This window comes from Marmota flaviventris, chromosome 7 (genome assembly GCF_047511675.1).
Source record: "Marmota flaviventris isolate mMarFla1 chromosome 7, mMarFla1.hap1, whole genome shotgun sequence".
Lineage (NCBI taxonomy): Eukaryota > Metazoa > Chordata > Mammalia > Rodentia > Sciuridae > Marmota > Marmota flaviventris.
In genome coordinates, this window is record NC_092504.1 from 142,384,390 (window position 1) to 142,440,225 (window position 55,836).

At 51.7% G+C, this 55,836-nt stretch overlaps 1 protein-coding gene and 2 long non-coding RNA genes across 6 annotated transcripts; 2 read left to right on the forward strand and 1 right to left on the reverse strand.

Annotated features, from left to right (window-relative positions):
• The first annotated feature begins 2,857 nt into the window (after positions 1-2,857).
• Positions 2,858-24,054, forward strand: LOC114108216 (uncharacterized). Of its 4 annotated transcripts, none has more exons than XR_011708049.1 (8): positions 2,858-2,966; positions 3,106-3,302; positions 4,999-5,517; positions 6,686-6,818; positions 10,189-10,478; positions 10,597-10,644; positions 10,835-11,031; positions 22,772-24,054. It is a non-coding gene; the product is annotated as an uncharacterized lncRNA (long non-coding RNA). The 4 variants fall into 4 exon arrangements; XR_003585441.3 differs by lacking the exon at positions 22,772-24,054 and adding an exon at positions 11,799-12,269 and having other exon boundaries at positions 10,835-11,476; XR_011708048.1 differs by lacking the exon at positions 22,772-24,054 and adding an exon at positions 11,820-12,269 and having other exon boundaries at positions 10,835-11,476.
• Positions 24,055-27,027: 2,973 nt separating this feature from the next.
• On the reverse strand, positions 27,028-35,099 carry LOC114108218 (uncharacterized). Its single transcript, XR_003585443.2, has 5 exons — positions 34,826-35,099; positions 32,235-32,442; positions 30,724-30,913; positions 30,080-30,603; positions 27,028-28,300 (listed from the first exon to the last, which is right to left on the reverse strand). It is a non-coding gene; the product is annotated as an uncharacterized lncRNA (long non-coding RNA).
• A 1,382-nt stretch (positions 35,100-36,481) lies between these two features.
• Il21 (interleukin 21) lies at positions 36,482-43,698 on the forward strand. The gene is made up of 5 exons (XM_027955846.3): positions 36,482-36,699; positions 36,807-36,842; positions 41,297-41,458; positions 43,459-43,536; positions 43,629-43,698. The coding sequence occupies exons 1-5, from the start codon at positions 36,550-36,552 to the stop codon at positions 43,650-43,652; spliced, it is 450 nt and encodes a 149-aa protein (XP_027811647.1). The 5' UTR covers positions 36,482-36,549; the 3' UTR covers positions 43,653-43,698.
• Positions 43,699-55,836: the final 12,138 nt, after the last annotated feature.

Sequence of the window (55,836 nt, forward strand, 5' to 3'; positions counted from 1 at the left end):
GGCGCCCAGAGACCTGGTCCCAGTCCAAGCCATAACTACCCAGGGCATCTTAGCAAATTTTGTTACCTCCAAAGCCGGGCACCATTTTCTCCATAATGTCCAACATCGCTATGAGCATGAGGGGTTCCCTTCTGGGGGTGTGCTTGAAGCACAGAGGCTGCACCTGCATTGTGTGGTTTAGGAGGGTGCACTCAAGGAGGTGTGTAGAGGGATGTGTGGTGGAGCAGGTGAGAGTCAGGAGGACCTTGCAAGGTGGCCCAGGAGCCCTGGCAAGGAAGAAGCAGGGGACCTCTGGCTGACAGGGAGGCCCTCTGGGGAGGATGTGGAAAGCATGGCCCCGCAGTGTGCCGGTACTCGATGAGAGCTCACCCCCGCCCCAAGGCCACGCTGTCTCTGATGGCGGCGGGGAGGTGGGGGTGGCCGATCTGCAGAACCGGACGTTTTCCAAGGGCGTCCCAGCTCTCTCCGGAACACTGCCTGGAAGGGACGGGTCTTGCTCTCAAGAAACCCAGGGATCAACGGATGTCTCTCTGAGTCCTAGCTCAGCACTTGGCGCACGGCCAGCCTTCCCTAAATGACTGCTGTCTTGTGTTTGCTGTTATCTTTATGATTATTAAATGAGAGAAGGAGGTGAAGGAAATTGCAGCCCTGGACAAGGACTCCGTGGATTTTTTCTGAATTACTCTAAAAAGGACTTTGTGAGCAGAGCGTGACCACAGGCCCGTGCAGCTCGGCAGGCTCGTCTGGATCAGCTGAACTGCGGTAGTGGGGGCCAGGAAACCTGAGACCAGAGGCTTGTAGAGCGGCTGTGGTGTGGGGGGCTGGGTTCCACTGGCTCCAGATCACCAGCCCAGGAGTGGGGCAGGCTGTGTGCACCGTGAGCGAGGCGGTCAAGCCTTGAAGCCGCATGGCCACACTCAGGCACGTGTGTCACCAGACATAGAGGAAAAGAAGCTAAGTGTCCCCCTAGAGACAGGCTGAGCTTAGTGTTCTTGTCACTTATCTAAGACTTGTAGCCATCTCTTAAGTCACAGTCCCTACCCTTGAGAAGGTAGAGGCGCAGAGATCCTAAATGGGGGTCCCCAGCAGGGCTGAGGCCAGACCATCAGAGTTCCGGATCTCTGGCCTCCCCCCCACCATGTAACTGGGACTTGTCCCCAGAGATCCCCTGTGGAAGCGGTATTTATTCTGTGTGTCGCACTGTGGTCAGGCTGTCATCTTGGGAATGTGACTGGGGTTTTTGAAGTGTTCTGCTTTGTGGCCTGATGCGCCCCAGCACCTGTGTGAAATGATGCAGGCTGCCTGTTTTTCCCCCCTAGTACAGGAGATCGAACCCAGGGGTGCTTAACCACTGAGCCACATCCCCAGCCCTTTTTATTTTTTATTTTGAGACGGGGTCTTGCTAAGTTACTGAGAGTCTCGCTGTTGCCCAGGCTGGCCTCCAACTTGCCATCCTCCTGCCTCAGCCTCCTGAGCTGCTAGGCCCACGGTGTGCCGTAGCACCTGGCACAGGCCACAAACCACTCATGTCACCAGTAGAAGCAAGAAAGGGACATGAAGTACACACTCATAGCACACAGGTGTCCAACACCAAGAAGGCAAGTGTCCTGACTTACTGGATGGTGGCAGTCTTGTAAAGCGTTGGGTGCAGGGACCCCCCAGGAAACACTGCTCCTGCTTGTCTATACAGACTCACTCACTGTCACTCAAACCAGTTGTGTCAAAACTTGATCTGATGTTACAATATCTACTATGGTGCCGGTAATTTCTGGTTCTGTGCGTTACCAAAATGTAACTTAGCAGAAAAACGTTTTAACTACATTGGTAAGACTTACATCCTTTTAAAAACAGAATTGAACTTAGATCTCCCTGTGTTTTTCATTTATTCTTGTTCAAGCATTACAAGAATTCATTGGAAAGAAAGTGTCCTTTAGCATTCTGTCATTTCAAACATACTCATCATTGATTACAAACATTCTCAGTTTCTAAAATCAGGTGATGCCAAACTTTCCAAAATATTACACTTGAAATTTTGGTCAACTCTGGACATCTCCATGATGTCTACGTATAAAATAAAGAATAATCCTTGTCAAAAGTTTCAGTCATATTTATTCAGGAAAAAAACCTCATCTATGGTGGCTCCCGGTGTCTTGACATGTTCAGAGTGACAGCCTCTGAGAGGAAGGCTGGGGTGTGAGTGTCCCAGCTGCCACCCTCCTTCCTGGGACAGTGAGAGTTTTAACATCTCATAAGTAAAAACAGCACTTTTTCTTATTGTGCAAAACCTGGATTTTGACATCAAGGTTCAGAGCAGCAGAGCTGCTGGTGAAGGTTCCGGAGACCCTCCTGCACTACCTCTCAGGGACTTCCTGCCACCTGTGCCACTTGGGTGGCACGAGTCACAGAGGTCACCTGAGCAACTTACCATTGTGTGGAATTCTACATTGAATCAAATTGAAATGAAAGGTAGTGCCAAGGTCCTGGTACCTTGCCAGAGTTCCTTCCTGGTGCATTATCTAGTCAATCCATTGCATCATTCAGAAGAATAAAGACCCGGCTTAGCACACAGGAAGCTTAACAGCAGCAAAAAGGAAATAGAAGATATCAAGACATATGCATGTGTGAGTCACATAGAATGTACATACCTAAAATGTACAGTATGTGCTATAGAAAACTCAGTGAGTTATTAAATATACACAATGATACCTACCTGATATACTTGAAATTATAAACCTTGTCAATTCAGATCTGGATTTTTTCTGATTTTTCAAAGTTATACATATGATATAATCTTGAATTTGTGGTAGAATTATGTAATAGGAAATACAAAAAATAGGTTTCCAGATTCACTCACAGCACGCTCACACGCCCAAAGAAAATAGAGCTGCTTCGGGTCCCCCAGCTGATTTCCTCCTCCTGCAGCCCCGTCCTGCTGGGCACACCAAGGAGCATTCACGGCTTAAAGGGTACCTTCCTTTGGGTTGAATCCAGTCGGGTTCAATGGGATATGCTACCTCGTCCAGAGGCAGTCCCGAGGTTTCCTGGGGGTGAGTCAGTCCCTTGGCGAAGGCTCAGACCTTCAGAATCTCTCTCCTCTCCCCTTAGGGGTTCCCGCGCTCTGTGGCCTCATGACGTGACGGGAGGCAGGGCATCCCTGGCCACCCTCCGACTGGTGTCCTCTGAGGTCTGCTGCCTTCTTCTGCCCTGGCCACCTTGCCTGGGCTGCGGCCTGGGGCTGGTGTGGCTGCCGCGCTCTCAGCCTGTGTGACCTCACGGCTTCTCCTGGTGGCGTGCTCCATAAGGTAGGCTCAGCCTGGCCTCGGTGCCACTCCCCTCCTGCCTAGGCAATGTGCCCGGAGGGGGGGGGACAGCCGACACCATCGGCCTCCTGTGCGGCCTGCCTCCTGTCTGCAGGAGCTTCTCAGTGCTCTGTGTCGCTTGGGGCCCCCGGCAGGCAGCTCAAGAGTGATGCGAGCTCCGTCTCCGGGCCTGCCTGCTCAGGGGCCACCAGGCACCGTGAGCCAGTCCCTCCCTGTGGTACAGGGGAGTGGGTTGCAGCCCTTCTTTCTGGAATTTGGGCCGGACTTGGGGCTCTCCTCCCCTGCTCCCTTCCTCCACCCACACCCGCTCCCAACATCCTCCTGGATTCCGGCAGGTTGCTAAACACCCTCCCCTGCACCAACCCCAGAGCAGCTCACAGGGCAGGTCTTCCCACTGAAGAGGACAAGGTGCTCACAAAACTGTCTCAACTTTCAAAAGAAGCAGATTTTATTGCCTCAACCAAGAAAGTACTACTTTGATTTTGGTTTTTAGAAGCAGAGCAGTCAACTTTTAATTGGCTTTCCTGCACGCACGAGTCCCAACCACCCCACCCCAGTGCTGAGAAGCACAGGAACATGTTTTCAAAAGATGTAGCCCTGTGGCTGGTGTGAATGGGTCAGACCAGGGGTCTCCTGGGCCAGCAGAGGCGTGACGGTTATTCTGAAAGTTAGGAAGCCCTAAACCAGGGCCTTTCTGTTATGTCATGTACTCCATCCAGCACTTACGTGGCTGCATTGGGAGGAAATTCTGAAAATTCGACTTCTGTTTTTTTTTACCTTATTTTATAGGATTATTTCCCTCTTTCATTTCCTGTTTTGGGTACCCTAAAATAGCCTGTGACCTAGATTAAACACCACCCACTCTATTTTGCCATAGATTTCTTGTAATTAAGAAAACTTCAGAAAATTCAACATTACTATGCTGCATTTGGGAGATGATCTCAGACGGATGCGAAATGAGATTGTAATTTTTTTCTTTTGACCTCAATATGAGACTTACAGTCAGACTCTGTACATGATTTTCTTATTCAAAATCCTCCAAAACTGTCTAAACAGAACGAATCTGTCAATTGATTATCCATACAACCTTTAAACTCAGGAACTTTTCAAAGAGTTTCACAAACTCCCTGAAATTATATGTAATATTATACATATATGTTTTTACAGGAGAAAGATCCATAGATTTCATTAACTTTGGTTTCCAAACATATTTGTTTACTTCTACGCTCCATGCCTAATAATAAAGTAACCAGTCAATTATTTGAGAACATTAAAAAGATTCCTACTTTGCAATGAAATAAGGTAAAAAGGGATCTGATTGTGGGTTAATTTTTTAACCTGCTGAAGGTGTGAAGCTGTAACTAATAAGCACCTCTCACTACAGACGTGAAGGCAGATGGAACCCCTGCCCTCCGCCGCCCCCTTCCTGGCACAGCCCCTTGGATCTGCCTGGAACTGTGCTCAGCCAAGCCCAGCTCGGCCCACTGCCCTGAGCTCTGCAGGTCAAGGCTTCCTGTCTTTGCACACTCTGCTTTTTGTTCACAACCCTGATGGCACCTCCTCCATCCTGCAGGCCTTCCTCTTCCTTGGCGGTGGTACCTGCCAGGCATGCTGTCCTGCAGTTATTTCCTTCCAGGTCCTCATCCCTGTTAACAGTGAATACCTTTCTACTCATCAGTATCCCCAGGACTGGGCACAGAGCCCCCAGATGATGGTGAACTAGGAAATCAAACAAGAGGGTTCCAGAGAGTCGCTAAGAGACAAAGCAGAGAGGGAGGTTGCCCACTTTGGACAAAGAGGCCTGGATTCACCATTATCGCCACAGAACTACCTGGACTGACAGTCCAGCTCCGCAGAGATCCTCACCATGCGCTGAGAGGAGGGGTGGGCTGGCAGCTCCGCCTGAGCCTGGCGCCCCTCCATGGGAGTCCTGGGGCACACCAGCGTCCTGAGCCGCCCCTGCCTTAGCCTGTGCCACAAGGGCACCTCCTTTATTTTAAGAAACAGGCTGGTGAAGACCAGGACCTGGACGGCTTGGCCAAGTGGGGGCTCCGGTGGTCCCCAACAAGCCAGGGCTGCAGCCTCCGTGCAGAGCCCGTGTGCAGAGCACGTCACAGCCTCTGTCATCACGTTTGATCTCGGCTGGCCAGAGTTGTCACAGACATGAAGAGAACCACATCAACTTACATAGCCCAAGGTGAGGCCCGTGGACAAGCCAGCCTGGAGAGTGGCCTTGGGAAGGCCAAGGCGACGGGGAGACCACAGGTGGGCAAGAGCTGGTGCTGCTCTGAAGGCAAGGAAGGTGTGGGACCGGACGCAGGAAAGGCAAACGTGTCCTTCCCTGCTGTGGCCCCTGACCCCATTCCTGCTCTCCCAAGGCAGCCACCACGCAGAGTTCCTGTGTGCTCTTCCAGAAGTGTTTGCACACACACACACACACACACACAGGTCATATTAAAATATCACACACACGTCTACACAACTAGAAGCATGCATTATGTAAATACACATGTAGACATGAATTATAAGACAGTACATATGAAATCCGTGACCGCCTACCTATATGTGTGTATACACACGACACATCCTGTATAAACGTAGTCTACGTGTGCTGTGTGTATGGGGATAGATACACCAGGCAGCTGTCCTTTGTCGTCCAAGAAGGAATGATGGTGGGGCTCCCTGAAGGTGCAAAGTCAGCCGATGTCCAAGTCCCTTATATAAAATGGTGCGGTATTTGCTCCTGTATACTCCAGAGGGTCTCTAGGTCACTCTAATGCCTGAAGCTTGTAAAAGGCTGTCACATTATACTGTGTAAGGAACGGTGTCAGAAGAAGATGTCTGTACATGTTCAGCCAGATGCAGATTTCTTTCCAAACGTTTCTGGTCCATGGTTTTAGTCCACAGTCACAGTGCCCACAGATACGGCGGGCCAACTGTGTGTAAGGCCAACCATGCACCGAGCACTGTGCTTAACCAGGCCTTAGGGGAGGGGTTGGTGGCTGAGGCTGGTGACTGAAGGGAACAGCTGGTTCTTCAGTGAATTTCAGGGCTCAGGAGCCAGGGGTTTTGCTGGTGAAGAGGAGGGCTGGCTGCTTTCATGGGCAGGACCCCTGGTGGCTTGGTCCTTGCTGCCAGCTTGGTGGTGGCTCTCCCTGTGCAGCCACTCTCAGAGGCTGCTCTGCGATGGCAGCAAGGCTTGTGACCCTGGTCTCCAACGCTGACCAGCTGGAGCCTGTTGCACAGGGTGCCTCAGGGAGCCTGCCTGGCCTCCCTGCCTGGGACTGGAGGCCCCAGAGTTGGTGGCACATGCTGTGCAGACCTGAAGCTTGTGACCAGCACCTAACCCAGTGTCTCCCCTGCAGAGTCCGCAGCACCCACGTGGCAGATGGCCCAGTGGCTGCCCCTCTCCCTCGACACGATGCCAAGAGCGTCTTCTGGGTGCCATGTGGAAGTGTACCTTGCTCTTCAGTATCTGTTTCCTCTTCGACTCTCAAGGTACTTTTGAACTGTGCAGGGGAAGCCTGCCATTTGGTGATTTTTATGTGCAGCACCTGGGGTCCCTGGGGTCCCTGGGGTCACTGGGGTGACTGGTGTTCACTCTCTGTTCAACGTGAACTATTTGATGCTCCCCACATCCTCGCCTTTTCTCCATTACCACATAAAACTCTTCTTCCTTGAAATGGGCGTAACATTCAGATAACTAACATATTTGGAAGACTCGTTTTTTTTTTTTTTTTAATGGAGCATTTAGACTTTTGAAGTTTAGTCAGTCAAGTGCCAGGACCTAATCAAATTTCTTATAATGGCACCTAGAGTTTTGTGATATAACTTGCCCACCCAAAACCCAGAGCTGGTTTCCCACTGGGGTGCCTACGCATGGGGACGACACATGACTTCCTGAGCCCTCCTAGCTTTCCTCGGCCTCTGCCTGTCCAGGGACGCCCTGGCTTCCTCCCTGCTCACCCGACGCGGTCCCCATCTGCGCCTGGCTTTCCTCTACACCTGGCTGGGCCCCTGTCCCTCGGGGCCGTCACCTCCTGGCTCTCAGCCCCCCTCTTCTGGAGTCTCCTCTACCTGAGCCCACCCAGGACGGTGCTCTGAGTGTTGTTTCTGTCCTACCTCTGAGCCAAAGCTGGGGGTTGGGCTGTGTGGACGGGGGGCTCTGCAGACACCCCGGGACTCTCCAGATGGGCTGGGTGGCTGGGTGCAAAAAGAGATTAAAAAGGGGGAGACGGACCTGGGGAAGGCAGGGCATGGGGACATTCAGCTCTCAAGTGCCCGCGCATGCATCTATTTTTTGTCATTGTTTGTTTTTTTGTGGTGCAGTCAGGGTTACGCTGGGCCTCACCCTCTGCCTGGGACAAGCGTTCTTTAATGAGTTCGTTGCTGGAGGTGAACCCAGGAAGTCGGGACTGGAACCTCTCAGCAGGAGAGCCCAGGTTCAGAGCTGGCGATGCCAGAGTCCTGGGCAGGACTGAACTCCTCCAGGCCTTGGCCCTCAGCTGTGCCTGGGGAAGGGGGGGCTGAGCAGACGCACGGGCTGCCCCTGAACCCTGGAGTCCCAGGGGAAAGGAGCTATGCCTGTCCTATGTGTCTCCAGAGAGTGCAAGTTACAGGACTTCGGCCCCACTGCAGGAGGGACTTCCTGACATGAAGTAGAGTAGGCCACTCCGCAAGTGATGCGCCCAGCATCCTGAATGGAGGCAGGTGCTGGGTAGTCTCCAGGTCCTTGACATCTCAGGAGCACCATGCTGGACCAGTGCGTCCCCACCAGGGTGGCTCTGTCCTATGGAGCTCTCTGCAGGGAAGGCATGGCCTGTCTGGGAGCCAGCCAGGGAGGCCGACGCTCCTGAGTGAGGAGCTGATTTTGAAGGTGACTAACTCTGATTAATTTCTATTTAAATAGCCACACGTGGCTCCGTCTGGTCTGAAATTGCGGTCTTGCGCAGCTTGCATCGCCTCTCACTGATATCACATACTGTGACCTGACGCTGGATGTGGAATTGCAGGGTGTTCTCCTGGATCAGAGGAAGCCACCTCTTGAGAGAAGCAGAAGTCATGTAACAGTACTGACGAGGAATGAGGGATAGAGGGACATGAGTATTGTCCAACTGGAAAAGGCCACGCCAGAGAATCCTGCTCGGCTTTTCCAGGGGCACAGGGGACCCCCGCTCTGGCCAGCCCTGTCGGGGCTGGGTGCTACTGGAGGGTGCTCCCCTGAGCCCGTTCAGGGCCTGCAGCTTTGGCCTGTATGGTTTTAAGAGTGGTTGAGATGTAGACTGAGGTGATAAGCAACCTCAAGCTTCATGTCATTTAACCAGAAAGAGGAAGTTGTCAGGAAGAGGCCTCAGGGATTATATAATCCAGTCCCCACATTTTACGGAGAAGAAAGCTGACGTGTGCAGCCCAGAAAAATCTCGACTTGCCAAGGTCATGTGGTGTTTCAGAGTTGAATAGCTTGTTTGTGTAAATAAACATGTAGTAAGCATCGATCAGTTATCCGTCTAAAATGTGCCCTTTTCTTGAAACAAAGGCAGAAGTCGTGCCCCCCAGGGGCTCGGGAGCTGGAGAGGCCAGGCGTACCCAGTAGCCCTGCGGTGGGCTGGAAGGGCTCAGGGGTTTGGGGCTCTTTGGTGCAAGCCTGATCCGAGGGGGGCTGTCTTCTGTCTGTGCTCAGCCGGATCAGTCCGTAGAACTACCTAAGGCACTCACTGTCCCCACTGGCCCACGTTCGCTCCCAGAGAGCCCAGCAGTAGCAGTCCCCAGAGTCTGCCCCCCCACCCCCCCACCCCCGGGCCGGGTGGCACTCTGCAAGCCTCCTCAGCAGCAAGACCTAAACAAACAGGCCCTGTTCTCAGTTTGCCTTCTTGAAAACCATACTTCACCCACGTGAAACCAGCTAGCAGGCTTCCAGGTACTTTCTGAGGCTCCTCTGACTCACGTCTTACCTACATTATTTACCCCGATTTAAAAAATGAATAAAATAAAGCCAAGAAATGAGGACTCTCTGTTCAACGTGAACTATTTGATGCTCCCCACATCCTCGCCTTTTCTCCATTACCACATAAAACTCTTCTTCCTTGAAATGGGCGTAACATTCAGATAACTAACATATTTGGAAGACTCGTTTTTTTTTTTTTTTTTAATGGAGCATTTAGACTTTTGAAGTTTAGTCAGTCAAGTGCCAGGACCTAATCAAATTTCTTATAATGGCACCTAGAGTTTTGTGATATAACTTGCCCACCCAAAACCCAGAGCTGGTTTCCCACTGGGGTCCCTACGCATGGGGACGACACATGACTTCCTGAGCCCTCCTAGCTTTCCTCGGCCTCTGCCTGTCCAGGGACGCCCTGGCTTCCTCCCTGCTCACCCGACACGGTCCCCATCTGTGCCTGGCTTTCCTCTACACCTGGCTGGGCCCCTGTCCCTCGGGGCCGTCACCTCCTGGCTCTCAGCCCCCCTCTTCTGGAGTCTCCTCTACCTGAGCCCACCCAGGACGGTGCTCTGAGTGTTGTTTCTGTCCTACCTCTGAGCCAAAGCTGGGGGTTGGGCTGTGTGGACGGGGGGCTCTGCAGACACCCCGGGACTCTCCAGATGGGCTGGGAGATGTGTTCAGGTCACATGGGACAGACGCCGTGTCTTCAGGGCCAGGCTAAGTCACCACCCTACCTGGCCTTTTAGCTTCATATGTAGCAGACTGACACCTAAGAAAGAAAGAAATGGAACTTCAAAACACATAAATAGAAGTACATCGCTGCCTTAGAACGCTACTTATGTTTTTACTTCTAAAAATTGTCTCTTAACATTTCGATCACTTACTGTGAAGAGGTAGTGAACTAATTGTGTTACAACCTTCTTTAACCAGCATGCAGAGCCTGTGCCTGCTGCCAGGGTGCCCAGCCCTCCCGCAGCCCGAGGCAGCCTGACACCTAGTTCTGCCAATGCGGTGGGTGTCGGGGTCGTGCAAGCGGCTTCCATGCCTGCCTTCGACAGCTCCTTTGCTGGCCTTTACGTCTTCTCCTCCTGCTCTGCTGGCTCCAGGGCCACCTGGAATGTTCAAGCAGAAGATGGTGGAGTCGCAAGGCAGAGTGACATTTGTCTCAAGCCACCACTCGGAGGAGAGCTGCTTGGTGATTAGGGGACACACTTTGAACTGTGAGTAAGCAAGACATAGCTACCACTATGAGGCCCCTGAGATGCCTGCTAGCAGTGATGCATGCATCAATTGGTGAGTTGCATAACATTCCTGTGAAATGTCATCTCCATTTTACAGATGGAAGACCAAGAATGAAAGGGATCACATTTCTTTCAAGAGGCAGAGGTAAGATTTGAACCTGGGCCTGTGATTCCATGTGCCTTACCTTCCCCCTCCCCTCCCCCTCCTCCTCCCCTCCCCCTCCCCTTTCCCCTCCCTCCCTCCCTCCCTCCCTCCCTCCTTTCCTGTCCTCCCTGTTGTCCATCTCTCTGCCTTTCTTCTTTCCTCTTCCTTCCATCTGCTCTCCTTCCTGCAGAGAACTTCACCTAAGGGCTGGATGGAAATGGACCATGGGGTCAACGCTGCTCAAGCACATCAACCAACAGATGGCGGTGACAGCCCCTTGTTGGCTGTCACTCAATCTAGGAACAAAGGGGCTTAAGGACACCTTAAAATGACTGGCCTGCTCACTGCATGGAGGAGTTTTCTGGGTGCCACGCTGCCTCGTCTCTGGTAAGGAATGATCTCACCTTCTTGAGCATTACTGCTGCCGACGCACTCCGACCTCTGGGACTTCTAGTTTGATTCTCTGAAAATGAGGAAATCGGCTTAGAACCCTTTGATCATCAGTTTTCCCTTCAAGCTCCGACATTCTGGTGTGCAGGTGGCACACACTGTAAGGAGCTGGTTGGCTGCCCGGGCGTCCTCTTCCCTAGGCGGGCAGCATGGCGCGCGGGCAGCGTGAGCTACAGGCCAGTGCTCTGGGGCCAACTTTAAGGGCTTCTAATTTGTTTTAGTTAGCCTCTCCATATTTTTAGATTTCCCACCATTGAGCACACGTATAATTAAAATAATGTGGAGAAATCAATCCTCGTGGATGCCGGGTTGTAAGGAGTGACAGAGTGGCGGAGTAGGAGGGTCCAGAGCCCCCTCTGCCCCACGCACAGTGTGGCGCCAGGTGAGCACCCCACCCGCCCGAGGTCAGATTCCCCACCCTCAAAAGGAGCCAGGTGGTTTGTGTCTCGGGCTCACGGCTCTGTGGGTGAGGCCCATCCGTGCGCCGGCCTGGAGAGCTTGGTGCGAGGGGTGGTTCAGGGCCACCCTGGGGGCCATCGAGTGCTGTCACCCCCTCTCACTTTCCTGGTGTGCATGCAGACCCCACCCCTCCCCAGGACAGAAGGCTCTCTCCTGCTCGGTCCCCGCAGCAGGACTGGCAGGCGCAGGAGCCTTGGCCTCTGAGTCAGGAGCTCCAGCTCCTCTTGCTGTGGCGCGTCCCTTAGCTTCAGGCGCTCACCCAGCAGGCCCTGGAGGGACCAGGAGGCACCAAGGAGGGAAGCCATCTGGGAGCCACTCCACGCCGTCCTGCAGGGGTGACACGAGACCGCTTAGACGCAGACATGCTCATAGCACATCCCGTTCCAAACACGGGTCCTCGCGGGAGCCGCAGCCTGAGGGCTGCTGAGGGGCGGCACCCTGCTCTGTGCAGACAGAGCCGAATCCCACTCCCCACGGCATTCCAGTGGCTGGCACAGCTCTAGCCTCTGCCGAAGCCTCTGAACCCTGCAGGAAGAGGAGTTTCAGAAGCAGGCCCTCCGAACACTTCCTTCCTTAATGTGGGATATTCAAAAACTATTAAAGCTGACTGTGCACATCTACCTTTTATTAAGCACTTAGTATGTGCAAGACGTCATGCTAAACATAGCACACATATCATTTGCCCAGTTTGCACACCCTGGAAGGCAGCACCCTTGGTGATCACAATAGCTTTTATCCCTGTAAGTGATAAACATCATGACAATTATTATTAAGTCAATAATTACTATTAATGTGCAAGATTGAATAACTCGTCCGCAGTCTTAGAGTTTGCAAGTGGTATTCAAACTCAGCGTTTATCTGGCCTGACCATCTCTGTGCTTAACCCCTGCCTCTCACCTTCGCCCTGATCATACCCATCGGAGGCACAGTTCAGGGCTCTAGAGATCTGTACATGCACAACACTGACTCTACCTTCAAAGCTTTCAGTCTTGTGTGGGGAATCAGTGGACAGAAATGTGTGTAACTAACTGTACTCACAGAACGAGCTCTTAAAGGAGGGTGGGAGGCCTGGTGATAAAGAAACCTGGAGTGGACCGAGGTAGAAGACCCGTGGAAAGTCCCTGACCTAACCTTGACATGATGAAGGGGTGGGGTTGTAGCTGAACACCGGAGATGGTGAGAATGGAAAAAGGTATAGAGAAAGAACAGTTATTATTCAGGAACAACTTGGATTTGGGAAGGAAGATGAGGAGATCGGTTCCCTATGATGACCTCTGCACCCCCAGTGAACCTCAGCTCCTGGCATTGATGCCTGGCGCTGGCCAATGGCCCTCTGCAGCTCTGCCTGCTGAGGCAGGGATCTCTCTGTGGGAAGTCACGCTGTGAGCCACCAGGATCCTGCAGGAGACCACATGGGCAGGCACCTGTGAGAAGTAATATGTGCTTACCGGAGTTTGGCTAGAACTTTGGGGTTTGATTTGGGGTTTCGGGGTGATTTAAGCAACAATCCATAGCTAGCAGAGGAGCCATCAGATTACTTCATGATTTTAAGCGTGGTTGATGCTGGAGCTGATTTCCTTCTTTCAAAGCATAAACCATTTAGGCTACTTTGTGACCCACCAATAAGGTCTTTCAGGAAACAGCCATCTGGCAATCGAAAACTAGACAGAAACTCTTTAAACCTTTAAGACGGTCTGTCCTAAACGTGTCATGTGATGGGGCGGGGGCCAGCCTTCAAAATACTTAGCTAAATTTCTTTAAAACCTCCTTTCCCCGTCGTATCATTGTCGCCTTGATCAGCCTTAAAACCTGTCTCTAAGATCTTTCAAAACACCACCGCATACTCTCAAGCCAGGAGGCTTCTGCGGCTGCCTCCTCTGGACGAGTCTCATCATGCAGCTCTCTGTTGTCTCTGCCTTCCGGGCCTTCTCCTCTTCCCATTGCTGGTGTCCTGCACAACAAAGGGGGCTCAGGAGCCATCCTGGGGGCAAAGACCCCTGTGGGGTGGTCAGGAGGAGGATTGAAGGGAGTGTCCCTGCCAAATAGGACAAATAAGCAAACAAAAGTGCCCTGTGATTTATTTTCATGTGTATATTCACTAAGAGACCAGCCCCAGGTGGCAGCCTGCTTTGAGACAGTCTGCTTGATGTCTGTGACACTGGGGACAGCATATCTGTGTCTCAGTGTCTTCATATGCAGAGTGGCACCATCTGCCGCTGGCTCCTGGGGAGGTAGAGTGGGGTCACTCAGAGCAACTCTGGGTGCCTGTCCTGTGGGGTGAACAGTGCATGCTGCTGGAGGGTGCACGTCCTTCCGTGCTACCCACGGGGGCAGCTGAGTTAGCTGCTAGCATTTGCTGCTCTTATTTGGGAGATGACCTCTCTCATTGTCCAGGCAATAAGTGGCTGTGGTCTTGGTGTCACCTTGAATACCATCCGTCCCTCCAGCACAAAAGCTGGAAGCACTTAATTCTGATTTATATGGTGACATATGAGAGAGAACTTCCTGACTAGCATGGCAGTTGCTGAATCTCACTACCTAGTGAGACTTAATGCAACTGCATAACCATTTTTTGAGTCCCTAATAGTGCCAGGATAGTTCTAAGTACGTTGGTTGCACCCGTGCATAGAAAGCCCAGCTAACCTCCACTCACTGGTACTGTGTGTGCACACATTAGGCCCCAAGAGTGTGTACGAGCCAGAGAGGAGAGAGGAGGCAGGTAATGACAGCTAGCATGTCCTATGCCAGGTGTTTTATTATGTCTTATCCTCACCAGAGTGCTTCAATTCACACCTTCATTTTATAAAAAAGAAAAGTTCAGTTGATGGCCACTAAGCGACTTGTCACAGTTAAAATATGAACAAGCAGCCGAGGTTTCCTCTCACCCGGGCTGTTTGCCCCCAAGATGGAGCCCTTTAGGTCGTCCCAGGAAACGCACAGCGAGCAGGCGGCTGCCCCACCTTCTGGGTCCACACCACCAGCTGCATGGCTTGTCTCGGGTCTGTTCTGCCGGGCTCCCTGTGTGGCTCTGCTAGAGGGTGCGGCACTCTGGTGCCTCCGTGACCTGGGCAGGGGGTGAACCAGCTGGTGAAGGGCAGGGAGCTGGGCGAGCGGGACGGGTGTGGCAGGCTGGAGGGGCAGCCTGGGTAAGGGGCTGAATGCAGATCCAGGGACAGGGAGGGGCTGTCATCTCCCCTCACTTTAAACGTTGAGTCAACGTGCCCTAACATTTTTAAGATGCTGTTTGGATTAAACATCCCACTGGCCAGAGGCAGGAAGGTGTCTGGCCTGCAGATTCCCCTCTGGAGAGGACAGTTCTGACGTCCTTGGGTCTCTGCGTGTTGTCTGGGCTCCCCCCAAATTTTGACAAAATACACTGAGGAGGGAGAGGGCAGGGTAGGCCAAGGGGGTGAGGCTGGCATGGGGTCCATAGCAGGAGAGAGCGAGGTCGGTGGAAGTCTGAGGGGAGGAAGAGGAGGAGAGGTCGCAGGCAGCTGCAGCCAGCCTGTCCCTGGAAGCCTGTTTCCTAACACGGGGGACTGAGCAGGTGTCCTGGCTCATGAGGTCAGGTGGGCGGGCGGCAGGACTGTGCAGACCAACCCAGGAATTTTTCCTGGTTGCTGCTTTTATCAGTCTTTCCTTCCTCGCAAGTTATAAATTGTTCCCTGCTGTCTCTGTGCTGTTTAGAAATGCCTTGGGCTGGCTTGGGGCATCTCAGAAACCCAACAAAAAGGGAAAAGGGTGGAAAACTCAAACCCAAGGCTGCCACTGAGGTCCAAGGTCCCAAGACCCTCCTGCCTTTCTCGCCAGGACGGAGCCTGGACCTGGTGGGCGAGCCAGGACCACCCATGCACATGGCAAGCGTCCTGCCGATCAAGCAAGCACGTTTACAAGCTAAGCGCAGTGGGTCCGGCCCTGCCGGGGTGTGGGGGAGTGAGAGAGTGGGCCCGAGGTGTGCAGGCCTGCGGTGGGGCTCTGCCCCAGGCTCCCTGTTCTAAGCCCAGCTGGTCCCTCCAGGGGGCCAGAGGAGGCTGAGCATGTTCTGAAACTTCTTTTTTCCACTTTGTGAGAAAAAATTACACAATCTGAGGTCATGTTCGCATGGTGGATATGCAGTTTTCACATCATGAAAACGCAGGTGCTAAGTGAGCCTGGATGTGCAACACTCCTACGCAGAAACCAGCAGCGGCAGACCCAGCGTCGGCCCAGCCAGGGTGGCTTGCACTCCCAGGGTGGGAAGGAGGCCCAGGTGAGGGTGGAGCCTCCCAGTGTCTAGGCTGGGGAGCTGCTTCCTGGAGCCCGGGAACCGGGCGGGTTGGAAAAGACCCAGCCGTGTTCTGACCTCAGTGTCTGCTTCCAGGTTTCACAGCGCCCCCCCCTCCACAAGCGAGAAAGATCTAGACCAACTAAGGTCAAGGCTTCTCATTGAGGGCAAAGGGGCCTGACCTTGACCTGCCGGGGTCAGAACTCCCTGCAGGGACAGGAGAGAGGTGCAGACCGTTGTCCTCGGCAATGGAAGCCCACAGAGGCAACTCTGAAGGCTCCCCAAGGACAGCGGCTCTCAGCTTGCCCGTGCATGAGGGCCACCAGAGACAGAAAGAATGGGAAGACAGTGCCTGGACCCCCCAGAAAAGGCATGAGCTGGGCAGCTCACCCGGAACCGGGGCCGGCTGCAGGTCTGAGAAACGCACCCCCGGGCAGGGAGGGCTGAGAGGCAGTGTCCCCATGGACCCTTAAAAGGAAAAGCAAAACCAAACCCATCCCAGGAAGTGCCACTTCCCTAAACCTCCCCGTGGGAGGGAGGCCCGTACAGGGTATAGGGGACAAAGAGGAGAGGAGAGGCCAATAGCTTGTCCCCCACTGCAAATTCCAGGCGATTCCTGGTCTCCTTGCTATAAGAATAAAGCACCAGCTTTGAGCTCACGCCCAGGACCTCTGCAAGTCCCCACCCTCCTTCCTGGAGTGTCTCCTCTGGCTCATAGCTGTCACTCTCAGGCGCTGCTCCTGACAGCTCTTGGTGACTGAAGTGTTGGTGTCGTCCCTCTGACCCTGAGCTTGTCGGTTCCCTGGCTCCATGGGTTTCAGAGACGTCCCCATGTCATTGCCACCGCTTCTATGGCCACGTCCTCCTAGACCTAGCTCTCGACCTCATCCTAGAGCCTGTGACCTCCATGCCAAGCCCAGCACTGCCCACGGCCCCGTCTTTGTAGCGTGCTCTCTGCAGTGGCTCCGCCAGGCTCACTGTGTGGATCCTCCCGCCTGGGGACAGCCCCAGTCCGGCTCCGGCGCAGCCCCATGTCACCTCTTCTTTCTTAACTCGCTGGCCAGATCTCACAGTGGCTCTGAATTCACAGGCACGCGGCGGCTGAGCTTGGCTGGAGAAAATCGTGCAGCCCAGCCAACTGCCCCCACCTAAATACACAATCGTCACCCTGGAAAGGGCTGGCAGGTGCCTAGAGGTCATGCTGCAAACCCCCATGTCTCTCCCGTATGCCCAGGGTCTGTCCATGTCCCCTCCCTCCGTGACTTCCTTCCCCGTCCTCAGCAGCTGATGACCTTGCTTCCATTTTCTCTGAGAAAACAGCAGCCCAGGCAGAAGGCCCTGTGCTCCCCCCACAGGGACACCTGGTGCTGTGCGGGATGCTTCTGTGGGCCCCCTGGAGGCTCCGCTCCTGCCCGGGGTCACTTAACTGCTCAGAGGCATCCCTGAAGATCCTGCTGCAGCTCTCCGGGCAGCCCAGCCCCTCTGCTGGGGCTCATTTCCACTGGGGTAGAAACAGGGCCGGATTTTTCCCATCTTAAAACAGCTTTGCTGGCTCGACCCTCTAATGGCTCACTTCTGTCTCCCACTCACCGGGAACTCAGAAGCACCGCTTCCTGTGGCCTCTTTCCCTCCCCTTCCCCCTCTCTTGAGCCCCCTGTACCTGAGTTCTCCTCCCCAGGTCATGGGAACCGCCCTTTGCAAGGCGGCTGTGGCAGGAGCCCTCTGGGGACCCCCTCCCGGAAGGCGCCTTGTCCCTGCACCAGCCCTCTCTTGCCTGGCCGGCCGCCCCACCTGGCCACGAGCGTTCCTTCTCCCTTTCCTTAGCTCCCGGCCCCCCTCACCCCACACCTGAACTCTGAGGTGTCTGAACGCGGAGGCTTCATCTTCACGACCCCTTCGCTCAGGCTGTGTGACTCCCTGGTGACCTGACCAGCTCCGAAGCCTCAAAGGCCAGACCGGCTGTCGCTGCCAGCTCGCCTACTGCCCACACCTCTCCAGCTCCCGGCTTGCACACCGGGCAGCTGCCTCAGTGTCCGGCTGGCTGACCCCCCGCCTGCTGTCCTTCCCACGGGTGTGCACAGGCCGCCTCCTGCGCACTGTGTGGACGGCCCCCTTCGGCCCACCTTCCCCGTCCTCTGCTGCTGCTTGTGTCCTCAGCACTTGTCACTTTACATCTGTGCCAGCAGCCCTTGGTCCTCTGTCCCAACCCACAAGAACATAAGCTCCCTGAGGGCTGCGTTCTCTATTTCCTGGTACCAGATGGGTGCTCAATGGATATTCGTGAGTGAAGGAGCAGCCTGGACTCTGCTCTGAAGACCAGGGGGAGAAGCGCAGACCGCATCGGCTCCCAGATAGGAGCCCCCTTGCCTGAGCAGGCACCCGAGGGAGGCCCTGTGGGGGTTGAACCAGAAAAGCTCGGCCTGTGCGTCAGGAGCCCCGGGAGGGCCCGGCACCCTGCTGGGCTGTGCCTGTGCCACGGTGGAGCACCCTGCTGGACACTGTCCTCTGGGGCCTGTTCCTTCCTGCCCTCCAGGAAGGGCCTCTGGTCACACGCTCACACTCAGACAGACCACCTCCGGTTTAATTCTTCTGCCAAGCCTGGCGCACCACCGACGCACCACCGAGACTTGCCCACGCTCCTTGCTGTTTTCTTGAAAGACACTTTTGGGCATCTAATCATCAGAGCAGGCTGACGCCAGGTCAGGGTGAGTGTGTAAAGCAGGGCCCGCAGGGAAGATGGCCTCCGCACACTCGCCACCCACCTTGGTGCTCTGATGAGACAGTGCTGAGACCTGCGTGGTCAAGAGGAGACATCCAGGAAAGGGAAACAGACGTGGATGCGAGGGGCCGGGCTGAGCGCCGGGGCGCTGGCGTGCTGATGGAAGACACGCACGTCCAGCCTGCACAGTCAGGTTGCGCCACAGAAGCCGCAGCTTTTCCTTGATGGTCTTGCCATTGTCACAGTCACCATAGGTGCTGGGCAGCTCCAGGGTCATTGCGCGGCTGCTGCGACAGGTAAGGGCAGATCCCATCATGTGGTGCTGACTTCTCCTCCAAGCAGCCCTGGTCTCAGTGGGGTGCAGGGTGAACCTGAAAGGAGAGCAGACTCTCCATCAGACACACCCACCTGGCCTGCTGGGACAGCCGGCTCCGCCTGCCGGGACCCTGGGCCAGGAGGAGGGTGGTGGCCAACTGAGTTTCCTGCCACTGTGAGGGACAAAGCATGGGGCCTGGGACCATCCCAATTGACCCCACCCGGGTAGCACTGTCACGTTTGAAGAGCAGACATGGGGCAAGGCTACAAGGTCTAGAGGAAAGTAAGGGGGAATGATGGTGAGGTTGGAAACGCCGTCCTGTGGGACAGCTGCCAGCCAGCCTGGCTCACGAGTCAGACGCGAGTGGACCACGGCTGAGCTGAGGCACTGGAGATGGATGGAAGGGTGCCGCACGTGCAGATCGGGAGACATAAGGTGGGAGAGTGTTTGCCAATTCTGAGAATATTTTTGCAGACTCTGAAGCAAAGATAAATGAGAATTCTAATCCTCGACTTAGACCTTGGAGGACTTGTAGGTCATGATAACCATGGTTTTTCGAAGCAGTTGGAACTGGCTCTTGGGTGGGTGCCTCTGCCTGTTCCTGGTTGATTTTTATAGTTAGGATACCAATTTTTGTGAAAAGGGAAGTTCATTTCTTGAACTTCTGGTTTTTTTTTTTTTTTTTTTTTTTTGATAATGGGGATTGAACCCAGGGGTGCTTTACCCCTGAGCTAAGTCCACAGCCATTTTTATTTTTTATCTTTAAACAGGGTCTCACTAATTTTCTTAGGACCTCACTAAATTACTGAGTCTGGCCTTGAACTTGCAATCCTCTGCCTCAGCCTCCAGAGTTGCTGGGATTACAGGCCTGTGCCCCCACACCCAGATGTCCTGCACTGTTGTAAGTGGTGTTCCCTGACTGTGTGACTCACGGTTCCCACCTCACCTCAATAGGGATAGACTCACACTCTTTATCTACCTGACTGACTTGTAAAAGGACAAGTTAGAAGAGGTTCATGGAGAGGTTTTCAGCTGCTCGCTGGCTCTCTGCTCTGCCTTCGCACCCGTGTTGGGAGCTCAAGGCTCTGAGGGAGCGGCTGTGGCTGTGCCAGCCTGACTCCTGACACACTGTGTGGGGCAGAGGAGTCACAGAGCTGCTCTGAGGCCTTCACATCTGTGCCTCGGCCCACTGCATTGAGACTGCAGCCGGGCTGTGCAGGGAAGTTGACCCAGAACCCTCCAGACGTGGTTTTATTAATGGGAACTAGGGATTTACTTCTGCTCCCTGTACTGCTTGGGAAGACATGTCCTGCGGCCTATGTGCACAGTGACCACGAAAAACAAAGGAGCTCACTGCTGGGTGAGTTGGCGAGCTGGAGCCCTTTGGAACCCCCTTCCTGTGTGGCAGGTTGCAGTAGCGGCCCAGCTCTTCACGCCTCCCTGTCCTGACTTCTGATGGGCCGGCTCCGTGCTGACCTGTGCTGGCCGTGGGGTGCGCTCCGGCTTGACAGAGCGAAGGCTTGGAAAGGGACAGGCTGGTCTCCACTTTCCCTCTTGGATCCCTGCCGACATGCGTGCCCTGCGAGGCATGAGAGTCACATGAAACTCACATCAACTCGTGAAAATCACAAAGGCCACTTGAAAGCCACGCAGGTCATGGGAGTGGTGCTGAGGAGAACTGAGCTGTCCCGGTCAGGACAACTGCCCGGCTGTGACCCCACAAGCAAGGCCAGAAGCACTGTGCACCCAGCGCCGGGCCTCGGGAGAAGTGGCAAGGGCTTAGTTCTGTTTGCCTTTGGGGCGGGAGGGAGCCGGGTCACGCTGAGGGCCTCCCACACACCGCAGGCCTCACTCCAGCTGCACCCACCCCCGGGTTGTCTTCAACCAACAGCAGCTGCTGCCTGTGAGCAGGGCCTGCTGACACAGGGTGTGCTCTGAGGTGTGCCAGGAACCCACCCGTGTGAGGGACTGTTTCTCGGGAACCTCCAGAGGCCATCAAGTGTCAGGACAACACCAGCCACTAGATCCAGGCAGAGCCCACTGCTGCGACTCTTCCCTGGAAGGGGGCCAGCGCCGGCTGCTGGGAGCCAGGCAGTGGCTCTGCCACCGAGAGGACTGTTATCGCTGTAGACCTGGCGTCTGTGCGGGGCCCGGGCCCTGTGAATCAGCCATTGAGCGATCGCGAGTGGACTCGTGCTGGAAATCTGCCAGGTGGAGGAAAGGGTTGCGTCGGGCTTGCTGGGGACAGGACCACATGGGCTGCGGAACAGTGACGAGGGTGGCACCTGGTGCCCACTGAACCCTCACCCGCACCGTCTCATGCAATTCTCATAGCACCACTATCAGCTAGGCAGTAGGTGCTACCATGGTCTCCACTGGACAAGGAAAACTAAGGCTCAGAGAGTCAGTGTCAAACTCAGGTGGTCAGACTTCAAAGCCGGGGCTCTTGATCTCTCTGCTTCAAAACCACAATACTTATTTTTCAGAGGGGCAAGAAAAGAAGTCTAGTCCAACCCCTCATCTGGCAGATAGGCAGCTGAGAGCAGAGGTCTGTGCACAGCCGTCCTCTGGCTCGGGCTGGAGGCACTGGCCCTAGGCTCAGGCCAGACATCAGAAACTGGACAGAACCAACTGGTTTTGTGAGCATCACCCAACAGCAGCCTCCACATCCAGGTGGGCTTCTTGTGGACTGCAGACAGGTTCCTCCCAGGCCCGTGTCCTGGCAGGTCTTCCTGTTCCGAGGAAGCGGTGTCTGGAAACAGTTCTTTTGCACAGACAGGGTTGTTTGCTCTCATTTCCACAGAAGTACCACGGTGTTCGGAAGTCCCTGCTGAAAGCTGGCATGTTGCGCCCAATAAAACCCAACTAAAGAGCTTCCCCTCTGTCCACTCGTGGACAAGGACACGGGGGAAGGCGAGGCTCGCTGCCCAGTGAGCACTTTCAGATGAATGCTTGTCAAGTGAACCGAGATGCCCCTGTTATGCAGGCCCACCGGGCACTCGGGGCGCAAGTCCACGGCACCAAGTCCTCCTGGGAATGAGTCACGCACACTTTTAGAAAGTAAAAAATGGTGTGTGCACTGCTTTCCCAAGACATCGCCTTATGACTATACAAAATGCTTTTATGAAATTCAGACTTGGAGCAGTATTATCCTCACAGGAATTGTCACCCAGGGACTCTTCTACAACAAAGGAAACCCATCCCCTGGCCAGGCCAGCTGGCTTCTGCGATACAGATTTGAACGCTTCACCAGGAGCCGAGGCCAGGCGACTGCTCCCCTCTCACATCCTGCCCCACGGTGGCCCACACCTCTGCTGACTGCAGCGATCTGAGCTGAGCAGCCCGAGGGCCACTCTCCTGCCTGCCTCTAATAACCAACTTGACGACTGCGGTGAGTAATTTCCTTACCACTTCTGTTGTTAACAGAGGCTAATAACGCCGCACCATCAAGCACAGCTACTGAAAAGGAAACTACACAAATTATGTCTTAAAGTTACCATCAAAAGAAATGCTTTTCTGCAGGAAACTTAACTGTTCAAGGCGTTTTCCTCCTCGTCCTGCTTGAGTGACCGCTTCTCGGTGGGTGAGCGGTTGACTTGCCTCAGGATGGAAACAGCTGTTCTCATCCACGGTGCTTGCAGCTTGTTTGGGGGTGGATGTAACTGTGGGAAGCCACCCCACCCAGATTCTGGAACCTATGTTGTCTGTGTCCTTGATGCTTAGGGTGATGGACAGTTAACCGGCCCAACACCCCCTCCATCTTATTCAGGTCGCAGGACTCAGACTGAGCTGAGTATACCCCATTGTGTACCCCCCACTGAGCTTGTATACCCCACTCTGTTTCTTGTGGGGCTCAATCGTTCATTCAGTCAGTCAGCCCGCCATGCACAGACATTCATTAAGGGCTTTTCTGTACCAGGCATGGTGCCAGGCCACGGAAAGACAGCTGTGACCAGTCAGGCGTGGTCCTAACACTACGTCTGCCTCGACTCAAGAGAGGAAAAGTACCCAGGAATTCAGCCCTACGTTATCAAGATGAATTCTAGAGCAAGGCCTAATACAGGAGCACCAGAGCCCGTGGAACGGCTGCCTTGCTCCGCAGTGATTCCCCAGTGAGTATTCTAGATGGATGGATTCAGGAGGCACCAAGTCTCATGCTATGCCCATGTGTGTTTTGTGAGCTTTCCCCCAGTTCCTGTGTCTAGGTGATCCCACTGAGGCTGCGGTGTGAAGCGCTCCTGTGGTTCCAGTCACTCCTGAGCGCCCAAGGGCCAGGGATACCACAGATACCAGAGCAGATACCACACTCTGCCTCCTGCTGAGCACGTCAGCATCGTGCCCCGGGTCCAGGGAGTCAGCGGGCTTCAGAGGCATGGAAAGGACACTCAGAGCAATGGGAGGCTTTCTCCAGGGCCTGCTGGTCATGTCAGCTTCACACAGAAAGACCGGCGTGTCTTGGTTTACTGGAGCTGGGCCTGTCTTCATCGAGCTGGTATCATCTAGAGAGACACAGATACACAAGGCTCAGTAGGTGCCTTACGATGACACGATGCCTCTATTTGTTGCCTTGAATAACGAGTCATTCTACCTTTCAGACTGGTGCATTTATGATGGATGCTGAACGCTGAATCCTCAAGTTACAGTCAAACAAATTCCTTGAAAGCAGCTGTATCAGCTTAGCTCCTGATTTCCAGGCGGCCCTGTCACCTGCCAGTGACTAAGCCGTAGGAAACATCTCTTTTTGTTGTTACGTCAGGGAACACGTGGGCGGAGGGAATGAGGTCTGGGTGCATCCACCGAGTTGGACTGTTGGAAACTGGAGAAAGGACCTCTCAGCCCTCCCAAGCCGGGATGGGAGGTTGCTGAGAATTCCACTTTTGGGGCAGTCCACCATCAAGGTGAAGTAAATTCTCAAGTAGCAAATTGACTCAGCGTGTTCCTAAGCCACAGGCCCCTGTGGTGACGTAGGCTAGACACGTGTCATCTGCCCATTTGCTCTCCATGGGTGACAGAGGTGCCATGTATTTTCCCCGCCTCGAACATGCACAGAGTGGAAGTGTAGCCAGTCCCCCGCGTGGTCTTGTTCTGAATCATGCTTCTAACCATCGAGACACTCTGTACCCGTCCTTCCTCAGCTTTCAACCTAAACTCTCTCCACCTCTCCACTGTCGTCTTTCGGTGAAAGTAAACAGCCCTATGTGACCCTCCTTCTCTGGATGGTGCTTCCTGCCCCTCTGCAGGCTGGGGATGTGACGTGTTGAGTCTGTGCAGAAGTCAGCGGGGTGGTCGCCCCTCCGACCTCGGCACCCCTGAGGCGTCAGCCTCTACTCAAAGGAGAGTCGAGCTCTGGAGGGGGCCGCCCCCAACCTTCTGAAGTGTGAGCCACAGAAAGAGTTTCTCAAGCATTCCTGAAAGAAGGCAGGGGGCGGGGACTGCATGTCCTCTCGTTTGATTGCAGAACTTTCTTGTCAGTTTTTCATAAAAGACCAATGATTTTTATTGTAAATAGAGAAGTTCCAAGGGCCAAGTGGATACAAAGTACATAGGATCGTGAGCCTCTGGCTCACACGTCCTTTCACCTGACACCAGTGATCTCAGCCGGCCTCGTGCCATCCCCGAATCGACCCACGCCGAGCTGACGGGGTCCCTCCTGGGCCACTCTCCCGGGTAGCTGCACATCACCACTTAGAAGCACGACCTCGGAAACGTGCAGTGACCTCTCTGAGCCTCTGTCCTCTCGCCTCTGCAGTGGGCGATAGTGGCACTTCCCACACGCAAGGTCAGGCGGTTCCTAGGCTTGGTGGGCTCTGGGTCGCCCTGGATGGGAAGAGGCAGCCCAGCCCTAGAGACCGGGCAGACTGTGAGGTCCAGGAATTCATGAAGGGCAGTGAAACCGGAAGGCCCTGGAGGACAGGCCGGGGGATGCTGCCAGGCCCACTGGGGAGATGCCCCTGAACCCTGCTGTGCAGGTGGGCCGGCCAAGCCCCTCACACCCCACCCCGCTGCGGCACTGGGACCCCGTCAGCAGGGGTAGGACACTCAGCACCCTGGGCCTCTTTTTCCCAAACTCAGTCTCGCACAGTTCAGTGTACGACAGGCTGACGAGGACTGCTCCGACACAGACGGGCACGCGCCTGCGCCTCCTCTCCCCGCCAGGCAGCCCCAGGAGTCCTCTCAGGGCAGTCGCAGCCCCTGCTGCTCGAGGACGACAGGGAGATGCCCCGCCCTTCCAGTGCTGCCCATCAGTGTCCAGCCCGTCCGTGTCCAGCTCGCCTTGTTGGGGGGAGCCTTGGCACCCAGTGGCACCGCATGGCACCTGCAGGGAGCCTTTCACTGTCTCCCGCCTCGGACCTCCCACCTTCTCATCCCAGCCCAGGCACCCACGGCCACCAGGTGAGTTCAAGCTCCTGGACGACACGCCATGAAGGGCACTGAGCCTTCATTCCATGTTAGTGTCCGCTCTCGAGGACTTTCAACTTTCCCTCCTTCCCTCCTTCCCTCCTTCCCTCCTTCCTTCTGTCCTTCCTTCCTTCCCTCCTTCCTTCCTCCCCTCCCTCCTTCCCTCCCTCCTTCCTTCCCTCCTTCCTTCCTTCCTTCCCTCCCTCTCTCCCTCCCTCCCTCCCTCCTTCCCTCCCCCTCCCCCTCTCCTTCCCTCCCCCTCCCCCTCTCCTTTCCTCCCTCCCTCCCTCCCTCCCTCCTTCCCTCCTTCCCTTCCTCCCTCCTTCCCTCCTTCCTTCTGTCCTTCCTTCCTTCCTTCCTTCCTTCCCTCCCTCTCTCCCTCCCTCCCTCCCTCCTTCCCTCCTTCCCTTCCTCCCTCCTTCCCTCCTTCCTTCTGTCCTTCCTTCCTTCCTTCCTTCCCTCCCTCTCTCCCTCCCTCCCTCCCTCCTTCCCTCCTTCCCTCCCCCTCCCCCTCTCCTTCCCTCCCTCCCTCCCTCCCTTCCTTCCTTCCTTCCCTCCCTCTCTCCCTCCCTCCCTCCCTCCTTCCCTCCTTCCCTCCCCCTCCCCCTCTCCCTCCCTCCCTCCTTCCCTCCCTCCCTCCCTCCCTCCCTCCTTCCCTCCCCCTCTCCCTCCCTCCCTCCCTCCCTCCCTCCCTCCCTCCCTCCCTCCTTCCTTCCTTCCTTCCTTCCTTCCTTCCTTTTTGATTCTAGGGATTGAGCCCAAGAGTGCTCTACCACTGAGCTACATCCTCAACCCTTTTTACTTTTATTTTGAGACAGGGCTTTGTTAAATTGCCCAGGTTGGCCTTAAACTTGCGTCCTCCTGCCTCAGCCTCCTGGGCAGTTATGAGTACAGGCATGTGCCACCGTGTCTGGCAAGGACTTTTTTTTGTTGTTATTTTTTGGTGCCAGTGATTAGACCCAGGGGCACTTACCATTGAGCTACATCTCAGTTTTTTTTTTTTTTTTTTAATTTTTTGAGACAGGTTCTCGCTAAGTTTCTTGGGTCCTCATTAAGTTGTTGAGGCTGGCTTTGAACTTGTAATCCTCCTGATTCAGCCTCCCAAGTTGCTAGGATTACAGTGTGTGCCACCATACCCAGCTTGACATGGACTTTTGATTCTAATATCTTTTTCTTGAAACCCTCCCTCAGTTCTGGCCCAGGAAGCCTCTACAATAATAAATTTGATTAACTATTTTTGTGGATCAACTATGAGCTTATAGGGAGTGTAAGCCTATCACAGCCTTCTCTTCCTGGGTCAGTCAGGACCCAGCAGGTAAGTGAAAAAGAGCAATACTCTATGCTGGATCCCACACAGAATGGGACAAAGAGCTTCCTCCCTGGTGGAACCTTCTAGAATGCCTTGGGTCTGGTGTGTGGCACAGATGTTGGATGCACGGCCCTGCTCCCTCTCAGGGCCAATAGTGACACCCAGAGAGCTTCAGACATGGAAGCTAACAAAGGCCAGAGAAGGCTTCCTAAAGACACCTCCTCCTTAGAGGTTCAGAAGGTGAGTGATTTTCCAAGGCATCTGCTCCCCACGCTAAGCCGATATTGCCTTCTTACAAAGCTCCCCGACTTCTGCAGAAAACCAAATATCATTTGCCTCTAAATCAGGAGAAGCAAATGATATTATTTGTTTTTCTGTAAAAGGATCAGGTCATTTAAAAAGACTCTCTCTGTCCTTAGAGTTCAATTCATTTACCTTAAGCAAACATAAAGTAGCAACCAGAAAGCTTCACCTGTAAAAGACTGCAATTAAAGTGTAATTTGGCTTCACAGTGTGGGGATTTGAGAAGAAACAAACTAGGGTGGAGGAAAACAAAGCAACGCAAAGGAAAGAGGAGAAGTCTGGTAAAGAGGAAGGAGGAACAGACCAGAGCGGCACAGAGCAGCACAGGAAGAGACCCAGGCAGGAGGCTGAGGCTGGCGTTCCCAGGGGGCGGCAGGTGGCTGTCCTCGTTCACAGAGGGCACTGTCCACCTCCCTCAGCCACCTTCAGCCTTACCCTCCCGTGGTCAGGTCCACGTGTTGACCTGAACAGCAGGGACATGCATCGCCCAGGGTGCAGAGCTCGGCACACGCGCAGCCCTAGGCTAGATCCCCAGCACCAAAAAGACCACTCTTTGAACACAGCAGCAGCAGCAGCAGGTCCAGGTCCTACGGGCTGGGTGGTGCACGCCACGGAGGGCAGAGGTGCAGTCCCTGTCCCCTCATGGCACTCCTGGATGACGCGTATCCTGACTGTGGAAGTAGCAGGATGGCTTTTGACGAATACGCGACACGAGCTGTGGTGAGCAAGTAGGGTGTCCAGGGACGTCGCCGCCCCTCTGGGCATCTGCAGATGCATGGCCCGCGGGTTCCCTTTGTAAGCACGCTGCTGTCCTCTTCCTCGGTTCCCTTTCTTTCTCTGTGCTGTGTCCCTGCAGAGAACTTTTAAATTCTGGATGACAGCTGGGGCAGAGGGGAGCGTCCTGCTGCCCTCCTTCCCGACAGGCTTCCGGCAGCAGGACAAAGACGCAGCTGGACCAGAGCCCGGGACTAAGCCACGTTCTGGCCTTTACGTGGTCAAGATAGTCGAGTTCCTGGTAGGCTTTGTCCATACCATTCAAGGCCCAAGTTATTGCAGGAGTCTATTCATTTCTTTCTCTTTTATGAACATAAAATACTAGAAAATTACTACCAGGTCTTACACTGGGCCAGGTAGTTCCTCCGCAGAGTAAAGGCGAGAGGGGTGCTGGACTGGTCAGTTCATGAACACAAACCAGATACACAGTTTAGATTTTGGATATCACCAGAAACAATGTTGCAAAAATCAACTTCTCTCCTCACCACAAACCCTGTGTCAGGGAACACCTTGATTGGGGTCCAGTCATGGGGTCTCTGCACAGTGGCTCTAACCCATGATGTGGCAGTGGGGACAGATCCCGTGAGGACAGCAGTGGTCGGACTCTGGAGGCAGCATCCCCATCACCTCAGTGGTCACTTGTCTTCTCTGGGCTTTGGTCTCCTAGATGAGGAGAGGAAAGAAAGATGACCACGGCACCCATGTCCATGCTGTGGCCTTTTGATTGGTCGAAGTCTTTCCTCTGAAGGGGCTTCCTCTTCCCCTTGTAGGCAGCAGAAGGTCAGGCCTAACGATTTCTCAACTTAAAAGCTGACTTCAGAACAGCCCTGCAGCCCAGCACAAGTCTCAGAGGCTGCTTCCCTCTCCTGCACCTTGTTATGGGTCCCTGTGGTTTACGGAGCTACCGTGTACCCCGGACCTGGAGAATCCATGCTTCAAGAATTCAAGTTCAATGAAACGAAAAACCCCAAACTGCAAGAAAACAACAAGACCTATACACCGTTTCAGGATTCCAGAGTGCCTTGTCCCTCAGAGTAGGGCACAAGATTGGCTCTGTTGTGTGTAAAACTTACACATCACACCTAGTCTTTGTTCTGCAGCAATGGTGTTCAGGGCCCGGGAATCCTCTGCAGCACACGACGTTGTCTATAAACTGAGTGAACCATCTCCAACCACATATGTATTATCATATTTCAAAAAACGTGCGTAGGGGCTGGGGTTGAAGCTCAGTGGTAGAAAACAAGCCTAGTATGCACCAGGCACCAGCTTCAAGCCCCAGCACAGAAACAGAAAAAAATAAAAATGTGTGTGGCTAGTTTTGAGATGAATTAAGTGTAATCATCTAAAATCTCTCCGGAATCCATCCTGCCTGACTCCTTGGCACTGGAATTCCTCACTCAAGAGCTGCAGCAACCAAACACTGCCATCTGTCTTTTTGGAAGTTAGATGGATTTTATATTAAACTGGGGCCCACGACAGAAAACAGAAGGTTCTCATTTGTAATGGCATAAAAACTTGAAACCTCCATATGGCAAAAGATGCCATAGAAAGAGTAGTTGGATATGTTTCCCTGCCTTTAGTAGGAAGAGAGCCCTCGAGAGCCAGGAGAAACAGCTAAATATGGGGTCACCAGACCTAATGTCAGTCACAGGGAGACAAGCCCCCGACAGGGCACTGCTTTTTTGTTTTCCTCCTAATTTACTGGCCAACATTTAAAATATCGATGATATATATATACGCATAGAAACACATCTCTAATGATGGTCGTTGCAGCATTGTTAGAGGTGAACAAAAATGGAGACGATCTACATGCTCACCAGTGGGTCCTGAATGGACAATTCATGGTCCAGCCACGCCACAGAACGCTAATGCAGACATCGACATGAGCTGGCCAGTGTGGGAGCACGCTGTGGACAGCCGCCCTGACACAGGCTGAGAGCAAAGGGACAGTGACAGGCTTCACCAGGAAAGATCAAGACTTTATGTAAAGAACACGCATTGTCCATGTCTCCACCCTGATGTCCCTTTATCTCTACATGTCCCTGTCTCCACATATGATTCTGTTTCCATCAATCTCTGCCCATCTATTCCTTCGTTGTTTTATGCACCTAGGAAACTGTCTAGGATGACATACGGTAAACTCTCGGGAGTCCCCTAGGAAGCAAAAATTAAGGAAGAACAGGGATGAATTTTATATTCTGCCTTTTCACTTATTTGTACATTTTGAATTCTTTGTTTCTTGACACATCTAAACAGATGAGGAACAGCAGTTTCTCAAAGAGAATCCTCACTCCTGGAAACAGAACTCTGATCTTGAATGTGAGTGCCTTCTTCTGTGGACTCCCCCCCAGGAAGACCCTGCTGTGGCCTTTCGAGAAAGGCCAGGAGGGGCTCCACTCTTGGCTAGTGGGGGCTCAGTGGACTCCTTGCAGGAGGACTCACCCATCCCCGCTGCTGGGCTGCTGTCCTTCCATAACCACATGTTGGGTGTTTCAGGGCCAAGCCTGCCCCAACTTGCAGCTACCCTGGCCCCAGAGCAGGACCTCGGGGCAGGCTGGAGTTAGAGAGAATAGCACTGGTTAGAAACGGGAGGTGGGAGAGGCTGGCGGTGCAGTGGGCCTGGGTCGAGCAGTGTGGACCTTCCAGCTCTCTGTCTCCTGGTGGTCTGGTGTGAAGCACTCTGTCTCCAGCCTCCCTGGCCAGTGCCATAGGCTCCTAGCATGTTAGAATCAAGTCCAGAAGCTTCCTCAGAAAAGCCACTGTGGGGGGAGCAGAGGCAGTGAGCACCTGCCCCTCAGCACACTGACCTTCAGACCCCACCCTGCAGGGCCCAAGGGCCTCAGCCACAGAGCAAGGGAGTGCTGTGGCCCAAGGCTTGGGCTTTCCACTGACCACAATGATTGGAACTGACCCTTGGTTCTCCATAACTCATTGGCCTTCTTGGAGTTATCCCAAGAGGGAAGACCCTGGGACGGAAAGAAATAACCTGCTATGAGGATGTGCAGTCGTGATTCGGGATCTTTATGTCTGGAATCTCGGGAGGCATAGCCCTTGCTAAGTACATACATGGGCCATCAATACATCACCTGCACATGTTCTAGAAAACGATGCAAGTCAGTGACATCAGCGGTGCATTGAGTTCAGGGGAGGGAGAAAAGTTCCAGGAGTGTCCGGGTGGTCTCTCCAAGGCACCTCGGCGAATCCTTGGGACTCTTCTCCTTGGTTTTCCTCCCTCAAGCCAAACAGGTAAAATATTCCAGTGGCTACCTGAACATCCTTGGAAAGTGGAAAAATGACCTTGAATTATTCTAGTGAAACTTCTTCTTGGGAAAAAAATGGCCACCCACCCAAGGTTCAACAGCCCAGAGATGAGCCACTTGTCTGCCCATGGTTAGCACTCGAAGCTCAGCAGACCTCCTTCCCTAGAGGTCACCATGGAGAACAGGTAACCCTCCCCAGGGGCAGGCAGAGCAGACGAAAGCAGAAAGGCGAGTGGGGCGTGGAGATGGAAGGAAGGCTGGCCGCAGGGCAGCTTCCCCGTGCAAGCCACCCCTTGCTGGACACCAGGCCTTTCCTGCCTCGCTCAGCCCTGCCCCTGGCTGGAAGCTCTCCTTCAGCTCCCTGGCCCTGCCGATGCCCTGACCAGGCATCTATAAGTACAGGCCATTAAAGGAAATTTTTGAGGGCTGGAGATGTGGCTCAGGGCCTTGGGTCCTAACCCCAGGACCAGGGGGAAAAAAACATCTTGCAGCATGTCCGTGAATCCTTGGGAAAGAAGACTGAAGTTTCTTAAGCCCCCACAGCGATGGCCTTGCTGTCCTGGAAAGAGCACACCTGGCGAAACTCAGCCGCATGCAAGGTGCTCGTGACCGGGAGTGAAGGAAGAGCAATGTGTGGGCCTCTGGGGCGGCCTCCTTCGGCCCCTCAGCCTCTCCCGTGCACCTTGAGGCCTGAGTTGAACTAATAAGGCCTGCAGTGACTCGGGCCTCTGGAGGCTGGAAAATAAAAATGGTGGTTGCTTGACAGCTGATGGAATTGAAGCTTTTTCTCTCCTTTCAAAAGGAAACACAAGATTCTGCACATGATTTTGGGAGGCTCATGGACCTCTGAACACATTTATGACCCTGGGGTCCACAGATGCCGATACTCCCCTGTGCCCCGTGCTGAGGGCAAAGGTTTTCACATAGCCTGGGCTTGGGTGGGCCACATGCAAAACTGAGAAAGTGCACTTTTCATTTTCTCTTCCTTCCCCATCCCCTTTTTCCCCTTCCTTAAGAATGAATCCTGCATCCTAGTCTCGCTTGTTTACCTGGATATAAACAGTTGCTGATTGGGCTCAACTTGATACTTGCAGATGAAGCACAGTCAGTTCTGCTTCATTCTGACATGTGTGTTTGTGAAAATCACTGCACTGTACAAACTCACACAACAAAAACCACAGGCTCACGGGGAAAATGAGGTTAGGGCACGGCAATCAGAAACTTTATCAGTGACACTGAAAAAGAAGACAGGAACCTAACCGTTTGGACACGCTCAGTGGTTAAGAGCTGCACACACGCTGCTGTGTGTGCCTAGAGAAAGACCTGTCGTGGCTCACCGAGACGGGGATAGGAGGGCTGCAGTGGGTGAGCCATCGAGAGGCCGTTAAGGAGGCTTCTCTGGGATGGAAAACAGTGACAGCGATGTGGATGGGTGTGGCTTGTGACACTCAGAGCCTCCGTGGTGACCGGTGCACATCTGAGGAGTGTGTGTAGCTTGTGTGTTCTCACTTGGCTTGTTCAGCCACCTGAAGCTCTTTGCACCACCTGCACGTAAGAGAACACGACGTTCAAACTCATGCTCAATTTATGCTCAAACTATTCCTTGAGCTTATGCTCAATTTATGCTCAAATTATGCTCAAACTATTCCTTGAGGCGTTCGTCCCATTAGGACGAACTCGCATTTGAAAAGCAGGTGCTATAGCAGACTGATGCATCCAGACCATCAACAGTAAACAGCCACTAGACACTGGTGAAATGGGGCTGGACGGACAGCAACAGGCTTGATATTTGTAAGCAGAGAACAGCCTTCCTAGCCTCGGTGACTCAGCTACATCTGTGCCTCCCGGTCCTGATGTAAGGTCCATCTCAACATGGTGACAAGTTCAAATGATAGGCAAAGTGGGCTAAGGGACCTTGAAACATGCTGCATCCTGACTGAGACACTCAGGGCTTCCTGGACAGCCCCATGCACCAGCCCTGGATAGTACCCATGCATCTGACCCCTGGATGGTCCCCACACATACCTAAATGGTCCCCACTAACCCTGACCCCTTGATGGTTCCCATGCACCTGAACCCTTGATGGTCCCCACGCACTCTAATCCCTTAAGAGTCCCCATGTACCTGGCCCTAGATAGTCCCACACACCCTGAACTCCAGTAGTCCCCCCACATCTGACTCCCAGTAGTCCCCAGGTGCCCTGACCCCTGGACAGTCCCCACACACCCTGACCCCCAGTGGTCCCCATGTGTCCCGACCCCTGGAGAGTCCTCATGTGCCTGACCCCTGGACAGTCCCCATGCACCCTCACCCCTGGACAGACACATGTACCTGGCCCTAGATAGTCCCCACACACCCTGACCCCCAGTAGTTCCCATGTACCCTGACCCCTGGAAAGTCCCCATGCATTCTGACCCCCAGTGGTCCCCAGGTGCCCTGACCCCTGAAGCCCACAGCATGCTGCAGCCACACTAGTCTGGCTTCTCTCTCCTCTTCACCTGTCCTTATCCCCTGGCCTGCGCCCTCCAGAGCCCCCACAGAACACTGCTGGCTGGCTCCTGTCTTCTCCAGGAGTAGCCCCATCCCACAAGTGTCGCCACAGACGGACCACCTCATGGTGCTGAGGGCCGGAGGTCCACGAGAAGCTCTGCAGGGCTGAGTCGGGATGGGCGGGCTGGCCCTGCAGAAACCTGGGGTCTGCCCCTGGCCCTGCGGCTCCCAGAGGCCACCGCCACCTGCTCCTGTTGTCATAGCTCCTCTAGACCTTGACCTTCCCTCCTTCCCTCCTTCCCTCCTCCCTCCCTCCCTCCCTCCTTCCCTCCCTCCCTCCCTCCTTCCCTCCTTCCCTGCTTCCCTGCTTCCCTCCCTCCCTCCTTCCCTCCCTCCTTCCCTCCTTCCCTCCTTCCCTCCTTCCTTCCCTCCCTCCCTCCCTCCCTCCTTCCCTCCTTCCCTCCCTCCCTCCTTCCCTCCTTCCCTCCCTCCCTCTCTCCCTCCTTCCCTCCTTCCCTCCCTCCCTCCTTCCCTCCCTCCCTCCTTCCCTCCTTCCCTGCTTCCCTACTTCCCTCCCTCCCTCCTTCCCTCCCTCCTTCCCTCCTTCCCTCCTTCCCTCCTTCCTTCCCTCCCTCCCTCCCTCCCTCCTTCCCTCCTTCCCTCCCTCCCTCCTTCCCTCCTTCCCTCCCTCCCTCTCTCCCTCCTTCCCTCCTTCCCTCCCTCCCTCCCTCCTTCCCTCCCTCCCTCCCTCCTTCCCTCCCTCCTTCCCTCCCTCCCTCCCTCTTTCCCTCCTTCCCTGCTTCCCTGCTTCCCTCCCTCCCTCCCTTCTTCCCTCCTTCCCTCCTTCCTTCCCTCCCTCCCTCCTTCCCTCCTTCCCTTCTTCCCTCCTTCCCTCCTTCCTTCCCTCCCTCCCTCCTTCCCTCCTTCCCTCCCTCTCTCCTTCCTTCCCTCCTTCCCTCTTTCTTTCCTTCCTTCCTTCCCTCCCTCCTTCCTTCCTTCCTTCCCTCCCTCCTTCCTTCCTTCCTTCCTTCCCTCCCTCCTTCCTTCCTTCCTTCCTTCCTTCCCTCCTTCCTTCCTTCCTTCCCTCCCTCCCTCCTTCCCTCCCTCCTTCCTTCCTTCCATCCTTTCCTCTTTCCTTCCTTCCCTCTTTCCTTCCTTCCTTCCTTCCTTCCTTCCTTCCTTCCTTCCTTCCTTCCTTCCTTCCTTCCTTCCTTCCGTGAGCACAGTGAGCACCTTGGCTCATGGGACAGCCCATGAAGCCCTCCCCATCTGGGAGTCTTGACTTAATCACAGCAGCATCCCTTTTGTCATGTAAAGTGACACATTCACTGGTACCCAGGGTTAGGACAAGGACATCTTGGTGGGAGGCAGTACTGCAGAAGTTCTGACCCTTGGGTCTTGGGTCAAAATTCTGGACTGGCCCTGGGATCCCTGGTACCTTAGTTGAGGGACTGGAGAGAGGCGGGGAGGTCCCAGGAGGTGGGCGTCTAGCACCGAGGGAGGCACTGGTGGAGAGTCTTGGTGGAGACGGTCGTCTGCGTGGGCAGATGAGGAAGGCGTGCACAGACATGGGGCCGTGCGGCGATCCCAAGTCTATATGGATTAGTGAGTTCTCCCAGAACCCCTACAGAGTGTGATGTTTATGAGAAGAACTTCCTGATCATGTTGGAAAAGTTTTCATCTATTGTAACACCAAACCTGTATATTCTAGATATTCTAGAATAAAAAAAATCCATAGTCAACCCCCAGAACCAATGAAGTACAAACTCTCATTTATCTTGGTTACATAACATTCTAGAATAAAGTATGGCTGCAAGTAAGTGTGTAACAACCTAGATGACCAATAGGTGGATAAATAACATCTATACCCAGGGTTAGTTTTAAGACCGACCTGATTGTGGAACAAGGCTTTCTTAGGCTAGAATATTATATTCAACTTTCTCAAATGGGTAGAGTCACAGGGACAAGAAAGGCAGAGGAGAGGGGATGGCGAACCTTTTCTGGAGGGGCAGCCTGTGCTGGCCTCCCCCTGGTCACAGACACAGTTAGGATTGTGTGCTCACACCCACAGGGGACAACATCTAACAGAAGTGGCAGACACTGCCCTCCAAGAAAGCACCATTTCTCAGCACTGCCAATGTCGCTGTTTAAACTGTTGTTTGACTTGGATAAGACCGAGTATCAGCATCTGTCACTCAATTAACTGATGCATCATAGAGAAGAGAGAGACAATAGAAGAATTTGTGGGTGCCTTTTTTGTACCTTTCTATTTTATTTATTTATTTTTATGTGGTGCTGAGGATCACACCCAGGGCCTCACACATGCCAGGCGAGCGCTCTACCACTGAGCCACAACCCCGGCCCTGTGGGTGCTTATTTTAATGGTATAATGATATCTTGATCAGGGGGAATACATTTTCTATAGAATATTAGAATCACTCATGGTATTTATAAATCAGATTGCTAAATAAAATGTCAGAAGCCAACATTACTGTTGCTTAATGAAGAATTGGGAGCCAATTCTATTTTTAGCCCTTCAAACCTGATAAAAACCTAAAATATTCCGGCAAGTTAGGAAAACACCCCCTTTATTTAAAATTTCCTAAAAGGTAGTCTTCCCTCCTCCCCTTATGATGGAATACAGGGTGATTTCAGTCAAAGACATAGTCTACCTAAAAAAAAGTCCTGCCAGTAGGTACTCACTCCACTTTACTCATTATTGAAGTACCCTTATGACTGTTAGAGGGGACAGGTCAGATGCCAGGGGTGCAGAGGAAAAGAGATCAAAGTGTTTTTGTTTACCTCTTTGAAGTATCACAGTACCTGCCATTTAGCACACACTCTCTTGGTTCAAGCTGAAAATTGGAATTCACCCATTTCTGTCTCTTTCCTGTGTAAGGTGCAGACGGGGCACATTTCGTTCACTCCAGCGATCCCTGCCCCCACGCACTATTACATGCACACGTATACCTAGCCAGTGGAAAAGAAAATCGAGTTACTCACATTCATCCATTCTAGAGAGATTTCCAGGCTCACTGGGAGGGCCTGGCCTCTCCCTGAGGGGGAATAAAAGGGCTCCCTGACAGCCCGTCCCCAGTCACACTCAAGTGACCAGAAGGCTCCTGCCCTCCTGTTGCACTGAGGGGACCCCACCCTGGCCACATGGAGAGGATGCGTCTCTGTCTGATGGTCATCCTTCTGGGGACAGTGGCCCATAACTCAAGCTCCCAAGGGCAAGATCGTCGCCTCATGATTAGAATGCGTCACCTTATACACACAGTTGACCAGCTGAAAAAATATGTGAATAACTTGGTAAGAGCCCACGCACCCCGCAGCGTTGAATGGCATTTTGTAGGTAGCGTACAAGCAGGCTTTCAACTTACAAGTGTAAATTGGAATTGATTTCTTTTTCTCTCTAGGAGCCTGAACTTCTGCCAGCTCCGCAAGATGTGAAGGTAAGACCTGTTGAATTTATTTCTGAAAATATATGTGATATGTTTTTAATCCAATAAGAAAGGCATTATAATGGTTATTTGGGAATACACTTAATTTCAATGTATCTGGGCTTTTAATAATTGGTAAAATACTTATTTCTATTTTGTTCAAATAGTCATGATTTACCAACAAACTGCTACATTATGTTTCTTATAAAACAAATGTCTATATTCAAGTATCTCTAAGAGTACTCTTAAGTAGTTTTATAAGACAGAATGATAAAACTGGAAAAGAAAGCTTCTGTACAAGGAACAGGTAGCTACATTTCATGGAGATTCTTCAGTCTTCTCTGTAATCTCATTTAGGGAACACAGACACAATTCTTCCCAGAAGGAGAGGAATTCCCCTTTAAATAATAAACTAGAAATAAATAAGTAAAAAGATAGCAAGAATTAGATTACAGGGACCGTGTGAGGGACAGCGCTGCGGAAGCCCCAGCCCTCCCTTGAAGTATAATTCACACGTACCTTGGCCCTCGGTGGGGTCTTTTGAAAGGACCATTTTCAAAAACTTAGTCCATCTCTTCAGCCCTTCAAATCCGAGTCCCAGGGAGAAGCGGCCAGGCAGCTCGTTCAAGAGCGGTGTCTACTGGTCTGTTCCCGGTAACCTCTTCAGTGTGGTCTGCTGGCTTCTGACATTCATTGTCACCAACCTTTAATTGCATAAATTAGGATAACTGTGAAAGTGCTACCAGTAATTAGGACACTACAAAGGGGCAGATTTACTAAGAGGCATTGCAAAGAAAACAGTTATCGTAAATGACTGTGTAAAACTTTAGAAAGTGAATGAGTCACAACTATTGCTTTTCTCTAAAATTCACTCTCCAGCTCGGAACCTAGCTACTCTCATATTTACTAGGTCATTTTTTACTAAGTAGCATCTAAAATGAAAGTAGCATAATTAGGAATACTTCTTAATTCAAGTGTCTAAGTATCAATACATGCGTTTTTCAGCATCTTGTGCGCCTTGTTTGACTAGAATTCCTGTTCTTCCCAGAGTTTCCTAGCTGCACTCTTCAACTTGCAAAATAGGAAAATAGCCCATTTTCTAACTTAAACTCATCCAATGGGTAATTCCTTTATATGTTGTGTTAATGAATGATTTCTAAAGTTTAAATTTTTCATAGCCACTTTCATTTTTTATCTTTCCATTATGATTATTAGTGCATATCCATTGTACACATTAGTGGATCAAGGTGATGTTTCCACACATGCACACGCGCCCACACCTCCTAGTCCCGCACCTTCCATTCCCTCCTTGTCCCTGCTCCACTGAAAGACGTTTTTATCTTACATCTAAAAGAGCGGGTTTTGTCTCAGCAATACCAGAGCTGTCTGATAATCTGATCAAGCTCTGCTTTCTATGATACAGGGGAGTCGTGTGCACCTGAGATCTTTAAGTTCACTGGCTGAAAAGTTCAGGAAGGAAGAAGAGAGTTGAGGCCAAGTTTTTCAGGGCCAGCCCCAAAGCAGGGCCTGTAACAGAATTTAGAAATTTACTGAAAATAGGGCCGTAAAAGTGCATTTATGTAATAGTGCTCAGCAAGGATTTCTAACTGGCCCCTCCAGGTTTCTCTCCCCCCTCTCTCTCCTTCTTCCTTCAGTCGAATAACCAGGGGTCCTCCAGTAGTGGTGATTTTGCCCCCAAGGGACCTTTGACATTGTCCAGAGAAATTTGGGGTTGGCAGGACTGGGGCTGGCAGGGAGGGTGCCGCCGCCTCTGGTAGTTAGAGGACAGGACGCTGCTCAGTGGAGTGCATTGGACAGCTCTGACAGCCAAAAGTGGTCCAGGATGTCTGTGGTGCTGCTGTTGCAAACCCTGATACAAGCTCAGTTTGTGGGGGGGACAGAGGTGATCTTCCCAGGGAGCGAGGCTGCCTGCCACAAATGAGCATGGCTTTCTTTGCAAAAGAAGAAGAAGAAAAACAAAAAAACTAATAAGTCTAAAAGTAGGCTCTGAGGAGGCAAATACTTCCAAATATTCAATTGCGAAACAAAGTGAGCTTTTTTCCAAAAGCAGCTCCTGACTGCTTCCCGGCCTGAGAGGGGTGGGTTCTACTCCTGCTTCTGACTCCCTTCATTCCCTCTAGTCTGCAATACCAAGGTGGGACCAGGGAGCTCCTCATGCTTTCCAGTATTGATGGCCCAGGGAACAAAACCTTCCCCAGGACTTTGCTGTCACCCAGACCCAGCGAAGGAGAGCAGCAGGGATGCCCCAAGAGGTGCTGTACAGGGACTTGGGCTGGCCCAGGACTCCTGAGGCCAGGGCACCGGAGGCTGCCTGGATCTAGGTCCATCTCCCTGCCCTGCACACCTCTGGGCAGGTGGCAGGGCAGGTTCTCATTTCTTTTCCTTCCTGAGGCTGCTCTGGCGTGCTCCTGAGGTGAGACCCAGCGGTTAGTTGTCTAGACCGCACTTTGCCAGGGACAGCTCTGCTGCCTGCAGGACAGGACAACAAAGCGAACACAGTATCTGTCCACACAGGTGGACAGGGAGGGCTGGGAGACGCAGCCCCATCAGCACCAGCCTTGGCACCCATGTACCATCTTCTTCTAATGACAGGGGCTCTCGGAAAGCCTTTCTTAGGGTTAAAAGTTTTGACCATTGGTCTTGATCATTCCTGGTGATATTGTCACAGGGGCACTGGTTCCGTAGGGCCCCTGTACTTCTTTGGAACCTAATTTGGTTTCAACATACAAATGAAAATGTTAACTCAGCAAAACAGGCCCCTGTGAGAAATGCTGGTTTCTCAGATCATCGCGGATGAAGCAGTTAGTGTTTTCAGTTTCAGCTGGAAAATTTATCTCTTTAAATATGAATATTATTTTTTTCCAGTAAGTTAAGCCGGTTGTGGTCAAAAAGAAGAGAAAAGAAAAAACTTCAACAAACATGAACATGTGGTTTTCAAGGAAAAAAAAGTGCTATAATTAACATTTATAAATAGTTTCTATTAAATAAGCATTTTGGCAAAATTGGAAAGGACACCACCTTGCCGGATGAAAGGCAACCGGGCCTGGTATAAGGAAACCAGATAAGCAGGTTCTCGGCTTGTGGCCACATATGCAAAGCGAAACTGGGGGTTTGTGACTTAGAGATGCGTGTTATTAATCAACATCCATGTGGGGTGTGCACATGGGCTGGAAAATGCAAAGCAGGCTCGGGCTGCTTCCAGCTGACTGCCCTGAGCTGATGCAGGGAATGTTGTCCTGCACTGCCCACGCCTTTTTCTGGAGGTTTCTGGATAGAAGGCTGTGGCTTCCATGTGCATTAGCAAGACCAAGATGTGGCACTTTGGGGGGAAACAGCATCACATGCACGGGCTAAAGGAAAACAGGTAGCCTGGACAGAAGGGACCCAGGTACAGGCCCTTCCTAGGTCAGCATCTGTGTGCTTTGGGGAGTGGACTTAAGAGTTGCTCTCCCAAGGAGTTCCATTCCCCTTCTGGTTTGATTGTTAAGATTCTGGCTTCTTCTCTAGTCATTTGGCCAAGTTGAGTCCTTGTTCTATAGTGGGAGACACTACTTTTATCTCCTTCCTTCCTTCCTATGGTGCTAGTGATGGACCCTGGGCCTCTACTGCTAGGCAAGTGCTCCGCCACTGAGCTATGTCCTTAGCCCTATTCTGTCTTCTAAGGAATGGTCCTACTCCCATCGGTTGGGCAAATCTCAAATACTGTTCTCGGCAGTGTGATTGGTTTGTTGGTTTGGAATCCTACCCTAACTTACCCGAGGATGTGAACAGGATTTTAGAAAAGCCATGCATAGCCTCGGGAAGGATAGGAATCTTCGAATATGTCCTCAGAGATAGGAACCCACTTCCCTTCCCAAATGTGGGCTTTCACTCAGCCACTCACCTGTGGGCTGCAAAATCAGTGCTAAGTGCATCTCCTATCAGCAAGACCTGGGGCCATCGCTGCACAGGGTGGAAAGCTGCTTACAGCCCACCACTGAGAGATGCTCTGTGGATCTCCCAGAGGGACAGCTGGCAAACCAGACGGCAGTGTAATGTACCAAAGCCACAGAGCAACTCGGAGCCTCATAATGGAGCAGCCGTGCTCTTAAACCAAACGAACTCTCCCTGGCCACCTGCCTCCCACCAGCCCTCCTACCAGCCAGACCTCAGTATGTACCTCAGTGTGGCACGAAGAATAAAGAGCCATGGAAAAGGGAGGCTCTCCTCTCCTGTCTCAGCAAGGCAGAAACTGTTCCTTCTTCCCAGCACAAGGGGAAATTTACACCCAGGCACCTCTGTCTTCTCTGGCCAACGATTCAGAGGTGGTGCACTCAGCCCTTCCTGCTCTGTTAAGATAAGTGTGACCCTACGCACGCTGGTACAGGTGGAAGGAGAGGCCGGGAGAGTCACTCTCAGCATTGTGATGACTTCCCTAACGTCTGTGCAAATTGGTTCTCTTTCAGGGACGCTGTGAGCAGTCCGCTTTGCTGTGCTTTCAGAAGTTTGCTGGCCAACTCAAGCCAGCAGACCCAGGAGACAACGGAACGAGGATCAGTTTATTCATCAAAAACCTGAAGAGGAGAGTACCTTCTACAAATGCAAGCAGAGAACAGGAACTCATTCCAGTAAGACTGTCACTTGTCACCTATCCCATTTGTATTTGTTAACTACAATGCAATATGTCTGTTACATGGTGCACACACACACATACACTCTCTCTCTCTCTCTCTCTCTCTCTCACACAGCTGGAACCTCTAGGGCTCTAGTGACACCTTGTCACATGTGGTACATTTTGAGAAGTAGCTTGCTTCTTTCAAGACCTCAAAAGTGCCCAGAAACCCAGTTAGAATTTGCTGCTAGTCTCTAGTAGCTGGACTATGTTCATGTAGCTTCCTGAGGCGAGTCCTTAGGAAGAGCATCCAACTGTGACTTAGACACTAAGAAGCATTTTCCTCCTGTTATATATGGCCACATATAGCTTGTGCTCTTGTTCATGGGAGCTGAATCCTAGCTTTCTGACAAGAAAAGGGACAGCCTGCAGGAGATCAAGATCATCTTAAACTTTGCTCTTCTCTCTTAAAGAACATTTTCATCCTGAACAGTAACAGAGTCAGTATTGAACTTAAAAAGGTGTACCCCGTTGCTTGGCTGGGGACTTTCCACATCCCTGGTTTTTCAGATACCCAAGTCTTTTTGTGTATATCTTCTTATGCCAACTCATGGGCAATGGTAATACTCAAGAACATGAGTAACTAGCATTCATCTCAACCAGTGGAAACCACATAAAATAAGTTACTCTAAAATTTTGTTATTAAGTCTCCCTCCTCAAGAAATTCCCCACGTGCTTCAAGTGAAATCTTAATGACACTATCAAAATGATTCTTATTTCCTTTGACTGCTTGGCCAGGTTGCCATGTGAAAATAGCCCTTTAAAACTTTCCTCAGAATGAAAGGAGCTGGGCGTGGCTTTAAAACCCAACACTTCAGCACTGAACTTGGAACTATCCAGTTAAGCACCTTCCTTTTACAGAGGAAGAGAGTGAGACCTACTCAAGAAGTTAAGAGACTCACCAGGTGCCACAAATAGTTGTCAGAATGACTTACTCATGTCTCTCAGCCAGATGTTGTCACTACATGAAACTGGCACCCAGGGGCTTAAATACCATGCTACACCTGGAAGAAGAATAGAATGTAAATCCAGAGCTAGGAAGGAAGGGAGGGAGGGAGGAGTATGAGCAGGCAGGACTTACGTTCAATCTCCCAGCCATCAAATGCATGTTAAAACAAGGAAATCTTATTTTTTTTCCAATTAAATGAGAATTTGTTTATCATTATTTTCCCAATAATAAGAATACTGTAAGTGAAAAGACATGCAATTATTTTACAATGTATATCAAAAGCCTTGAAATTATTAGTCTTTAATTTAGTTATTCTACTTCTAGAAATTTATCAAATAAACTAAATAAGATATCTATGAAAAATGATTTACAGAGGTGGTTTTTGAAGTATTGCTTACCAAAGGGAAAAATTAGAAGCTACCTAGGTGTCCAAAAATGGTAATAATTTCATTCTTTGTTGGAATACAAAGTAACCATTATATTTAATACTTTTGAAGACTATGTAACACCTAGGAAATTCTTGTGATGTGTTAGGGGAAAAAAGCAGATCATCAACCAGTGTAACATAAAAGCAAAGTAAAAACAAAAATCTTAAACAACACTGGGGGAGATATGCCAGACATTGCAGACTTTCCCAGGAACAGGATTATAAGTGATTTTTACCATTGTTACTTTCAGAACAATTCTATGTACTTTCCCAGATTTTTTTATTTTTGTTTTGTTTTTGTACCAGGAATTGAACCCGGGGAAGCACTTAACTATTGAGCCACATCCCCAGCCGTTTTTAAAAATATTTTATTTAGAGACAGGGTCTTGCTGAGTTGCTTATGACCTTGCTGAGTTGCTGAGGCTGGCTTTGAACCCATGATCCTCCTTCCTCAGCCTCCTGACCCACTGGGATTACAGGCATGTGCCATCAAGCCTGGCTGGAAAATACATTTTAAATAATCACTTTATTCAGTAGGAAGGAGTTTTAAGGAAGAATGTTGCTTTTCCCTGATTTCTAGACATGCCCTTCATGTGACTCCTACGAGAAGAAACCACCTAGGGAATTTCTGGAAGGACTGAAGTCGCTTCTCCAAAAGGTATCTTCCTTAAATCACCCTGCGGCTGTCCTTGGTCTGCGTCTCACCGAGTGCTTCTCAGGTGGAGCACTCACGGCACACTCTCTCCACAGATGGTCCACCAGCATCTTCCCTAGACTCGAGGCAGAAGAAGGTTCCTGGAGACCCGACTTGGAGCTGGGCACTACGTCACACACTCCAACAGCAGTTGGACTCACTTCTTGGTACTCTGAGAGCAGAAGTGCAGTCCATTGGTGTGGGAAAAGACCTCAGTAAGTGTGCAAAGCTAGGATCATTCCCCAAATTAGTACGCAGTACTTCAGGGCCAGGAGTCTGACTTCCCAGGTCATGGGTTTCTATGGCTTCTGCATTTTTACTTTATCTCACTGCCCAACTGTGACAGTCCTTGGCTGATGGAGAAGGCTAAAATTGTTAACCAAAACCAAAAATACTCCTCAAGAATTTATTGATCTTCCGTTAACTTTAGTGTTAATTACCACAAGAATGGGTTCTGTCATGACCAGACCTTAAAAGTGCATGCCTTCATTCAAGCTGAACATAGAGAAGCATAGGATCAAAATGAAAAGTTGAAATCTGTATTCTTTTAAGGAAATGTAAACTGAATGTTTAAAAATGCATATCTGAAGAGTTTACGTTTTATTTCAAAGTGCCTAACAAATAAATATGTAACTTATTTATGTATCAGGGGACAGATTTACCAGATGGGGACCAAAAAAATCTTGCTTTTTTATAGTTTTGTCAAAAATATTTAAATTCTATAGTTATGAATGTATTTATGAAATATACTTGGCCTTTGAGGTTTGCAAACATGTCAAGTGAGATCTGCAGAGGGACAGGCACTGGTGGCCTTCTGGGATGGAGGGTTGAGGCCGTCTCCTGGCTCTCAGATGGTGCGGTCATACTACAAGGGACCCAGTAACTCCAGAGGTCTCCTTCCTCCATCTTTGCTTTCTTCTTTTTAAAATGAAACTTATGTGATGAATATACTTCAGAACAGGTTTCTCATGTTAGAGACTCAGTGTTCGCTTTGGAGAAGACAAATTCAGTCACTGACACAAACTCAAAGCTAGGAGACAAAGTGGCCGGAGGCCTGTCTCAGGCTTCCCGGTAAACTTCCCAATCTTTTGGTCAAGAGTCGTAAAAACAAGATATCTGCTCCAACTGATCTTTCATATCGATTTCAGCAGAGTGTGTTTAAATAGCAAGTTAAAAACTCTAGAAAAATAAAATTTTCGCTAGACTGGTATAAGCTATTTGAGAATTTCTTATTGTTCAGTGGCTCTGAGCATGCGAGAGCAGGAGGTGGGAGTGCCTTACACTCTGAGAAGAAAACTTGTCCACTTGAAAGTGTTTTCCAGACAGATTCAGATTGGAAAGGTGCGTCCAGCATGGTTATTTACTGAAAGCTCCTTGAAGTGCTTTATCGTCAGAAATGAGTCACTTTTTTAAGCCTTTAGAATATGCTATCCGAGGGACTGTGGGAGCGTGGCCTGGGATGGCCACAGCAGCCTGCTGAGCCTCCGGGGTGCCACCCAGGCTGCTGGGCAGAGCCAAGAGCTGGCAGGGGCCAGGGATGCAGCCCCCCTGGAGCGCGGGAAAGACCCAGACTGTGTTTGGGCTTCAGGCTTTATACTTGCTGACTTCTTGACATTGTGATGTTCTATTTAATGTATTTATTTTGGTGTGTTTACTGTTAAAGATCTGTCCTAGCCCTTTGGGCCAGGCTCTTCACTCTAAAAGTGAGCAGGACTCTCGGGGGGCTGGCTGAGGACCTCGACCTTCAGGCTCAGCACAGCCCCAGCGCCAGGAGAGGCAGTGCTGCCCTCTGCAGTGCCGCCTCCAGGAAGCCCGTCCAGAAGGGACGGAGGAGAACCTGGACACCACCGCTCACCTGGGGACAGTGACCCGGGACACCTGCATCCGTGGGCACTGATTGACTTGGAGGGTTTCCACTTCCTTGTGTACATCCAGGGCGCTGGACTCAGTCCCCAGGGGCTGCTCTCTTCTGCAGAGCTGTGGCCACGTGAGTCTCTCGAGTTCTGGGCGCTCCTGCAGGAGCAGGGACCAGTCTCGCAGCGCCACTCCAGCAGAGCCTGATGCTCCGGTGCTCAGCGTGATCCCAACACCATTTGTAGGAACAGAAAAAGGTCCTGAGAGGAAAGGCACAGAGGGGAAACTCTGCTGTAGGTCCCGGATTTCAAGGAAAATTAATCTGAATTTTGACTATTTTAGCTGAAACTGTCTTCTCTGGACTCTTGTATAAAATTGTAGCATTATTATTCTATATTATTGCTCTTCTGTATTTACATTTGCATCTGAGAATTTAGTTTTAATATAAACTATGTACTTTATAACTTAATGATTATTTATTATATGTTTCATTTTAATTGTTTATGCTCCTGTCTTCTTATTTAAGACCTGATCATATTAAATACTATGCGGTCAGTACAACCGTCTGTTGTGATTCCCTGGAAACCTTAATGCAGTAGTCTTGGTGGAACAGAAAAGACAGCTCTTGGTTTCTGGAGCAGGTGACTTTACAAGTCCTTGGTGAAGACGAGCTTCTCTCCTTGCCTATGACCACCGACACACACTGTCCACCGCCTGTCCCAGCCTTCGGGGGTCTCAGCAGCCCTCCCACATGAACAGCGGGCCCCGGGGGAGCAAGAGCACACTCCTGGTGCCCACGGGCACCTGGCTTACGCACTCCTGTGCACGCCTTCCAGGGCTCCCAGTCCTGTTCTGCTTAGTGATGTCACATCCTGCTCACTGCCCCAGGTTCAGCCAGCACCAGGCACGCTCCTTCCCTTGAACCCAACATCTGCCACCATCCCGGGTGACTTTGGTGCCCATGGGGCAGATTCCCACACTGTGGCTTCCTGGGACCTTGACCTTGATGCTGAGCACCTATGCTTGGCCCCGTCCCACAGTCCACCCAGGCTCTCTGAAATCTCCACACACATCTCCACCTCTGGAGCCCTCCACGCCCACATGACCGGACCCACCCCACCACTTCCTTCCTCTTCCAAGGCCTTCACTTTCCCAAGACTCCTGGCTCTGGTGGATGGGACGGCGTCCCGGCCTGCGGGACTCTGCTCCCTCCTCATTCACTTCAGCACTTGGTCCCCAGCCCCCTGTCCCTCCTCCACTCTCTGCACTAGACTCCGTTCAGGCTCTCAGCTTTTTTATTTTTTTGGTACTGGGGATCACCTCTGAGCTTCATCCCCAGCCCTGTCGGGGGTCTCTCTAGGTGGCTGAGTCTGGCCCTGAACTCCTGATCTTCCTGTTGTGCTGGGATTACAGGCAGGTGCCACCCCCTGGCTGCCATGGTCACAGTGACCTCCAGCTGTTTCTCACCTCTCCCTTCTCCTCTGACTACTTCCACATGCTGCCAGACTGAGCTTATAAGTTTAGTGAGTCTATTATTTTTAAGTTTTATAAGTTTATAAAACTTATTCTGATCACAAGAATCCCTATTGGAAACCTTCTCCGAGCCAGGTGTAGCCATGCACCTGTAGACACATCGACTTGGGAGGCTGAGGCAGAAGATCACTTGCGCCAGGAGCTGGAGGCCAGCCGGGGCAATGTGGTGAGAGGTTTGCCTCAAAGCACAAAACCTGTCCCTGCTGTCTTTCAAGCAAGGTCCAGGAAGGATCGGGGCCCCAAAACCCACCATGATCCGCTCCACCCAGCGCCGTTTCTTCCCCGCTGTGCTGGTCATCCCAGCCAACCCAGTGTGCTTCCAGCCTCCCTCCTGGGGCCTCCCTCCTGCAGGGCCCTCTCCCGGAGCGCCCCACCCCCCTCAGAACACCCAGGAAACCCTCCTCCGTCCATCACCAGCAGAATGACTTCCATCCCAGTCTCACGGTGACAGTGGCAGCCCCACTGTCAGAACTCGGGCACACTTTGATCGTTAGACTTAACGAGGGTCTGTGTCTTTATTGGCATGTCCATCTCTTTCCAGACCACAGGCTCTTGGCAGGGAGGCCTGCATCCTGCTGGTGCCATGCCTCATACGCAGCCAGAGACGCAGAGTAGAAAACAAACATTTGCAAAATTGAACTAAACACAGGACACAAGACTTACTCATTAATGTCTTCCTTGGCATTTCTCTTACACGCTGAGTCCAATTATCACCAAAGTCAGTTGATTCTGTCTCAAAACACTGCGAGAATCCAATCACTTCATGCTGACAGCCACTTGTGCTTGCTTACTGTGGCTCAATCTCCCACTCAGATGATCACAACAGCTCCTAAATAGTTTTCCTGCTTTTGTCCCTGTTTGTCACCAAAACCTACATGCAAAGAAGCAAACTGGGTGGGCACTCGGCCCTCAGCTCAGAGCCTTCCAGGGGCTCCCACGTCCTGTGGGGGAAGGCCTGAGCTGAACAGGGCTCCGAAGCTAGCCTCCTCCTATCCCCTTCCACTCAGCCAGCCACACTGCTGCTCTTTCCTGTCTCCAGTTCCATTCCTGTGCCCCCTTCCTCCAGGACCTCCCTGTGCCGGGTCTTCAACCCCCAGCAAACCTGCTCCTCACCCCATTGGCCACTCGTGGCCTCTCCTGTGTCCACTGCCTGTCCCAGCCTTCGGGGGTCTCAGCAGCCCTCCCACATGAACAGCGGGCCCCGGAGGAGCGAGAGCACACTCCTGGTGCCCACGGGCACCTGGCTCACACGCTCGTGTGCACGCCTTCCAGGGCTCCCAGTCCTGTTCTGCTTAGTGATGTCACATCCTGCTCACTGCCCCAGGTTCAGCCAGCACCAGGCACGCTCCTTCCCTTGAACCCAACATCTGCCACCATCCCGGGTGACTTTGGTGCCCATGGGGCAGATTCCCACACTGTGGCTTCCTGGGACCTTGACCTTGATGCTGAGCACCTATGCTTGGCCCCGTCCCACAGTCCACCCAGGCTCAGGGGAGCAAATCTGCGCTACTGCTGTGTACCCTGCGACCCTAGGTGGAGTCCAGACTTCTAGTAAGCCACCCTTCCATCATTGACTGGCTTGGAAGCAGCCACTCCCTGGAGGGCCCCTGGGGAACGCGTCATTGTGACGGGATGAACGTGTTTACGTCTGTTGATGGATCCCACCGTCCTGCAGAGAGAGGAGATGCGAGTGTGGAAGGGAAGGAGGCGGGCAGAGGGGCCTCACAGCTGCCTGGGGAAGTGGGCTCCCTGGATCTTCTGCAGCGGGCTGGGCCTGGGGGTCCAAGCAGAAGTGCGCCTGGAGGTGAAAGCCTGGCAGGTGACTCCCGGCCACCAGTGCCACAGGCACAGCGTGTCGCAGGGAACGCTGGCCACGTGCCCTGGCTGTGAGCACCACTGCTGTGTTTCCCAGCAGAAGCTCCTCACCTCCACCCGTCAAGTCTCTTTAAAAGGAGAGGACTTGCTGCCACCTAGTGAAGCCACGTGGACGCACCCTGTTGGGTCCCAGAGGACGCTGCCACCCCTCCTGGAGAACCCAGCGCTTTCCCTGCTGGATCCACAGAGGTTCCCACTGCCCAGGGCAGCCCTCAGGCAGCCCCAGCGCCAGGGACTGGTTTCCTCTTGAACCTGCAGAAGCAACGGGAGGAAGGGTGACAGGAGGGTGGCACCTCTTCTGGGACACTGCTGGCCTGTGCGTACAGCAGCTGCCCCTGAGGGGACAGCAGCAGAAGACCTGGCAAAGTGAGCTGAATGTAGCCAGAGTCCTCGTCGGTCCCTGAGCCGGGTGCCCGGGCCTCCATCTTCCACTCAGAGGAGTCGAGAAGGCTCTGGGGCTTTCGTGGTGTGTGAGGTCGTGGTGACAGGTGCGGCCCTGCTGGGGTTGGTGCAGGTGCTCACAGGGACGACGTGAGCTGTGGCAGGGGAGTGCCTTGCACGGTGTCACCCCCTGCCCAGGAGCAAGCTTGTCTTCTGACTTCTGTTGCCTCTAGGGACATGGCGCGGGTGGAATTTCCACGCACCCCATCCTGCGTGGGGAGTCTCTCCAGACAGAGGGCCCACCGAGAGCCTCCTCTCCACGAACTTGGCCTCACTGAATTGTGTGTCAATGCGTCATTTCATTCCGTAGCCCAAGGAGTCAGTGAGAGGAAAGAGTCGAGGGTGTGGCATTTTAATTAACCTCTTCCATGACTGCCTCTGACCGGGTCCCCTCTTTCCAGAGTCCAGCATCGCTGTCTGCATGATGGAGCTCTCCCCAACACAGCCTCCAACACGCGTCCAGCGATCCAGGATGACCTGGCGTCCCTCTGCCTTTGCGGCCGTCTGGTCTAGCCTAGCGGCCCTCTGGTCTAGCCTTGCTGCTTCTACTTCTAAGGAGCGACTTCTTTTTCTCTGTGGAGGAGCAATGGCAGCCAGTAGAAGCCCCAGCCTCTGTCTCTGTTCGCCTTACATCTCCTCTCCTTCCTCTTTCCCCCCGCAGGCTCCTCGCCCAACTCGCAGCCCCTGGGGCTGGTCTCACCCCAGCTGCGGGGTGGGAATGTAACTCCAGCCCCAGTGACAACCTCTTCAGTTGCTGAGGCCTGGCCGGGGCTGAGCACCTGCTGCTGCCCATCCCCCCTGCCATTCTTCTAAGCACAGAGCAGAGTGCAAGGGCGCCCCCGAGGGCCCAGATCCTGCCCAGGACTCCCACCAACCTGACTATGTGGGACAGTGAATCCCCTTTTACATTTAAGTCAATTCAGCTGTGTTCTGTCACTTATAACTTAAGAATCCTGAATTAATAGATTCACAATTTTTTAAATCACCTTTAACAATTTCTATTAAAAAATAGAGAGTATCCTCGTCCAACCCCAGGTTAAATGAAATTGAGGCGTGCAGCGCCCCCTCCCCGGCTGGACATCCACAGAAGACAGGAGGGTAGATCTCCTTCCCCGGCTAACAGGCCTGCTGGGTGTGAAGCCTACCAGCCAACTAAGCCTCTGGCAGTGGGATGGACGATGGCAGGTGGGGTCAGGTGCAGAGTCCCCTCCTGCACTCACCCCTCCCGGGAAGGCCGGGTCAACACAGAGAAGGCAGCAGAGTCTAACCAGGTGGAAGGGGTTCACTGAGTCAAAGGTCCCGGGTCCGGGTCCCGGGTTATCTTCACTGTTTATATTTTCTTCCACAATCAGGAAACATTTTTTGTCACGCACTGATTGGTACATACTACAGCCGGCCACCTCGCCCCTGGTTTCCTCTGACTGGGAATGCCTGGCGCCTCACAGGGGGACACATTTGGGCTGAACTGAGGAGATTCTCCCTCCTTATTCTCTCCTGCAAGAGTGAGGAGGGCCAGGGCGGCCGCACCTGCTGTTCATTTTAATAAAGAAAAAAATTTTAGAGCAATAATGCATCTTTATTTCTTATTTGCCATGTTAATCCATAATCTAGAACTAACAAAGCACTGGTTTTTATTTGTATCACTAAACATGAATTTAAAGATGATCAAGGCTAGACAAGAGAGGGGACAGTGCTCCTGCAGTGCTCAGACACCCTTCACGTGGCTGGCACAAAGTTCTGGGTTCAATCCCCAGCTCTGCAGGGGGAAGAGAAGTCCAGTGAGAGAAGCACAGAGTGAGAATTCATGATTTGGTACAAGGGGACCGTCTGTGGCAGAGAGATGGCCAGAATCCCATGGCGAAGCTTTGGTTATGGAAGGTGGAGTAGTTCCTATTAGACTAGCCGTCCCACCCGGAGTAATGATAAAATGTGGAAATGACTCTTTGTCATTCTCTGAAAAAGAACCAAGATTGGGAAAAATGTGCAGAGGATTTGAGTCTTGAAAGAAGGAGATCTTGTTGGTTGACATCTACGTTGACGAGTTTTCCACCTTGGGGCTCTGCCCAGTCCTGCAGGTGTGGAGTGACAAGGACCCGGCACAGGCCTCCACCCACCGTCGGGAGTTCAGAGCACATGGTTTGGGGTGGCAGAGCAGACGACTGAGGGAGGACTTCATAGAGATCCTCTGGAGCTGCGTCTCATTATTGGACTGGCCCCAGGGACAAGGATGGAGATTTCGGTAACAAATTGGCGACCCAGATGGCACCTGAGAGCAAGCCCTGTGCAGCCTTCTTGGGCAGGCCTGGCTCTCCAAGCAACCCCACTGCCGTGCTGAGGATGCCCCATGGCTGGTGCGCGTTAGGGGACAGTGGGTTGGCTTCAGGTCACACTGCAGGGGCTATTCCTGTGAGTAAAGGGAGGGACCGAGGGACAAGCCCAGAGCTGCCAAAGCTCCCTCTGCTTCAGGAGACTCGGCTTCTCCCCGTGAATGGTTGAGATGGCTCCACCTGGGTCCACTCTGACAAAAGAAACTGAGCTCAGTAAGGTCTCAACACCCTTGGCCATCTGGTAAGTCCCCCTGTGTGCACACTGAGACCCTTGATTCCACACATCTGGTTCCTTCTTTGAGGGGACATCTGTGATGCTGCTGGTGTAGAGTCGCAGTTAAGCAGGATGAGGAAAACTACGGATTCTACTCCCTTTTGGTCTATTCTAGGTTCCCAGCTGTTTGTTGGCCTGAGGTTCAGGAATTGCCTCTGGTTGTCTGTGTTTTGTTGGGATCTGTTACTGGCCCTTTAAGACATGGGCCATATAGAGTTGGTCCTAGTCTCTTGGGAAAGATCTTGGCAGATAGGGCCACCTATAGGTAAAATTTGTCTAAGAAAAAGGTGCTGTTTTACTGTAACAGTCTGGTCTCTGAATGGCTTTGTGAATTATTATACAACCTTGCAGTTGAGATTGGCCCATCAGAGGTAAAGTGAGTGGAAGAAATGTGGTTGGCGTAGGTCCCTCTGTTTTAAAGTTCTGTCTGTCACTTGGTTTCAGGGGTCCTCTCTGGTTATGGTCTCTGTGGTTCTTTTCTGTTTGTTACTGGCCCTTTAAGACATGGATCTTACTGGTGGTCTCTGGGAGGAAAGATCCTGGCTGAATGGCCACCTACAGGGACGAGCCTGTCAAGGAGAAAGGTGTGGCCTTTGGCTGGTTTCTGTGGATCTTTCATGATCTTGGAGTGGAGTTCATCTCTCGGGGTGAGGCAGGAGGAAGGCGTCTGTGCGACAGGCGTTGGGCAGCGGCATGATGAGGGTCTGAATGGTCAGAAACTGAGCTGAAGACACAAAGCCACTGTCCCTGCCAGGCTGCGTGACGCCCGGAGAAAGGGCTAAAACAGAAAGGCTCCCACCCTCTCAAGGCAGCACAGCAGTCCCGAGGGCGGGCACTGGTCTGCCCCGGGCCCAGGCAGCCGCTCTTGTCCCTCTGTGGGTCAGGGACAGGCCCTGGGCTGGGAAAACAGAAAAACAACCAAACAGGAAGCTGCCTGGGATGCAGACAGATGGCCGAAGAGGACTGGCCTCGGCCCTGCCTTCAGCCCCTTTGGTCACAGGGATGTGGCCGTAGGTTCCAGCACCGTCAGTGTAGGACCTGGGGACAGGAATGGTCTCCCCCTTTAAGGCCTGAGAGGAGACCCCAATGGCCAGCGGATATCCATCCCTGGGCAGAGCAACCCTGGCTGTGACAGTCTCCCATCACACCAGATGCCTGGGGAGACTGGCAGACAGACAACTGCACCCAGAAAAGGGGGGCAGAAACTAAGGCCCCCTGTGTTTAGGCAGCCTCTGCAGAGGGATCTCAAGGAAGCCCAAAGAAAAGTCGGAAGTGCCTCCTCCCTGAGTATCAATGTGCCTAGTGTAAGGGGAAGGCCCCCTGGAACCTCTGGGGACAACTGACAGCAGGGCCCTCCAAGGTGATGGCACTTGATGATGATGAGGCAGAGAGGGCAGGCGCAAGTGCCCTGTGCTCCAACCCCTGAGCGCCACCCAGGAGAGAACCGGTTCAGACAGTTTTTGTACGTGCCAGGTTGTCTGCGCCCTCTCCTGGGTGACGTTTGTTGTGTAAGTTACATGCACAGATCACATTCATGAGGCCTGTTTCAGAATATGGATTTAAGAAAGGGGTCTGAAACTAGAAAGGAGATTAAAAACATATAGGCATGAAAATACATCTTAGTGTGGAAAATGAGAAGGTAAAAGAAACGCTTCTGGATGAGAAAGTGTTTTGCATGGCGCAGTCATATTCTTGCGCTAAAGTCGAAGATGAAAGTGAGAAGAAACCCAAGGACGTGAACAAGTTGTAGGATATCTGAGTGACTCGTAGAAAGTTTTAGAAGGTAAATCTCAAGAAATTTTTGCCTGTGATTAAGTTGCCTATAATTAGCACCATCAGTTAAAGTTATTTGAATTTTAATGTACTGGTGTGAAGCAAAGTCTGAACAGTGAACCGCTCTTGTCTATCAAGATGATTTTCTTGGGTTTTACTAAGTCTTAAAGGAATTAGTGTTTGCACCTATTTTAAAGTCTTCTTAATGATTACTTCATAACTGGTTAAATTAACAACAGTTATTTTAACAACATAGTGGACACTTAAGAATATGTGACTACATATATGTTTACATATGAGAACTATGTTTGTCTGAGTCTTGTCAAAGTGTCATGTAAAAGTTTGTAAAATGAAAATTTATGTAGATTTGCTGGCAAGATAACCAATAAGTGCTCTCTTTTATGCATTGTATCTGACATTAAATGACCACACTGCCATTTGGTGACCTGTCTTATATCTGTTTGCTTTGACTAAGTCTATTTCTGATAATTAAGAGTTTTATAAATGTATAAGAGATTTAAAGCTATCTTTTGATTTTTGCTAGTACTTCTAACCCATGCAGACCTGTGATTATTGTACACTATGGATTCTAAATTTTACTTTAAAGGTTAAACTTAGTTAATATAAGGATATCTGTGTAATTGTAACACTAACCATTACTGGCTTCTTTATATATTAGACACATTCATGTCCTCAAGTATGCCAGCCTTTTAAAATGTAAAGCTTGGGAGAACACTTTACCAAATTAATGTTATCTGTAGCAGTAGTCTCCTTTGGATTTATGTAGAAATAACAAATTTGTTTGGTATTTATTTATGTCAATTAATTTTTTGTAAAATTTTCTGTAAAATTTCTGGGTAAAGGTAACCTGCTGTGAATAAGTTATATAAAAAACTTTGTGTTACTCTTTACAATGGAATGGAAATTTAAATGAATTTTTGGAAGGTCATAAAGAGATACCGATTTGTTCAAAGGTTGATCATGTGGAACATGAAAACATTATGCCACTTTTCCCTCAAAAAAGAAGTTAAGAACTCTCTTAGCCTTTCTGTTTGATTCATGTTTCAGGTGTAATGTATTATTTTGACTGATACCCAGATACTCAGGAAAGAACAAATGAGAACTTTGTAGAATGATGTTTAAAAAAAAAAAAAAAGGCCAAGATCAGCTTCAGGAATAAAATAGATGTTTTCAAGAGTCCAGCCTCAATTTAGGCTGAATCAAGGCTCTGTCTCTCATCCTTCTCCATGTTAGGATGGCTCTGGAGTAGGCTAGAATTAAGGTTAAAGTCGTATTCAAAAGAGAAATTATTTTTGTTGTTGTTGTAAAGATTACTATGATCTCAAAATAAACAGGGGATATAACAGAACATTTTAAAAGTTTGGGCAAATTGTAAAAGGTATTTAAGTTTGTAAAGGTTTTTTTGTTGTTATTGTTTTGTTTATTAACTTTTATGTGGTGCTAGGATCGAACCCAGGGCCTCGCACATGCTAGGCGAGCACTCTACTGCTGAGCCACAATCTCAGTCCCAAGGTTTGTAAAGGTTTTTAAAAAGTGTAACTTGTATGTAGTTGAGTTAATAAATATATGGGTCTTTTTAGAAGCTAAATAGATACCAAAGATACTTCAGTGTTAATTTCATATCTTCCTTGCAAACTCTATAACTGTTGCCTGTTAGTGCTTTGCAGAAGTACTCCTCTAACAAGCCTAGCTAATGGAAGACAGCGAGTTATCACCTACATGACAGGTAGGGTTGAACGCTGACTTCCAATACTGACCCAAAGTAAATGAATGGGGCAAATGTAAAAACATAGAATTGAAGTTGTAACCTGTTATTTCCCCTTTAAGACTCGTGAAACTAGCCTCTAGTGTTGAACACCAAAAACGTGGAGAGCTTAGTCAAGGAAAGTAAAAGGGCCAGGAAAAAGAAGCCAATATTTTGACCCTTGCCCTCTCAGACCAGGCAGGACCCCGAGAAGAATGGGACCCTCTTAAGGACCCTGCAACTCCAGTAAGTCACCCGACTTCCTGGTCAGGGGATCCAGAGAACCCTAGAGAACAGGAAGCCAACAGTGCACTGTCTGCAAAGAGGAGGGTCATCGGAGAGAAAACTGTCCCTGATGCTTTCAAAGGAAGCCACATGTGATGAGCAAGGTCCATCCTGGCAGATGGAACAGCTGGTACAGG

What these genes read in the sequence shown, in the direction of transcription:
- Il21 (XM_027955846.3), top strand. Translation starts at nt 36,550, where the DNA reads ATGGAGAGGATGCGTCTCTGTCTGATGGTCATCCTTCTGGGGACAGTG. An exon ending in AAAAATATGTGAATAACTTG is followed by an intron (nt 36,700 to 36,806) that starts GTAAGAGCCCAC and finishes TTTTCTCTCTAG; the next exon opens with GAGCCTGAACTTCTGCCAGC. An exon ending in TGAAGTCGCTTCTCCAAAAG is followed by an intron (nt 43,537 to 43,628) that starts GTATCTTCCTTA and finishes CTCTCTCCACAG; the next exon opens with ATGGTCCACCAGCATCTTCC.